General features: G+C 39.6%; 3 protein-coding genes across 7 annotated transcripts in view; 2 read left to right on the top strand and 1 right to left on the bottom strand.

The window, feature by feature from the left end:
* LOC121874353 (NGFI-A-binding protein homolog) overlaps positions 1 to 19,057 on the top strand; it is a 166,109-nt gene extending 147,052 nt beyond the window's left edge. The window contains exons 13-14 of the mRNA XM_042378484.1: positions 8,914 to 9,207; positions 10,741 to 19,057. Of these exons, the coding sequence (XP_042234418.1) occupies positions 8,914 to 9,207; positions 10,741 to 10,950 (504 nt within the window). The 3' untranslated portion in view covers positions 10,951 to 19,057. The remainder of the gene's footprint in view (positions 1 to 8,913; positions 9,208 to 10,740) is intronic.
* Positions 19,058 to 30,808: 11,751 nt separating this feature from the next.
* LOC121874352 lies at positions 30,809 to 47,971 on the bottom strand. 5 transcript variants are annotated; one of them, XM_042378483.1, is made up of 11 exons: positions 47,795 to 47,971; positions 44,611 to 44,790; positions 41,197 to 41,336; positions 39,088 to 39,233; positions 37,950 to 38,576; positions 36,080 to 36,824; positions 35,708 to 36,037; positions 35,051 to 35,235; positions 34,732 to 34,875; positions 33,583 to 33,744; positions 30,809 to 33,282 (listed from the first exon to the last, which is right to left on the bottom strand). In XM_042378483.1, the coding sequence occupies exons 2-11, from the start codon at positions 44,766 to 44,768 to the stop codon at positions 33,052 to 33,054; spliced, it is 2,868 nt and encodes a 955-aa protein (XP_042234417.1). In that variant the 5' UTR covers positions 44,769 to 44,790; positions 47,795 to 47,971; the 3' UTR covers positions 30,809 to 33,051. The 5 variants fall into 5 exon arrangements, with proteins under 5 accessions (XP_042234417.1, XP_042234416.1, XP_042234413.1 ...); XM_042378482.1 differs by having other exon boundaries at positions 35,708 to 36,046; positions 36,089 to 36,824; XM_042378479.1 differs by having other exon boundaries at positions 35,708 to 36,824.
* A 998-nt stretch (positions 47,972 to 48,969) lies between these two features.
* LOC121874351 (DNA-(apurinic or apyrimidinic site) endonuclease 2-like) lies at positions 48,970 to 62,391 on the top strand. The gene is made up of 6 exons (XM_042378478.1): positions 48,970 to 49,690; positions 51,981 to 52,050; positions 54,275 to 54,348; positions 56,645 to 56,772; positions 58,489 to 58,707; positions 60,773 to 62,391. The coding sequence occupies exons 1-6, from the start codon at positions 49,570 to 49,572 to the stop codon at positions 62,063 to 62,065; spliced, it is 1,905 nt and encodes a 634-aa protein (XP_042234412.1). The 5' UTR covers positions 48,970 to 49,569; the 3' UTR covers positions 62,066 to 62,391.
* The last annotated feature ends 5,109 nt before the right edge of the window (positions 62,392 to 67,500 follow it).

The raw sequence follows: 67,500 nt of genomic DNA, 5'->3' as shown, positions 1-67,500 counted from the left end.
TACTGATGATACTGTACAACTATTACTAGTATTTATGCAAACGCTCCTGTAAATGGAACCACCACCACTATTTCTACTACTATTATTACTATTACTACTACTACTACTACTACTACTTTTTTTTACATGGCCTTCAACCTCCTCTTTTAGACACACCTTCGCCACAACTACTACTACTACCACCAACACTAACACCAGAGGCTGGTCATGTAGGCAATCAGACAAACAGGTAAGCAAGCAGGAAAGCTGACTGTATGGGCATGTAAGCAAGCAGGGCTGATAGGCAGACATGCATGACGATAGGCAAGGAAACAGACAAACAGGCTGATAGACAAACAGGTTAGCAAGCAAGCACGTAGATTGATAGACAGACATACTGACAGACAGACAGACAGGCAGGCAGGCAGCGGCTGGCGTTATTAAACTGTTCATCCACAGTTCACAATGGGGATGACCAGAGGCAATTTTACCCGCTGATGTTGTTCGATTGTCCACATGAATATTACATCAGGCGAGATTTACCCTCGACCCGTACATGTGAGCGTGTGTACGTATAGGGAACCTCTCCTGCCTGTGCACTCAACTCACTCACTCCTGTATAACTCACAGCGTTTGAGTGCACGTATAGTAAACTGTGTTGGTGGTGAGTGTTTGTGTCTCGTGTACTCGATCCGAATGTTTACTGTAATGCTCTCTCTCTCTCTCTCTCTCTCTCTCTCTCTCTCTCTCTCTTGGAAACGATGTAGAATTAGTTCAAAACCTCCTCACTCTGGCTCTCACGGGTCATGGATACTGATAACCCCTGCCTCCTCTTCCCCCTCTTGCATTACCGTCCACCAATCACCGCTTTATTTATCCATTACCTCATGACGTCACCACCAATCACCGCTCTTTTTATTAGCTTCCTCATGACGTCATCACCAATCACCGCCCTTTTTTATTCTCCATATCATGACGTCACCGATCACTGCCCTTTTTATTAGCTTATTCATGACGTCACCAATCACCGCCCTTTTTACTCTCCATATCATGACGTCACCACCAATCACTCCTTTTTATTCTCCATATCATGACGTCACCACCAATCACCGCCCTTTTTACTCTCCATATCATGACGTCATCACCAATCACTCTCCTTTTTATTCTCCAAATCATGACGTCACCACCAATCACCGCCCTGTTTATTTTCTTCCTCATGGCTTCACCGCTAAGTCTTACGATACCATTTATGGAATTTCGTGAATTATGACAATGCTATTAGAGATTCATATCGTGTTGTGGTATATATATATATGACTTACCATAACCTCTTGCTATAACATCCCTCCTCTCCTTTCTGTTTCCCTCTCCTCCCCAATTCCTTCCCCCTCCCCCCTCCTACTCTGATCCTTCCCCCCTCTCCTCTGTGATTCTTTCCCTCCCCACTTTTTTCTCCCCTCCTTTACTCTGGTTCTCCCCTTCCCCACTCTTCCTCCATCCTCACTCTTCTTCTCCTTCCCATCTTCTCCCCATCCCCACTGGTCTATCCCCTCCCCTCCCCTCCCCTCCCTCTCTCCCCGGGGGGTGTGGTAGCCAGGTTCGCCAACGACCCATCACCACCAAGTAGAGATGATGCCATTGAACTCATCAAATAATCCGCGATCATTAATCTGGCCTCGCTCGTATGATCTACCATTTATCACCCACCGTCGAAGAGAGGGTCAGGGAGGGAGGGAGGGAGGGAGAGGGAGGTAAGAGAAGAGAGTGAGGAGGTATAGGAAGGGAGGGGGAGAAGGAGGGGCGCGGAGAGACAAAAAATGATTGAGTAAAAATGAATGAAAAATGAAGCGTGGATGGTGAAGGGAAGAGTCATTGTTTACATACGTATGAGGAGCAACCCCCCCCCTCTCTCTCTCTCTCTCTCCCTCCCTCCCTCCTCCGTCCCTCCTTCTCCTTTCTCTCCTCCCTCCCTCCATCATTTACCACCCCCACTGGTGTTATGTGCACATGCAACGTCCACTAACACCACCACAACCACCACAAATCACCACAATCACCACAACTCTAACTGATCATCCATAATACATTCTAAATTCCATTTCCACATAACCTCATCTTGGTAAAAAAAAAAAAAACAGAAATAGTTAAAAAAAAGCCACTAATTTATCTTCTTTATGAGGAAGAATAATGAGATAATTTTTGAGATCCGTGTTAGTGGTCAGGTACAGGAGGCAGAACACAAGGTAATATAACTAGCACACATATAAAGACAAGAGAAACTCCCCTTTACCCCTACTCCCCACCACCCACCCCCCTACCCACCCCCCCTACCCACCCCCCACCTACCCAATACAGCTACACTGGGGGATATTACATAAACCTTATTTGCATGTTCCCTAAGGCTGAAATATTCAATCATGAAGAGAGTCTGTCGTGGAACTTTTTACCTGCCAACGCTTTCAATTGTAGTTTGAACTCTTGATTAATTTTGGCACGTAATTGCTTCCTATCAAAACCCTAATACTTTTTTCCTCGGCGGGTAAGGTAGGAGGGAGAGGAGGAGGAGGGTGAGGGACACGTGGAATGAGAAAGGAAAGAAGAGGAGGAGGAGGAAGAGAGGAAGAGGGTTAGTGATGAGGATGTGTAATACAAATGTAAATAACAGAGGGGAGGGAGGAAGAGAGAATAAAAGAGAGAATCAGAAGTAGAGACGAGGATAACCAATTTCAAGCTGGACCAATTAATAAAAAATTATTTCATTCCTGTGGACCAATAAAAAGTTCCCTTAATTATCGTGGACCAATTAGAAAGCTTTCTCATTTTCTGGACTTAAGATAATCCCCCCCCTCTCATTACTCTGGACCAATCGAAGGTCCCCCCTCCCCCCACCCCTTTCTATGGACCAATAAGAATTTTCCTCATTCCCGTGGGCCAATTAGAATGTCTTGTCATTCCTGTGGACCAATTAGAATGTCTTGTCATTCCTGTGAACCAATTTTAGATCCCCTTAGTCTCTGGACCAATAGAAATTCACCTCATTCCTATCGACCAATCAGAAGCTAATTTCGGTCACTTGTAGAGCCTCCTCCCACTTCCCACCACGATAAAGTTAATAGCAATGCCAAGGTGCTGATGGGTGCGTGTGTGTATGTCTGTCTGTATGTATGTATGTTTATAAATGCATGTAAGTGTTTGAGTGTACGTGTGTGTTTGTGTCTGTATATGTGAAGATGTATGTATGTGTGTAGTTATGTATTATGTATATATGTTAGGAGTAGTTACAATCACATTCTCTCTCTCTCTCTCTCTCTCTCTCTCTCTCTCTCTCTCCTGTTCGTTTATCTTGCATTTGTCTCGCTCTTTCTATCTTCGCATCTCTATTATCATTTTTATTTGTGTTTATTGTTATCACCCCCTCCTTCTATCTCCACCTTCATCATCTTTATCCTTCTTCTCTCTTCCTTCCGTAATGTATTTTCTTCCCCTAATTGTCTTTGTCTTCTTATTCTTCTTATTCTTCCTCATCCTCCTCCTCCTCCTCCTCCTGTCATGATTAATACTTTGGGTTTATTTTATCTATTATTTCATTCTTCTTCTTCTTCGTCTTCGTCTTCTTCTTCTTCTTCTTCTTCTTCTTCTTCTTCAAACTATACCCAAAGATTCCATTTTTGGATTACCTGAAGATTAACTACCTGACCTAACCTAACTTATCTGTCAGTCTGTCTTAAGTCTTCTTTATTTCACATCCTAATTTATCCTATTTTTTCCCCTTACATTCTTTCTCTGTCTATTTGTTTTATTACCATTTATTCCTCTTCGTTCGTTGTTTCACCATCTTTCATCTTATTATCAATCCTCCTTCCTCTCGTCTTCCTCATTATCATTCTCTCTCTTATCTTGTGTTTCTCATTATTCACTTCCATCCTGTGTCACGGCTTTATCATCATCTTATCTACATCTTTCTGTCTTCCTCATTAATACGCTCTCTGCTTCATGGTGTGTGTGTGTGTGTGTGTGTGTGTGTGTGTGTGTGTGTGTGTGTGTGTGTGTGTGTGTGTGTGTGTGTGTCACCCAGCACACGTCATCGCTCTCTATTATTCACCATTTACCCATTAGTGTTGCTTTATCGCCTCCCCGCTCACAAAAATTATCCGTTAGTTTTCCTACTTCAGTTAATACCTTATCTTCCTCACACTATTTTTATCTTTCCTCGTTATATATTTTATACACATATTTGTTTATTTGTTTCTTTATTACATATAAGGCCAAGTATTTTTCATTGTGCCTAATTTTTTTTTTCATTTTCCTGGATTATATAAAGTTATACCTTAATATACATTGTTATGGTGTTATTTTCCTCAAGGCTCATCTGGTGTGTGTGTGTGTGTGTGTGTGTGTGTGTGTGTGTGTGTGGTGTGTGTAATAATAATAATAATAATAATTAACGGTTTATTGAAAGAGCTTGGCAGCCAGAAGGCTGAAAAATATACAGTTACATATTTGGGGAATGGGTTACGAATTACAAATAATATACAAGTGACATAAGTGACACAAATAAGACATATAGTAACTTAGATGGGGATCAGCTCAAAATACAGTTCATTTCAACATAGTGACAGTGTAGGGAGCAGTGTTTACTGGGAGTGAATACACTGATTTATTACATGTTATTGATAATTTTACAATGGTTGGGACTGGGCTGTTCTTATAGCGATCAGTTCGTGCACGTATGGGCTGGATGCGGTTGTGGTGTCGAACAGCAATTCTCGGACAGGTGGTGTGTGTGTGTGTGTGTGTGTGTGTGTGTGTGTGTGTGTGTGTGTGTGTGTGTGTGTGGTGAAGGCTTTACTGTGTGGTAATATAGTTTTAGGTTAGTCGTAAATGATATACTGGTTCTAATATATATAACTTACCTGGCTTGTGTGTTAACGATGGAGTGTGTAGGTGGAGCAGGTAACCAACAGTGTAGGTGTTCAGGTGTATAATTGAACACTAATTGGTTTATTCACCAATTTTTTTTCATAAATACCTGGATGAAGATAAAGTTCCTCAGTAGTGAATAACAAACTGGGTGATAATAATGTTAACAGTCTGAGAAAGGTGTTACTTGTGGGTCAGTCCACCGTCGCCACCACTACCTTGTCTGACTTACTCGCCGCCAGTATCTACATTAGAATTTTATCTGTTTTTTATCACAAAACAGAGAGGTGACCGGGGAGGGAGGGATGGAGGGTATCAAGTACTGCTTCGGCAACAAGATGGTACCAGAGTTTATTAAAGAGAGGAAACAAAAAGTTGTTGGTGTGGCCACGAGCAACATACACTTTATCATCCTGCAACATGCAATGATGGTGTAAAAGTCCTCCTGGTTATTCTCGTTTTATTTATGTGTAAAATAATATGTACTTACGTGTTGAGAATGAACACTGATATGTATCTCCAGTGCTCTCGTGATGAACAGTTGTTGTCAGTCTTAATGGTGAGGGAGAGGGATAACCATGCAGGTGTGTAGCGTCTCTCTGTTAGGTGAGGTTAGCAATTACGCACTGGCAGTTACCACGCATTAAGTGACTCGGTTGATGCTGTGTCCTACACTGAAGGAGGTGCCTGTGTCGTGTGTTTCTTACGTGTGGAGAACTACAGACCTTCATGCAGAAGACGAAAAAAATTGAGAGACAGACAGACAGACAGACAGACACAGTCATTGTTGTGAGGTGCACGGGGAGTATAAGAGGAGACGGAGGGAGGGATGTAGATGATGAAGGCAGAGTATAATCTGAGACAATAACCTCACGTGAATCATTAAATCTGAGTAATGCGAGGCGGAACGCTGAACGACCCACATGATGAATCAGGAGACGAGAGTTGGATCATTGAGACTTTAAACTCACACCCAAAGAAGATGCGCCTCCAATATATCTAAGACCATCAACCAACGTAAGGACCCACACGTACAAGACGCTCGAAAATGTCAACAAATAGCGAGAAGAAAGACCCCCCCCAAAAGACCCTCAAAAAAAGACGCCAAAAAAAAAGACCCAAAAAGTTTACGGGGGAAGAATTTCTCGTGAGGCAGGAGGGATGTATCGCTTCCAAGAGAGATTGCGAGTTACTGTTATTTCTCGAAGTGAGAGGCTAGAGTGTGGTAACGACGTCGGGCAATGGGCAAAGGGGGGGTGTAGAGGTAACGCACCCCCACCGCCCCCCAGACCTCCTCCACCATCACCTCCTTGAGATTTTTGGAGGTAACGGAGGGTCACAAGGCCAGTCTTTCCTCGGGTGTACGTACAGGTGTAGGACAATGGCTTTAAAATAGAGCTTATCAGGTGTGGTAATTAAGAAAATGTGATAAGGTGTAAAAGTTCAGCTTGTCCAGGTGAGTCGTCGGTGGTGTACGTGGCCATGTAGCGATTTACGTGGCCATGTAGAGGTGTACGTGGCCAGGTAGAGGTGTACGTGGCCAGGTAGAGGTGTACGTTGCCAGGTAGCGGTTTACGTGGCCATGTAGCGATTTACGTGGCCATGTAGAGGTGTACGTGGCCAGGTAGCGGTTTACGTGGCCAGGTAGTGGTTTACGTGGCCATGTAGCGATTTACGTGGCCATGTAGAGGTGTACGTGGCCAGGAAGTGGTGGCCGGGTAGCTGTGTACGTGGCCAGGTAGAGGTGTGCATGGTCAGATCACGGTGTACGTGGCCAGGTAGCGGTGTACGTTACCAGAGAGTGGAGTACGTGACCAGATAGAGGTATACGTGGCCAAGTAGCGGTGTACATGGCCAGGTAGCGGTGTACATGGCCAAGTAGTGATGTTCCTGGGTGAGAGCTTGACAATGTGATATTTTTGTCTCGTGTATAACCTTCTCCCTCACTTCTCTCCCTGTTCCTCCTCCTTCAACTCTCACCTCACCTCACCTCACCTCACCTCACTCTCCCTTCCTCACTCTCCCTTCCTCACTCTCCCTTCCTCACTCTCCCTTCCTCACTCACACTATCACAAGCTCTCTATGCCTTCATCACTTTTACCAGTAATCCTTCATCTGTCCTTTTTATCTCAGTTCTCACGTCATTTGCTCTCCCCTCTCCCTCTTCTCCCTCTCCCTCTCTTCCCTCTCCCTCTTTCCCCTTCTTTTTTTTTAAGCGTCCTCTCTCTTCTCCCCTTTATTCGTCACTGTTACGTATTTCATATTTTCTTGTTGTTGTCTTCTTTTACTTCTTCTTCTTCTTCTTTATTTCGTATTTTATTTTGTTTTTAGTTTAGTTGTGTTTTGTTTAGTGTCTTATTCTTTTATTGGTCTCTCTCTCTCTCTCTCTCTCTCTCTCTCTCTCTCTCTCTCTCTCTCTCTCTCTCTCTCTCTCTCTCTCTCTATCAATCTTCATCTTGTTTCCCTTTCACCAACTTACTTTCGCCTTTCTTCCTGTTTCTTTGTTTCCCCTTTCTCTCTTGTTACTCTTTCCGTCCTGTTTTGCTCTCTCTTCTGTCCTCACACGTTTTACTCTCCTCTATCTCCCTCTTCCTTACCTTCCCTTACTCTCTCTCTCTCTCTCTCTCTCTCCCTTATCTTCCCCCTATTCCACCTCACTCTCCCTCATTTTTCAATTTTTAATCCTCTCTTTTCCTTTAGTCTGTCATATTGTCATATCTCCTTTTTTGTTTAGGTCTCCTCCCCTCTCCTCCTCTCTCTCTCTCTCTCTCCTCTCATCCCCTCTCCTCTTTATATTTGTTTCTCATCACCCACCCATTATTCTACCCCTTCCACTCCATTAACCTACCCCTTCCACTCCATTAATATACCCCTTCCACTCCATTAATCTACCCCTCCCACTCCATTAATCTACCTCTCCCCTCCATTAACCTACCCTCCCACTCCATTAATATACCCTTCCACTCCATTAATCTACCCCTTCCACTCCATTAATCTACCTCTCCCACTCATTAACCTACCCCTTCCACTCCATTAACCTACCCCTCCTCCATTAATCTACCCTCCTCCATTAATCTACCCTCCTCCATTAATCTACCCCTCCCACTCCATTAATCTACCCCTCCCACTCCATTAATCTACCCCTCCCACTCCATCAGTCTACCTCTCCCACTCCATTAATCTACCCCTCCTACTCCATTAATCTACCCCTCCCACTCCATTAATCTACCCCTTCCACTCCATTAATCTACCCCTCCCAATGAAACACAATAGCCCTCTCTTTTCCTCTCTCTTCCACTATTTATCTGCCCCTCTCACTTATGTTCCCTACACCACTCCTGCCCCCCTGTGCCCCAACACTGCCCTGCACTGTATTGTACTACCATGCTCTACATTGCCCCTTGAACTGCCATGCACTGTCCTGTCCTGCTCTGCATTTCCCTGCACTACCCTGCACTGTCCTACCCTGCGCTCTCCTACCCTACACTGTCCTGCTCTGCATTGCCCTGCAGTTCACTATCCTGCCCTTCTCTGCATTGACCTGCACTGTCCTGCCATGCTCTGCATAAGCCTGCCCTGCTCTGCATTGACCTGCACTACACTGTCCTGCCCTGATCTGCACTGGCCTGCCCCGCTCTGCACTAGCCTGCCCTGCTCTGCATTGCCCTGCACTGTCCTGCCCTGCTCTGCATTAGCCTGCCCTGCTCTACATTGCCCTGCACCGCATTACACTGCACTTTCTGCTCTGCTGTGCACTGGCCTGCCCTACTGTGCACTGGCCTCCCCTACTCTGCATTGGCTTACACGGCACTGCACAGTACTGCCACGCCTTGCCCTGCTATGCACTACATTGCCATCTTATGCCCTGCCCTGATCCTATCCTAACCCTACCCTGATCCCCTGCCCTGCCCTGCCCTGCCCTGCCCTGCCCTGCCCTGCCCTGCCCTGCGCCTGCCCTCCCCATCTTGCATCAGCTCTCGTTTGCCCGTCGCCATTCCCCTCTAATGTCACCAGTCGTACCTACAGCAGCTGGTGCAGGACACCCTAGTGGACGAAGGTCTACGTGTGGTCAAGGAGTCCCTAAACCAACAGAAGGACCCAGTCTCTGGCTCACGCCCTCAGGATTCCTCCACATACCCACGTGCCCCTCAGCAGGCGCAGCAGCAGCAGCAGCAGCAGCAGCAGGATGGGGCCGCGGGCAAGCATAACTCGACGGTGCCGGTATCGACGCCCACCTCCACCGCCTCCGGCAGACTAGTGTCGCCGCCCACCACCTACTCTGAGATGTTCTCTTACCCCGAGAATAAGGTGAGGAAGGTAATGTCTAGACTTCTTTACCATTTTCTGTGTGTGTGTCCCTACCCTGTCCACCCATGGCCACCGCCCTGCCCACCCATGGCCACCGCCCTGCCTACCAATGGCCACCGCCCAGCCCACCCATGGCCACCGCCCTGCCCACCCAAGGCCACCGTCCTGCCTACCCAAGGCCACCGCCCTGCCCACCCATGGCCATCGCCCTGGGGCGCCCAACCATGACCAGTACCAGCCCACCTATGACTACAGCCTTGCTCACCCAGGGCCACCGCTCTGCCCGCTCATGGCCACTATCCTGCTTGGCCACCCTGCCTTATGGGAACACCTAAGCTCGCTGTGTGTGTGTGTGTGTTTGTGTATGTGATATATATATATATATATATATATATATATATATATATATATATATATATATATATATATATATATATATATATATATATTCAAAATGCTGGGAGCTTAGTGGGGTGTACAAGTTGATCCATAGTGTAATGCACGTCAGTGTTTATGTTAGTTAGTGTGTTCGTCGGTAAGAAAATCTCTGGCTCCCGCAGCCTCGTGTGTTGGGCCTCTAGGATGATCCTAAACAGAGTGATAATAAGAGGAGGTTGTATTATAAGAGGCTTAAGCGTACGTCGTGCACTCAGCAGCACTAAAGAGCTGCGGGTTGCGTTAGGAAGAGAAGATAGACTCCTGAGAACTGCCTGTCACCCCATCGCAAACATTGAGACCAGGTTGGGAGTGACAGTAACAAGTAGGCACTCATGTAGGGGGCGTAAAGTAAACCTTGGTTGAGGGACGGGGACAAGTGGCAGCAGTATATTAACTGTGATGTGTTCTGTCACAACAATTGAGTTAACGTGTCAATATATGACTTGTAATTAGTTAGATGCCTAATGCTTCTTTTCTGCATCAACCAGTTCTATGAATACTAATCCTGAGTGACTGAAGGAATTGTTAGTGGGCCACACCGCCCGCCTCTTGCCCCGCTGACGCAGCTTATGACGAACTCTTCATCATCCTTGTTGTGTGTTGCTGCTTCAACCAGCCCCATGGTCTGTGGCCTCACTCACTCACGAACTGACACAATATTTCCAACACACTTTCTCCTTTTCTAACACACCTGTCGGCCAGTTATCTTGTATCTCTGTCTGTATTTGTACATAAATGTTTTTTCTTAAACACACCCACAGTCACTATGGTACATTATATGATACAAATATTATTCATTTTATTTTTTTCCTGATTTAGAAACTTGTCGAATTCCATTGAAAGAAACCATGACTTAATTGTCTTACAGAAACCATAAATTCAATGTTTTATTTGTACTTCCTCTTTCCTGACTTTATGAAGCTGTGATAATGCGCTCGACTGTAGCCAAGTCGGTGATTCATGTGGCTAGGATGGAGCATTGTTTCCTTACATGTCTCCCTCCATTACTGACTACATCCGGGTATGAAGCAGACTGTGGTAATCTTTACAGTAATATAGGTATTTTTTTATGTTACAATGTGTGTATTTCCGCAGGTGCTGTCTTCGAGCCAGGGAAATATCATCGCTGTAACCAACCCAGCGCTCGCAATGTCAGCCGCCATGGTGCCCTCACAACTCAGCGACGAGGAGCGTCATATTTCTGCTCTCTACACACTCAGTCAGACTGTTGGAGCCGCGGCTGCCGCCAGGGGAAACTCCATTAAACAAGAACCTAACTCACCAGGAGCTACCAAGCAGGAATAACTGCTGGACGGTTCAATTACCACAGGTTACTAGACAGGGGCATGGAGACACTCCAGAAGCTGTTGAGTAGCTCTTGAGACTCGCCCAACACTCCAGATTGTATCAGAGTAATGTACTATGGCTCCACTGCAGCCGTCACCATCTCCTATACTACAGTACTCAGTTCCCTAAAAGCCTTCAGACCTTTGTGACAGTAACCCACCTCTCCATGCAGCAGTAACTCTCGGCAAGTTATTCACATTTCTAAACTTCACCTGACACTAGAACTCTTGGGCAGAAAATCCAACTGCCCAAGAGTCATCAGCCACTAATAACTATTGGACAATTATTCAGTTGTCCAAGAGTCGGCAGTCACCAGAACTCTTGAATGGTAACACACCAGGTCAAGAGTCACCATCCACCATCATCTTACATATTAACTAATGATCTAAGAGCCAGTTTATTGCCTTACAGCCACTAGCCCCCAGCAAATCCTGAGCAGTAACAAACTTTTCAAGAGCCACCAGCCTCCAGTTATACCTGAACAGTACCCAAATGTTCAAGAGCCACCAGGCACAAGCAACTCCCGTGAAGTAATCTTTAAGAGCCACAAGTCATCAAGAACTCTTCAAACAATAACCCAAGTCAACCAAGAACAACAATTACTGGTAAGCGTTTGAACAATAGCCCTATTGTTTAGCAGCAACATCAGACCACTCATTAACAATAACCAAACGTTCAAGGTACACCAACCAACATCACCCCCCCCCCCTCCTACCCTACCCAAAAGCTTTTCAGATATGCACCCAACTCGCCGCTGCCAAGAAGGAAGAAATGTCAGTAACTCAACGATCGATGATTCAACTTTCAAGAATCTCTCACACAACTTTAACTCAACAACTCAAAAAGTGTAGGATGTTAGTGAATCTCCAACAGCAGAATATATTTAACGAGACTTTTTGACTTATTGTAAGGATTCTCTTAACTGGTGACGTGTGAGAACTCTGGTAATAGAAGGACAAGTTAAGACGTTACGCTACCACCTCATAGTTATACTTAGTGAGAACTGTTCTTTTTTTAAATGTCAGTCTTACATTATTACCAGGAAAGATATGTTTTTTTTTAATTATTCCTGACACTAAACGCAAGATTATGATTATATTATTAAGTTGGTACTGTTAGGTATTTGGTAACCAATACTTTCTGACGTCCCTTCCTGTCTGGCGAGTTACCAAGAGTCTGTAAGAGTTAAAGAGAGATTATAGTAATTCATAAGGATACGCTGATGTGTTTATTTTGTTATCACTGTAATAGTTCTTTTCACTCTGTTGTTAGTGAAGGATGTGTGTAGTGAACATATGTCAAGACAACCAGTAATAGGTACTGTAATTAATCCTGTCATTAATAATAATGTAATCTGCCCTACACATGCCACTGTAAGTCTAGACAACCTCAAAACACTGACCATTTTATATGAAGTTAATACAGACGAGCACCAGAGCTGATAAATTAGTGAACGAAACTTCTTGAGTTACGAACCAAAGAATAATGGGGTTGAAGTTTCCACCTTAGGTTGAAGAGTAAAGAGAACCAGGATGGAAGCTGGGAGTGTTTCAGATGGTGGGCATGAAGTATCCAAACCTAAATGAATCCTTTATAGTACAACTTCCACAAACTAAAATTTCAATTAGCTGCAAATCCGTGAAGGACTGGCGACCTCTTATAAAAGACAGCCGGCAGCTTTTCCTATTGACTTCTACCTAAATCGTGTTTCTTTTTTATCTTAATTTTAATCCTTATCCTAGTCTAGCCCTTTTTTTATCGAATCCACAATTGAATCCAAGTAGCTATTTTAGGTTCCGACATTTTCTTAGTTTTGGGTAACACAAAATTTTTGCAAATTTAACATCTAATGGAACTAAAATACTGACACTACCGAGGCAACTGTTCATAAATATTGCATGACCTTAGACTAACATATTGAGATCATCTGATTAACCGATGCAGAACAACTTGAGTCTCTCTTGGGATGTTTGTGGACGCTTGCCTCCTGCAGCTGCTACGACTACCAAGCCAACTTGTTGACAATGCACTGATAACCTACTAACTAGACAGGGTGAAGGGCACGGTGGACTGTAGGTTTATGAAGGTCTCCTTCAAGAGACTACGTGGACACACTCACACTTTATCCCACACTCTGATATAAACCTTGAGGTAACATTCGAGCCCAGAGGCGTATTATATCTGACGACGTGAGGGTCGCCTTGAGGACCACTGGACAATGTTCACTAGGGGCTTAACTGTTCTACACCGGGTGATGCGTTAAACATGACTCAGGGTTCTCTACAGGATAACAAGTTGACTCACGGAGGTAAAAATTTAAACGACAGTCGTAGGGGTGACTTAGGAAGGTGATAATCGAAACAGTTATTATCCTTAATAAAGTAATAAGACTCATTACGAAGAGCTAATGCCAGTGATATAACTTATAGAGTACTGTAGATTTTGCGAATTTGTTATCTACATAAAATCAGGAATATTGAGTATCACCCGTCTGCTTAGAGCTACCACGGTGTAGTGTTAGCAGCCAGTGACGCGCGCCTTCAGGTCCACCATAAATAATTCAGAACAGTGAGGATTCCTAACACATCTTACTTCAACACACAACTTATCATTACAATTCTGGCATGACCTCACATGACCTGTCAGCCGCTCTCTGTGTCTTGACAATGACAAATCAAATTGCTTCTCGTGACAGTCTGAATCCCCACGACCATGCGTCAGGTCTACCAGTCTCCACATTAACTCATAATTTATGATATAAAAGTTCGCCGGAAATTGAAGAGATGTCTCGTTTTTTCTCTGCTACGTGTCAACAATTTTACTACAATTTATAAAGTAAAAAATTCGGATTCACCAAATAATCTTCTTTACATGTTCGATATTGACTCAATTTTCAGAGTTTTTCTTATGAATAGCAATAAGGTAATATTTCTGTCCCTCATAAAACCATACAAACTGACTCATTGGCTAAATGAGGCGACCTTCACGGCCAGGCCAGACAAACTCTATATTTAAAGAGGAACAGATCAATAGTCACATGGTTAAGACCCTCCAGTGTGGTGTGTGGTAATAAGAGAGGACCTTGTGTTATTGTTTTCTGCATCACTGTAGGTTTCCGTCATAGCTGAAGAATCTCTGGTATGGGAAGCCTCACTTTGTCAGATCTCTGGGCTTACTGACAGTGATGTGAGAGTCGACTGTGATATGTGTGCAAGCTGCCTCTGCCTCCCGGGGTGATGCGGGGTTACGGCCGCTCCCGGGGACTCAGCTTACCCGTCCAGTTCTTGGCTAAGTTTATTGCTTGGAGTCACTTCACTGAATTAACCGTCGTTCTTGTTCAAAATGCGAATAATAATTCATGTATTTTGAAACGTAAGAAAACTGACTTGGAAATCTTTCCTCTCACGAATCATAGATTATTTTATTTTTATTTGCCAGTTATTTTCTCTCCATCTTAAACACTAAGGATGTATATTTCGACTTCAAGCTCAATAATCTTACGCCCAGTTCTGGAATTCTGAGCTGAGCTAGACAGCCAATATTTGCTTTTGCATTTGTGAAACGTAGGTGAGAGGTGACTCCTATAGTAACTTTAGATATTAGACTCATGTAATTTAGTTGACGTGGCTTCCTACGTGGAGCCCAGTTGGTGTACCTGTCTGCATTTGTCACGTGGTGAGCAACAATAAAGCTCTACGTCCTCTACTACTAAGGCTGCACCTTAAGGGCAGCACAGTCATAGATTGTTGTTTTGTGTATCTTTTTGTTATTTCTAGGTTGAACTGTACTGTAAGTCGTTTTCCATCTTGAAAGTGAAGTAATAACAAGAGTTAGTAATTTTCCCCTATGATAGATGGAGAACTGCTAGGATTATATACCACTTGTTTACTGATACAATGTTACATTATAAGCTAAAGTGCAAACAAGGAGCTACAATGTGTTGTGCATTTATGTTGTGTTTCTTTTTTTCTTCCTTTGTTTTAATAATTTGTAGTGTAGGTATGTCCTCGGCCCTGTGGCTCTCCCTCCCCTGAGCTCTACGCGAAGGGAAAATTCCCCCCAGGACCCCAGTCACATAGGAACGCTTCTATTGGACATAATCACTACTAACTACCTGTGAATTACACTGCAGATGATGTCACATTGATTTTCATATTTTGCAGTTTTAATGAACGAGTCAGAGGTGTTAAACTTGTGAGCTAGAACTGTGGTGGTAGATCATTGAAGCTCTGTCATACCTAAACATCTTAGTTAGTACATATTTTTTATAAGTAGAATGTTTTGAGTATTCTTGTATCTTGGCTGCAGATCGTGGCACGTGACACTTGTACTCCGTGTTTGTTATGTTGAGGAAGGCGTGAGGAGGGAGGGCACACTACTGAAGGAACACCTCTTAGTGTTCTAGACTGTCCCTACATTGTGGTTCAGCTGCCTCAGTCTTTGATTAATTGTAACCATCAGCGAACGACATTACTGCTGTGGTTTCATTTTCCACTTTTTAACATTCAACTTCAACTGAATGTTAATTGAGCCTTCACGACACTCATGAATGGTAAATCTAACACAGTCGTGGGGATTTTCTTGTATCTGTTGGTTTATTGTATTGTCGTAAAGAAATTCTGGCTGAACTAAATATTAATGAGCTGATGTGATTGTTAAAAGGTCAAGAAATTTAACTAAATTAAACAGACATATTTTTAATGTGAAATTTCTGAACTATTTCAAATGATGTGAAGCCATAATGGAGGTCTTTAACTTCTCCTTAGTTTCACGTTTCTCAATATTGTAGACTTTATTAAAATAGCTTTTCCTCCAACTATTATCATATATTTTAATAATAATTTAGTTCTGTATTACCTCTGGTGCTGTTCTTGTGGTCCAAAGTGACTCGTACCAAACAAGTAATTAGTGTTGCCAACAAGCCAAGGTAACCCAGCATTTACTAAACTATCAAAACACAATAAATGTCTCAGGTGGCAGCCACCAGCTTCCTCGGCCATGTGTGACTTGTAAACGAGTTAACACGGTGTCTCTCTCTCAGTCTCTGTTACCTCACCGTTGATGCAGCATTAAGTTGCTTAACTTTTGTAACGGTCATCAGAAAAATGTTTCGTTAAAAGTACATGTAAACAGTTCTTCACAACAGTATCCAAGAAATACTTTACAAACAACAATTGTCAGTGTATATTTAAGTAACGTATGTCTACCTATGTTTACCTAAATGTTGACAAAATGGGTAAATAACAATAATAGCCTTAAAGTTCATTGAATCTAACTATTTTGTTATTGTAATACTTGCCAGCGTGGAGAGTAAGGACCCAACACACCTCGCTCTTGTGACAGACCGTGGCACCTGTGCAGCCACCGCTTTCCTCTTTATTTGATCTTGCCTCCTCCTCTTGCTCTCTCCCTGGGCCCTCTTCTCACCAGTCTCACAGAGTGTGGTAGCCTACGGACAACTGGCCTGGGACCCTGGCCCTAAATGTGCAATAGAAAGGCGAGTTCATTTCCTCTCTTACTCATTAGTGGAGGACGAGGAGTGAAACAAGATGGGAAATATGCCAATGTTGTAGTGAAAAGATGTGAAGTGAGTGTGTGAGGGGTGAGCCACGTCTTTTCCAAGACTCGATGAACAAGAGATGGTGCGACCGCTGCTGACGTCCCGCCCACAAGAAGCTACGGCTGTAAAACCAGTGGAGGTAGCCAATGATAGTGACGCATTGCCAAGTGTGACTGACCGCATATTACTGGAAAAGTCCCTGTAAAGTGATCTGTTTATACACAGCGTTAAGGTGACACAAGGCTCACTGTACAGTAATGGTTCGAGACTTTACTGAGGAACATAACCTGCGAGTGTCAACTGCGTGAGCTTATAATGTGAGAGTTCTGAACTCTGGATTTCTTGACAATGAAGAATCAGTTTTCCTCGATTGATGTTCATTGTATTTTTGTAATTCTCCTAATCTACGTACGCCTGTTTAAAGCTGTGAAGACTTCTGAATTTATCAAACTAGAAGAAAGAAAGTTTGTTGTGATGCAGTAAGAAGTCTTCGGTGCTGAAGGACACTACAAGAAATATGGCTAAAACTGCTAGAGTTAATTTGTACTTTTTTAACTGTGTGTTTACCATCGCGTGTTCTTGTACAACTTGTGAGGAAAAAGATAAGTTGTTGACAATAAAGCCATGACACGCGAATGTTTCTGTTCTGTAGTCCGAACAACAGTTAGGTACTCGACGAAGGGCTATACCATTAATCACTATATTTTATTCATGCTTATTTAAATTAATATAAAATGTATAAATTAATTGTTATCATAGCAAGACGTATTTTCACCGTCCTTCTAATCTGACATTACAATCTTTGGTTGTCTGATCACAAAATGATTTACGATCTTACTATCTTACTCGCATTGTGAATACCTCAATTAAGAATACAAATTAAGTGTAAGAGAGAAAAAAAATTGTTAGAGTTTTGAAGACTTCAATAATGGTACTGTCCTTCTTTGACAAATGCTGTAAACATGATGTTATCTGTTCCATCGCCGGGGTTTTTTTTAAGGATTTCTCCTCAACCCGTAAACACACTTCACTTGGGCGCTTATCTCAGTGTTAATTTGTTGTCATGAGAAACATGTGATACGCGACCTCTTATAATACTGTAGAGCGGTTGTCTGAGATAATTTTCTCAACTGCCGCCATTGAAGTGCGTTTCAGTAGCCAGTCGTGTAAGTCATGTAGTGTTGACACAAATGAAAAAAAAAACTGTACATGGAACAGATTATCATGACAATATTTTTGAATCGTGCTCAGTCAAGGCCTCTTTTATTTTCTTATTTGAAAATGTGATATATTTATTATCATTAGATCAGTGCTTGGGTTCCTCTGAGACCTTAAATGTTCAAGATGTGAATATTCTCCGCAGTATGAGAAAGCTCAGAACATTAGATTAATCTCACTAAGCACGCTTCGTAAATATGATGTTATGACTGAAATTCTCAAGTCTGTTGTCACTTCAATTGTTTTGTTTCTTGATAAACATTGGTAGAAATATTCTGATCCATGATTGGCTTCCGAACTGCCTTGGGTGATGATAGGGAACCAATCATAGATCAGAATCATCTTAAGGCCAGACTCACTTGGGAATTTGTGCCATAAGTCCCATGTGCCGTTAGTTATATTAGTTCCCCCAGGCACGGTTCACGTTACTTGATGTCAGCTGTGTGTGTGTGCAGGTGACGAGGTAAGCGATACTCCTTTCGTCTGCACTCTTGTATTTTTCTCGTAGGTGAGTGAGTAGTGTATTGTGTACAGTATATGTTTTTAATTACTATTCAGTTCTTCGCGTACAAATAAACCTATCATTGCCATGTTGACAAAAACCTCGTGATATTCGTTTTGCTTACCTAGATAGCCAAGCCCGTGTAGAAGGCCAGAAGTCGCCTACGTCGCCACAACTCCTGCCTCACACACCCACCAGTTCCTCAAATACTGAACTCCAGATGATGACTGAAATAAAAACACTGAATATTCTCTTGTGTTAGAAATATCAGCAAACCTGCGAACGTTGAGGGCGGCCTGCACTAAGTCAGGAACCTATGAGTTTACCAGAGTTGCAGACTGTGTCTTGTGGCGTCTTGAATGTATTTTAGTTGTCAGATTACATGGAGTGTCCGGCTTGTTTTTGCGTCCAACGATGAAAATTGGTTGGGTGTCACTGTCTGTTGTACGTTTCTATAATCATTCTTTCCATTTTCTCAGACATTAGAATTACTGTTATACGAAAATTCTGTTGGAAAACAATGACATCATCGCATCAAGTTTTTGTTCTGAGCGTGTCCGGGGCATACCATGAGCTGCCATGTCATAAACAGTTGTACACTCAAATATAAATGAAATAGATCTGTAAAACATTTTTAGTTATAGATATACCTGATTGATTATTTTAATTATCTGTTTACTATCATCTAAAATAAATATCTAATTTTAACACGTAATGCAAGTGTTGTTCCATTCTCGGGTTAAGAACTCCTGCCATCAGCAGAGGGAACAACTGGAAATTTCGTACAAAAAAAAAATCGTAACATCAAATATTTTCGTGACAATAAGTCCTCTTGGCTCGCCTTGATATTGTGGTGTTGGTATTATTGTACTAAGTCCAAAAGTTCGTAAGGCGTTTCTTCCACACAGGTGAATTTTGGAACTATTAACCACCAAAACACAATGCTTACGGCTTCTAGTATGTTATGTCCCTGATATTACCAAAGAAACTTGATGCACTTGACAAATCCAGCCGTGATTATAGTCTCTGACCATCTGTAATACTTTTAAACTTGTTCTGTAAATTGTGGGGACTTGGTTATGATGATTTCAGGAATATTTGCCACCGAGTTGTATCGTGTATATGGGTTCTTCTATGATTACCATCTCATAGTGTTGGTATTTACTTACAAACTGAAGATAAACACTACTTCAGCTTTAAGTGTGAAGGCGCGTGGCTTTTGTGTATATTCAATGCCGTGTCGACAGTTTAAACGGAGGAATGGTGCGACGTATATAGGTTATACGCCCAAACACCACTTGACTGTGTTTCTGGTTACCGTAACCTATAGCGAGGGTTCAGTCACCAAGTAGCCCCAGAAGAAGCTACTACTACTACTACTTGTACTGTTGTGTGCTAGTTGTACCTTAATGCCATTGGAATTTACCTGACTCAACCACTCATATTTGTTTTCCGTTTTGGCGTGATTGAACGTTGCTACACACTCAGTCTTTTTAGTGGTAATTTATGACTGTATTTCTTATTTATTTATTTCTAGCTGTATTTGTGTCCTGATTAGATGGTGTCTTACAGTTCAAAATACCAACACATTAGATTTTCACACTCTTGTTTCCCCAAGACTCTTCACTGGCGTGGTTTAAACTGTTTCTCCCATAGCTTATACTGCATTGTTCATTTACCCAGCGCCCACCTCCACAACCATTTTGTTCAATATTGTTAAAAATAATTTCCATGATAAATTACCTGTACATAACCCACTCACAGCAAGACGGAATCTGCTCGTAGGCTTCAGTGATGGTGAAAAAATCCCATAATTATCCTCCCTTTCTCTAATACCTTTGCAAATTATATTTTTGTGAATATTGGAGTGAAGGCGTGAAGCCACTAGTGCCACAACCCGGCACTTCTGCATCACACACAAGCATTCATATCTCTTCTGTACATAAAAGCCCGCCCCTTCTTGGATGACCAAACGACCAGTGAGTGTGCAGAGCTGCCTCCTGGGTGTACAGTTGTATCCCAAGCACAGAAGTGTCTCCCAGGTACACATCTGTCTCCCAGGCAGTGTTTCAACCACCACACGCTAAACATCCTGAGAGAGGGAGGAACCCGCATGTGTTTGTATGATGCTAGAGATTTGTTGCAGCCTAAGAATGGAGTATTATTTGTGTATACAGTACAGTACCATTCTGAACACAGTGTAAATACCTTATGTACCTTCACAACACACGAGGACTAGAACGCATCGGTATTGTTATCAATATCTTGTTGCATTCTACATGCTAAATGTATTTTTTCCGGATTCGTCTTTTCCAACAAAATTCAGATAAAGTTATTCTACATATTTTATCAAAGTATGATATTTCAGAAATATCGAGTCAGAATCGCAAATTCAGAATGAAATATATTATGTGATACACCTTAGTCGTTTATCTCTTAACACTTGACAGAAGTGGCGTGGCGCCACGGCAAGTGCTTCTCGGCGCCTGGGCACGAGGAGGCAAAGTGCTGTGATTCTCACCCGGTATTCTTGGAATCTCATATTTTCAGACATGTATGATCGCTCTATTTCGCTTTCTCTCCCTCTCTTCTCCCTCCCTCTACATACATATATACGCAGTGTATCTGAGGCGCCCCCTTCTCTGTAAGCTGTAAGAACTTGTCAAAACATTTTATTTCCATGTAAACAAACATGAAGATGAAGGTTTGCGTGCTATGTATGTATATAATTATACTCAGTGTAAACACTTGGACGAGTTGATATCAAATTTTGATCTATAAAATCCTCTGATTCCTGTATTTGTATGATAGTGTTTGACGCCGTAAGGTTGATGGAAATTTTTGTATGAATCCTTCGTACAGAGCAAATGTAAAAAAATAAAGAATAAATTATTCATGTTTAGCAGTGGAAGTTAATGGATGTGAATATCTGGTTGTCAGTTAAGTACATCGCCTCATTTCCCATTTTTGAAGATCAGTGTTTCCCTGTATATCACTACCCGGCAAGTACAGTAAGTACCGTCTGATATTGCCCTACAATTCATATATACATACATGCAAATATATATATATATATATATATATATATATATATATATATATATGTATATATATATATATATATATATATATATATATATATATATATATATATATATATATATATATATATATATATATATATATATATATATATATATATATATATATATATATATATATATATATATATATATATATATATATATATATATATATATATATATATATATATATATATATATATATATATATATAATCATTTTCATCCAAGAGTCCTTAGATATCCAGCTGCTAGCATAATAATTTATCCTTGTGAATATGTGGAAATCTGTTTCCCACCTAACGTAAGCGGTGACTTGCCATGTCGAGCCTCAGGAAGCCGTTGATAAGTACCAACTTACCACTGTGATGTACCGGAAGTTGGTCCTTACCGACCATTCCACTGGAGGACGACGATTGGCTGTCACGTGACCATTGTGTTGATGCTCATGTGTTTGTAAGCACAGAAGAAAATAAAGTCTGACATTGTGATGACTTGTGGTGTTTCTTTTTAACATTGACCCTTGCCTTCATAAACTGACTTACAGTGACACTAATACTTCACAGTTAACTGGAATTCATGTGAAATGTGATGATTCTTCATTTATTCTTAATATTACGTCTACCTTTATCTAACCTGGCTTAGTAACGAATCTTCGCATCAAGAAATCAAATAACATGGAAATAAAGGAACAAAGCTATTTGATAAGGAGGAAATGGAAGTCTCAAAATACTGATATAACACAGAAATAAGTGGACGTGAATCTTCAGAATGGAAGGTAAGTAATATCATCATAATCACTGGGAATATTGATCGTGTAATTTTTGGAGGGAATTAAAAAATTTACAACGACAGGTGAATGGAAAACTGTGCTCTTAGTATATTGGTAAACTGAAGCCATCGATCATAGTAATAATTGAACTAAGACTCAATAGTGGCAATAGGTGACAAAGTTTAAGCTCATCACTAGTGCCAAGTTAAGGTGTGCCAGACAAGGACAGCTTTACTGCCATGGTGCCAAGCTGTACTGTAGCAACTTGAGACATTTCCATAACAGAATAGCGGAACTGTGTTATATAAAAATTTGAAGTGTAACTGACTCGATGTCTGTTTATTTTGAGCGTGCTAATGTCTTGTATACAGCATGTCTATCTGGTTGGCTTTGGCTGTGTTCGTGTCAGGTGTCTACGTATGTTTGTCGATGTGAAGAGGAGAACCTGGACGTAATTATTGCTTTTAAAAGTCTTTCTTATTCCATGAAGATTCTCAGAGCCGTAAGTTCATTTTTCTCCCTAATTGTGTGATAAGAAAACGTATCTTGTTACGGAAGTCTCAAATAAAGAATCGACGTCATTTTTTGATATATTTGTAGTTACAGCTTTGATTTTGCAACCTAGGACTTGATTCATTCTTCAGTTAGATTTTTTCGTTTTATGAACTTTAGTATTCAGTTCCTAATCTTCATTTGCAATACCTGATTACAAGGGAACGTAAAATTTCATCTCAACACTAAACGTTCTAGTTCCAGGTAACGTTACAAGAACCTGCATCAACACCATGTTTACCTGGCTGATTTAATAATTTAAAATTCTTGACAAGTCACTAACAATTTAACTAAGTCAATAAAGTAATCGTCCGTCAACTTGCCCACCACCGCTACGACTGCATGTATTATTGAATAACAAAACTAGAGCTGTAGGCAGCGGCCGTAAACAATCTAACAAGATAAGTTGGTCGTCTCATCAGATTGTCCGCGGTAGATGAAGTCACACACAAACGACACGAAACTCGTCAGTGAAGGCTGCGGTGCCCTACGGGACGGTGTTGCGCGTGGTGGTGTACAGTAGTGTTACTTTTTTTATCATATTCGCCACTTATCAGCTTACTAGCCGTTTGGGCGGTTTATCCAGTGTTAGTACAGGAGGAAACCGGGAAACCTGTGGTGTTTGGTAGTGAGGGTCACACTGGATAACACCCTTCTCACGTGTGTCTGGGCCGAGGCTCGAACCCTTGACATTTTGGCGAGAGTTAGGGCTCGTTTACACGATCAGTTACCACGTATGGTGGTCGCGCACGCCTAGGATCAGTGGCGAAGCATGGGGTCAGAGCAGGGTGCTGACCATTGTTTAGTGGGCGGTGTGTTTACGCGGAACTGCCACACCGTCGTTACCGGTCAGTGTGTAGTAGACTGCTGGGCAAGAGGTTCATGACTCCCAGACAGACGAGTCTGCAATGGACGGCTGCACTGTTGTGTGTTTTGGCCGCTGGGATGATACTGAAGAAAAAAACAAGAACACGGACTGTGTGGGTGAAAAACTGGTTAAGGAAGAAATTGTGTGGTACTTGTAACCAAATCTTTGCTGAAATGCAGCGTGAGGACACAAGGGACGTGCAACGATACATTCATGACCCCTGAAATGTACAGCTCACTCTTGGATAAAGTATGTCCACATATTTCCAGGACGGATATAAATATGAGCGACTCTATAAGTGGCAGGGACCCACGTAGGTGGCCACGCAACTATTTGGCTCCCACACGTAAGTGACGTAACTGCCCGGGAAGGGTTGGTGGTTCAGTGTTGCCGTCTACACGATCACTGCCCGAACACGGCTTCGTTGCCATGCTTCGAAAACATGCACCTAGACTGATCGTGTAAACGAGCCTTTAAGTGCGTTACCGCTGTACCACCAACAAGTGTTAATGACATAAGTTCGCTGATGATTTTGCCCGCCTTATTAGAAGTCGTAGTTTAAGGCTGAAGAAACCACAGGATCTGAAAATTGACGAGTATAAACGTTTTTGGAGTGATAGTTGTGAACCTTTGGAACAATATGGCGGAGATTGAGGCACCGAGTGTGAGCTCATTCAAGACCAGACTTGACCCAAGGACTATAAACAGTATTTATCCTTGGACTTGATCAATACTGGCGCAGGTACTGCACAGACCCTACAGATATTGTACGCTCTGGAAACGGAGAGATATCAAAAGGTAAGTTGAGAACATTCCTATTCACTGTTTTGGTAGTACTGGATTTTCCCTAAAACGTTTAAGGTTTATGATACAAATCCCAGAGGAAGTGAGTGAAAGAAGCCATGACCATACAGTACTGAAGCGACAGAATAGGTCATGGCTGTGACTTAATTTTAGTGAGAATGAACCAACGAATACTATTAAACTGTATAACTTAGTGTTTCGTTACTTCTAAAATCAGGACAGTTTTGCCAAGATTATTGTCAAGGCACCGAATCTTTCTTGCCTCAATAATTCAGGGTATTTTTTTTTCTATGTGCTAAGAACAATTTATATAAAGACTACTGTATAGGGCAATACTTACCGAAAGTGGTGCGGCCTTAGCACCAACTTTTTAAAATTTCTCCATAAGAGATAAAAGCTTTCTTACCTCGAGAAACTGACTAAAAAGCAGGTGTAATACGTTTTGCGTAATTTCACGATTTTTATGTTTCCTTTACCGGAGGAGCTGCCTCTGTCCTTGTGATCGAACATTGATTTTTATCTTATATTTATTTTTAGGTACTGCTATATTTTATAAATTATCGTTCATAAAAAAGAAAACTGAACAACCAAACCTAACCTGGCAATATTTTACGAGAATGAGCCGGCCTTAGCAGCAAACTGAGGAAATTTTCCCATAGAAGATAAAAGCTTTCTTACCTCGTGAAACTTACGTAAATGCAGGGGAATGCGTTTTGCGAGATATCAAGATTGACGTGCGAAATGGGCGAAGGAATATGGCCAAACACGACCTAGCCATCAGCATATGTGTGTAAACTATTTTGTATAATCTCACGTTATAATCTTAAATTATAACCTCATATATAGCAACTCGCCCGGCGGAGCCCTAAAGCAGCTACGGATGTTCAGGTAGTTGTTTAGTGTGAATTTAACGTGAAATAGGCTTGTTGTCAGTGGTAAACCCACGGGTCGCGTGTATAAAAATATAAATAGTGGTGAGGGTTTATTACTATTGTAAATAATTAGTCCGGTGAGCGAGTGGCCATCAGAGAGTTTCACAGGACTGAGACGAGTTGACTTTTCTTGTCATTTACTTTAAATCTAGTAAATTAGTTTATATAAATGTTAGCCATCTGCTCCACTATTGCATTTTTTCTTTCAACAAATTAATTAATATTTGTGTGTGTGAGCTATACTTATCACATTTGGTGCCCCGAGTGAAGACCAAAGCGGAGTTGTTCAAAATTGTTGGGTTAAGAGGCGATAAGTCTTAAAATCGGTGATTGACAACAACCGGCCTATGTTCAAGATGGGATTTATGGAACTTTCTATTCCCACAATTCTTCAGTGGGAGGTAACGATTATCACCGAGAACGTGATTGCTAGGACCGTGACTGACAAAATAAATTCAGGTGGTTCATTTAGTAGAGGGGGGCTTGTCAGGGAGATGTGTTTGACATACAGTATAGGTTGTGAGGTAGATGAGTCTGACATAGGCTGTGAGGGAGATGAGTCTGAAAAAGGTTGGGAGAGGAGTCTGTGTAGGGATTATTACTCTGACCATAGTGTCCTTAATGTTTGAGAGAATAACTTGTATAAGGTTTATTTGGTATAATGGAAGCAATGGGTGGTTGAGGAATTCATTCAACAGCTGTAAGGTGTTAATAGTTCCTCAGGTTACGTCACCCCTATAACTAACTGAGCTGTTTGTTAACTGTGCTACACATGGTGACGAATCCTCGTTAGGCGAGTTAAATTCTTTTCCTTCAGTTAATTCACTACTTCTTAATTAAAATGTTTTGCAAATGCTCTTAATTGAATAAAGATTTTTAGGATTTCATATAAAATATGTTTGGGAATACAGAGTCAGGTTAAGCTAAACTTAATTTATTTTACGAAACTGAAGCAAAGTGAAATTAAATTAATTAACGCATGAAACATAATAAAAGAATAACATGCAAAATTAAATAGGCTACACCTCACTGCTCAACACACAGACAGAAAGACATATAATTACCTGTATGCTTATGTTTCTTCACCAGCAATTAATGAATTCGGTGAAAGTTTAGTTTGTTTTTAGTGCTGCGTTAGAATCATCCAAACATATATGGTACATTAACATGTAGGGGTATCGAGATATTAATGTCGTCTAGCACTCAGGATGGAAGGAAACTCTAATGTGGTTTTCTTGTATAATATATAAGTTATATGAAGACAGTCTGGTGCTGGAGATGCCGTGTGGTGGGGAGCTGCTCAGTAGAAGACGTTCGGTGAGTAGCGTGTTGAAGGAGGTAGATGTGCAGGAGCTTCGTTAGAGAAGATGTTGCCTGTTGCTGGCCTCCTGATTGAATGAATGCTGGACAGCTAGGAGCTTGCTGGAGGAGATGTTGCTTGTTCAGGAAAATGGGCAGAATGAGAGTTGGTTGGTGAGGAAGCTCAGAGGACAGCTGGTGGGTCGCCATGCTCGCTGGCGGGAGCGAGGTCCGCCAGGCAGCGGCAGAGGAGGAGGTGTTGCTTGTTCAAGAAGAATGGTCAGAATGAATTCTCAATGGAGAGACAGAGCTTATATACCCAGCAGCCGCTATGAGTCATGTTGGGAAAACCCGAGAAGTCGCCGGTGAATAGTTTCGTTGCTAGGCAACGGCACGTTGGAATGTGATAGCAGGTGGTGGCGGTGCTACGCAGTTTGTAGGGGAGACGTCCACTACAATACTCCCCCTCCCCTCCAGGCGGTGTAGGAGACTTGTTGTTTGTAGAGTTGCTTAGCACATGTGAGGCAGACCGGGCGGTGCATGCCTCATGTGAGACAACGGCGATGGCGTGATGAGCCGATCGCTGAAATACAACTGTCTAGATACACACTATCTGTGGGAGAAGGGAGAAAAAGGGTGTGTGGAGGCGATGATTGGTGTGCTTCCCTCACGACAGGTACAGGGTCGTCAGATGCGCCTGCTGGGGTGTGTGTGGGCCTGGGTCAGGAGCAGGGGCTGCGTCAGCAGAAGCGGATTAGGGCTCGTGACAGCAGCTGGGTCCACGACAGCAGCAGGGAGTACCTGAGGGAGAAAAGAGGGGGTGTGGAGGCGATGGATGTTGTGTGCTTCCCTCACGACAGGTACTGCTGGGCCGGGGTCGGCGTCTGAGGCAGGACGGGTGTGCTGGGGTCGTCAGAATGTGGTGCGTGGGGCAGGAAGAGGAGCCGGTGTCTGCTTGAAGACTGGGAGTGTGATCAGTGTCTCCTCCATCCTGTGTGAGTGCTAATCTCCGGGAGTCACCATTGTAGGGGTATCGAGATATTAATGCCGTCTAGCACTCAGGATGGAAGGAAACTCTAATGTGGTTTTCTTGTATAATATATAAGTTATATGAAGACAGTCTGGTGCTGGAGATGCCGTGTGGTGGGGAGCTGCTCAGTAGAAGACGTTCGGTGAGTAGCGTGTTGAAGGAGGTAGATGTGCAGGAGCTTCGTTAGAGAAGATGTTGCCTGTTGCTGGCCTCCTGATTGAATGAATGCTGGACAGCTAGGAGCTTGCTGGAGGAGATGTTGCTTGTTCAGGAAAATGGGCAGAATGAGAGTTGGTTGGTGAGGAAGCTCAGAGGACAGCTGGTGGGTCGCCATGCTCGCTGGCGGGAGCGAGGTCCCCCAGGCAGCGGCAGAGGAGGAGGTGTTGCTTGTTCAAGAAGAATGGTCAGAATGAATTCTCAATGGAGAGACAGAGCTTATATACCCAGCAGCCGCTATGAGTCATGTTGGGAAAACCCGAGAAGTCGCCGGTGAATAATTTCGTTGCTAGGCAACGGCACGTTGGAATGTGATAGCAGGTGGTGGCGGTGCTACGCAGTTTGTAGGGGAGACGTCCACTACAAACACACACCCACATATTCAGTAGCAAGTCAGCCCGTCCTCTACTACCTCCTACTCCCATTCTTTAACTTCCATTGTATGGTTTTGTTTTTCGTCCAGTAATATTTTACCACATCTTAAAAAAGACAGTGGCGGGATGTGGGCAGTGGGAGCTAATTTCGTAGGAGTGACGGATATAGCAGTGGGTGTGTAGGTCAAGGGGGTGAGCAAAGTTGGATGGAATAGGGCAAGAGATTGGTAGTGAGTGGAGATGGACAGTGAGGGTTGGTGGGTAGAACGGGAGATATGCGTACACTGTATCGCGGCCTTTAAGCACCTGACAATAAAACGTAAGGAAACGTTATTATATCCAGAGCAATAGGTTACGGATGAAATTATAAAAATCAGTAAACAGAAGTGTAGAGAGGCTAAGAGAAAACGATTTTTTTTTTTTACACATCTTCCGGGTTCCTCAAGTCTTGCTTTACTGATCGGTATCCTCCAGTCTCTGGCTGCTTATAAGAGTAAGTGATTTACCAGGAACATTATTTTGTCATTCACTACATAGTTTAAATTCTTGGGCTGTTTTATTCATTAAGCCAAATATTGGTCACTTGGGGAAACTTTATCAGTCGAAGAAGTGGCTGCTAAGATTCAATGTCACCAAGTGTAAGAAAATGCACCTACAGTAGGTTGTATCAACAGTAAAGAGGCGTATCACATGTTCCAACGGGACGAAGTAACTGCATTATTAGAGACCGTATGTGGAAAGGACCTGGGTGTAAAAATGTTGACAACAAACTGAAATTCTCTGGCCATTGTGAGAAGATGGTGAATCATGCAACTAAACTAATGGGTTTTACAAGGTCGTTCGGATATCTAGATGTCAAGTCCCTCGTAATGCTCTTCAAGAGTGAGGTGCTTCTTCGTCTGGAGTACTGTCACCCCGTCTGGTCCCCGAAATATGCTAGACCTAGAGACTATCAGTTGAATGAAAATATCCAAGGAGAGCCAGCAGACTGGTGCCTGCACTACGATACCGGTACCTCATTTACTCGGAGGGATTAGAACGGCTGCAACTGCTTAGCTTATAATAAAGACGGGCAAAGGGTGACCTAATTGAAGTTTATAAAATTTCGGAGTGTCCATACCTGGAGCTGGTGGACGCCCGCCCCACAAGGGGTCACAGCTCAAGGTTGAAGAAGCCACAAGTCTAAAAAAAACTGTGAGGGCAAACTTTTTCTGAGGTAGAATTGTACTCTTGGAACAACCTGCCAGATGATGTTGTGACAGCACTGAGTGTGAGCTCATTCAAGACTTGATAAACACTAGCGCAGATACAGAACAAGAGCTAGTGCATGCCCAGAGAAGTGACCGACTGCCCAAGCGACGAACGAGGCGATCAGCAAATTATGCTGCTGGCAGGACTATACTGGAAACAAGCCTCTCATGGCTCAGTCAGCTGTCCTTGATCAAATTGACTGAATAGCAATTATTAATGTTAAATATTCCCCCGATATTTCGTTTGTGGTGTCGAGTGTTCGAGTCCTTTCTTAGACTATAAATTTGTGTTTCCGTTCTTTGTAAACATTTACAATTAACAACCGAGCCTCACATCGGGGGTTTTATTACTATAAATATTGGCTTGGTTCTTGTTTATTTTATCGGATTCATTTCCTAGTTTTCTTGTTAATGGCCTCCAAAACCCTTTTGCTTTCTCTTTTACACACATGGTTTTTGTACTTATTCTATGTATAAAGGAGAAGATTCATATACAGTAGTTGGATTCAAATCCCATAGTATGAATTTGGATACATTTACAATTTCTTTTGAGTATCATTGGATTCTAAGCAAACTGTATATTCATATAGCTACTTATTGTTCTTCCACAATGCGAGACAAGAAAGCCATCTTCTATTTTAACTACACAGTTATGGCATCCTTTGCGGGTTGTTCTTTGCCAAACCGCAAGTTGTCAGTGCTTGTATAGGATGGAGACCTCTCCAAGACTTCATCTGTCAATGTAGACTAGTTGGCAGGACATGCAAGCGTTCAAAGTGTGGCAGAGAACCGACTGTAAACAGTAAATATGTATTTCGGTACAACAATCAATCGTACTCTCACGTCCACAAAAGACGTAAAATTACAAAATGCTTTCATTGCTTCCTGATATTAGAAGTTATTTCTATTTTAAAATGCTGGGGGGCAGAACCCTTGGTTAGGAAGTTAGGTAAGGTTAGATTGGTTAGATCAGGTTTTGTGCATTGTTTCCATTTTCTGGTTTAGTATCATGCAAATAATGGATCCAGAAATTTTGGTGCAATTTGATAAGCATTTTCTACTGCTAACCGTTCAGACATGTTATGATTCATCCACAATTGGAATTGATTATGATTACACCACCTTGTAAATCCATGATTACAAGTCTCTTTTAAAATTAACATAATCAATTACAGTTATGGTTTCATTAAAAAGTGTAATTATGATTCCTGCTTTTCCAAATCAGGTAAACAAAGGAAAATAATGCATAATCACTCATGAAAGGGACTATATAATAGCAAATATTAAATACATAAAAAATTATTGAATTCAGTAAATCATAAATATAATACGAGAAGATGTAAATAAAGAAATGGTACCTACTTATTGAAAATTTATTCATACGAAATCATATCACATATTTCCAAAATTTTTGCATTTTCTAGAATTTCTGCATGTCGGAATTTAATATTTTTTTAAAGTACTGTACTATACTATCTGTGGGTCAGCTCAACCATGAAATTCTAAACTTTGCTTCTACAGGATAATACAGTACTGTACTGTACAATGGAAATAAGAACTTTTATACTGAAATAGCTACACTGTACTGTACAGTATTCCTAATGACTGAAGCTATAAGAACCTTGATGCAGTCTTCTAGTATGAAATACTACTGTAATTTTCTATCATGAAGGAAACTGTATAATGGAACAAAAGCAAGCATATCTAACAAGGTTTATGGATTATAGCTATATCACTTACAAATAATGACACTCCCACTCATCCTTCAGTCGTGAACAGTAAATACCTTCCATTATTATTGCATTAGTCAATTTGGTCACCAATGACAAACCTACATTGCCTGATGCTCTAAGCATTTCTGCAACTATACCAGAACTTTCAGCCACCTTTCCATTCTTCATTTTGTGGTCACTTTCTTCACCAATTCTCTTTCATTCCTTGGGCATGGTCTTTGTACTGGTTCTACCACCCCGAGGCTGCCCGTCCCACTCGCACTCCTCGTTTAGTAATTGATCATTGTCTTTTCTCCGGGTATCATTGATTTCCTTGTTACCAACAACCACATTACTTTGATCATTTCCTATATGCCGTTCTTCACCACCCTTGTTTCTACCCACTACAGTATATGCCTGGCTATTCTGAATACCTCTCCTCTTCCATCTGAACTATTCAACATATGATGATGATGATTTACACATATCTCATTTCTATATAAAATTATACACACTGTTACTGCACATACCTGCACTAGGCATCAGTAGACCTGTCTATTACTAACCTAATAATTATCTTGACTATTTTCCTACTTTTGTGTTAGGTGCATCAAGGGATAGAGAGACCTCAAGAGAGAGAGGTGAGGGATAAAAGGAAAAAGATGTAGAAACTGATAGGAGAGGGATGAACGATCACATAGAAATACTCCACATACAACTTTCAATACACACTTAGATTCCTAAAATCTGGTCCTTTCACATCCATATTTCGTCTCCAACCCGACCATATGGAGGATATTGAGTCTGCTCCTCTAATCCTGGCCCTAAATCCATTTTACAGCAAAAAAAAATGTTTGGAACACACACACAGGTTGCCCTTATTTGTGACTACTTTGCAAGAAACAGATTCACACATACATAGGAGTGTATCTCGTACGTAATATATCTGGGGAAAACATTTGGTTTGCTAGAGTGCCCCAAGAGCTTGTTCTTTATAAAAAATTGTTTTTCTCAATAATACATATTTAGCATTTTGCCAGTGATAATGTCTCCCCTAAAGTATCCTTCAAGCTCTTCTACAAGTACAATTATACGAACAGTGAAGAAGCTAAGTTGGAGATATTAAAGTCTTGAAAATGGTGAAATAGCTGCAGATTTGCCTGAGGAATGCAAACACTATCATAAGTGCCGTTCAGTAGCATAATGGTAATATATATATTCTTAACCAAGATAACAACAACAACAATGAAAATACTTTACATGTTAGAACAAAATCAGTTGCATGGATCTGACCAAAACCACAAATCACTACCACTGAGCTCTGTCATTAAAGGTGCTGAATGTAGTGATAAGTAAATTCATTTATAATTTTCATTCAATACAATTTGCTTATATATAAGTTTAAAATTACTATTAGTCAATGTATGAAAACTTCAATACAAAAGTACATTATTTTTAAAAACAGGGACTTTGGCTATTGCTAGGAACATACTCCCTATTTTACTATGGAAGCCTGTATTGTATCAATGCTGGTTTCACTTAGGTCGGCCTATTTTAGGAAAGCAACCCTCATCAGCATAAGTGAGGGGAACCTGTACTTAAATCTATTAATATATAGTAATTACCTTGTCTAATATAATTTACTGTATACTGTACTATCACTTGTTTACAATTATAGCTAGTACATTTTCTTCTATTATTAATAAGAATACATTCATTTACCTTAAAATACTCCTAGGAATGATGAGTTACAATAAAATATATATAGTTTCTTTAGTCTTGCAAGCTTCTTTTCAGTACACCAGTGAATAGCCAAAATAAAGAGCACAACAGACTCTCCTCCCACTACCCCCCATTCATCATCACATAAACAGTTACTCAATTCTTTTTATAATGGTTTTTCCTTTGGATTTGGGTTGTTAGCCAGATCCTCAGCTGCTGCCTGTATACACTCGTTAGAACAAAAAAGCCAGTTCTTGGACATCTTGAATTTCTTGCCAAGGAGCGGCTCTTTACAGGAGTGGCATCGGAAACACTGGGGATTTGCATGGTAAAAGTAACCTCGATGACCACAACGGTTTTCCTCTGGTGGTATTTTCTCCTCGCAAGTCTCGCACATCTGCCAAAAGATAGTTTAACACTCTTAGTTTAAGGCTAACAGGGTAGTTCATACAATATATGGCAAGGGGAAATCTAATTTTAGCAATTCAGATCAAGTAATAAACTTTTAATTTGCCTATGTGGGAGAGTGGAGCACCAATGCCTTTTCTTCTTTTTCAATACAGTATATAAACATAGTTCCACAGTAAAATTTTATAAAATATCAATAAAAGAACTAAAGTACCATAAACGAAAACTGCTCTGGCCAAGTGACAAATTTTGGCTACTTGAGCCATTGCTACATGACTATGCCAGTTACCTTAGCCAAACAAGACATGTAGCATTGAAGACAGTAGGGATAACCATCTTTGTCTGGAACATAACGCTGTCCTGCCATTGGTAAATCACACACATTACAGCAGAAATGATGAATGTGCCAGTCAAAACCATCTGCTCGAGTCCAGGAATTTCCAAAGATCAGCTGAAACGGAAAAAAGAATTATCTTTTGACTAAATATTTTCTTTTCCCCAAGAAATTCTGACACTCAAATCTGTCTCAAAATATGTATTCTCAATTAAATAAATTCATAATTAAAAAACTGACATGGTAGCATTAGGCAGGGAAAACTTGACATTTGTTAATCTTAATTTCATGCAATATTGTCAGAGATGTCATTCTATTTCAGGGGTTTCCCACAAGGATAATATGACATTTTTCGTAGATAAAGAGATACTAGAAAAACTAAGATAAAAAATGAGATGTGAAAACAATGCCAATGTTTGAACTCGTATCAGAGCTGCAGATCTGCTTGACTAAGCTGGGACAGTGTTATTATAGTGTGGGGGTTTCCAATTTATTTTAAATACTTCCGGAATAGCTATACGGTAGTTATACAGTATTTGTGTGCAGATCTCTGATTATTGATGTCCTTCAGAATTTGGGAGATAAGTTTCTGGATATGAAATCCAATTCATCTGCCCAAGATGATTTCAATATCGTACCATTGGAATAGTTTTGGATGAAATATTTGCCTGTTTATCCAAAACTTACCTAGTCAGCAAGCATTGTGAGTGATTCTTCCTTTTTCTTCCTCGTACCTTGTGAGACAGACTTTTCAACGCTTGTTACCGTGAAGACTAAGTATCAAAACATTGAACTTCTAGAAATATTACCTGTGTACCGAGTTTGTTTATTTAGATCTAGAAAGGCAAGGAAGGCAGTGAAACTGGAGTGTTGTGACGGTACTGAGCGCGAGCTCATTCAAGACCAGACTTGACCAACACTGGCGCAGGCATAGGTACATTTGGGAGAGCCAGTACATGCCCAGTACTTAACAATAGTGAGTAACAGAGATATGAATGACTGCCCAAGTGACTGATGAGCTGATCAGTGGTGAAGAGGATAAAAACAAAAAAATTATGTTCATTACCCCTTTGAAATTGAAGGTTGATAAAATCTAAAACATACCTCATCACAAGCTTTACATCTGGGGATATCAGCTGCATCTGTGAAATGTCGTCCACAAAACACCTTCCCGTCTTTGTAGAAATAAATGAGGTCAGCCAACAGCTCTTTACACGTGTAGCAACAGAAGCAGGCTGGGTGCCAACACTGTCAGGAAAAATTTAACTTCAGCAAAATTTGTCTTTTAAAATAATTAGAATCATAACCACACCTATAAAGTTAATAGTGAATGGATATAACAACACAATCGTAAGCAGAAGAGAAAAGCTAACTGTAGTACTGTACAGAAATATCCCATAAAACATGTAGTACAAATGCCTACCTTTTCTGATCCTGCTCTTTCACAGAAAATGGCCACATCACCAACATTCATTGGAAGATTGCAATACTGACATGAGAATTTGCTCTTCTGTGGTATATCACTATATTTAATTTGAGAACCAAGAACTTGACTTTCTCCAGGGAAGAGCACTGTCACATCAGTGCCAGGTGCAACTGACATCCCTCCTATAAAACAAAAACACTGTACAGTAAATATATTTTTAAGATGATGACCTAGTGAATAATGAAGCAAGTTTAAAAAAGTGAAGCACATACAGTACTGGATGGACACATTAGTTTGGCAACATGAAGAAATAAGTGATGAAAAAAAGTAAAAATTTGAATACATACAGAGGGTCATATAATGAAGAAAACCGATGAAAAAGTAAAGTGGCATTTATCATAGAAATTAAAACAAGTTATGCCTAATCCTAACTGAAGTACTGAGTATACTATAAAAGCTAATTCTGATACAAATATAAATAAACCAAGAAAGTAATACTGTACCCCGTATACAGCATTTTATGATATAAATGTATGCAGCATTTTATGATATACAGTAAACGAAGAGTTCATAAGTCAAATGCCTTGAAAGGAGTGGCTGTTGGAACTACATTTACATGTAAATTGTTATTAACAACACTTGTAGGATTCTCACCTGTTAAGGTGTCCACACGTGCCCCATATGGTGCCTGCATAGCTTCTACAGCAGCAACACTCCCATCTTTAGCTTTCATTTGTTGCAATGGCATTCTGCCTTGTTGGCCAGGCATTACATCTTGGGCTCCTTCTATATTACTCCTTAGATGAGGGATGCCAGCTTCTTGCCCAGCCAGCTGCTTAGAGGTCTCTGATGCACCCATCTGGTAACCATGGATTGTAGTCTCTTTATTGGGGGTGTAGGCTTGTTGTCTTGACACATTGTTCTCTTTACAGGGCATATAACCCTGCTGAACAGGTAAGAGTCCCCGTTTCCCTGGTGCATAGCCTTCTTGACCTGGCATAGGACCCTGCTGACCCGGTATATAGCCTTCTTGACCTGGCATAGGACCCTGCTGACCCGGTATATAGCCTTCTTGACCTGGCATAGGACCCTGCTGACCTGGTATATAGCCTTCTTGACCTGGCATAGGACCCTGCTGACCTGGTATATAGCCTTCTTGACCTAGCATAGGACCCTGCTGACCTGGTATATAGCCTTCTTGACCTGGCATAGGACCCTGCTGACCTGGTATATAGCCTTCTTGACCTGGCATAGGACCCTGCTGACCTGGTATATAGCCTTCTTGACCTAGCATAGGACCCTGCTGACCTGGTATATAGCCTTCTTGACCTAGCATAGGACCCTGCTGACCTGGTATGTAGCCTTTTTGACCTGGCATAGGGCCCTGCTGACCTGGTATATAGCCTTTTTGGCCTGGTACATAACCTTGACTTGGTAGAAAGCCCTGCTGACCTGGTACATAGCCTTCTTGACCTGGCATAGGGCCCTGTTGACCTGGTACATAACCTTGTTGACCTTGTCCAAGCCCTTGCTGACCTGGTACATAGCCTTCCTGTCCTGGCATAGAGCCTTGCTGGCCTGGTACATATCCTTCTTGAACTGGTCTGAAACCTTGATTATCTGGCACATATCCTTCTTGACCTGGCATGTAACCTGGCTGGCCTACTTTATAGCTTGGCAGGTTACCATTGTAAGGCCTTGGCAAGGTATTCTTTTGACCCAGTCCAGCATATTGATGACCTGGTATACCACCTTGTCCAGTAGCCCCCATCTGTAAGAAGAATGAATACATACAGTACAAGTGGAAAAGAAAATTCATCATCACTGTTTTACTGACATTTTCCACACTTGTGTGGGTTAGCCATAATTACCTGATGACATGGTGTCCTGGTTGTCATCAGCCAAATTTAAAACAAGTTTTATGGCTGTATGCCCTTCCTATTGCCAACTCACCTTTACATAATGGTACCTGGGCATTATACGTAGAACTTCCAAGCACACTCGTAGCTAAGAGCTTATATACAATGGCTGACCTGACATTGCATAAGAAAGTTGGTAACATGAGACCCACTAATCCCCTACCTCACCTCCACCACAAGTGTTATGACGTAAAATCTGATTACGTTACAGGGGGTCCCCGAGGACTTTCTTGAGTCAGATTTGTGTGTAAGTCGGAACACGTACTATGTGCATACCGTACTTACAGAACAATGTTTAAAATCCCACTATATCATAGACCAAGTCCTTCTATACATCTAAAATCACTTAATCTAAGACAAAATAAGAAATAGAATGACAAAATACAGTAATTGAAAGTGAAAAATAAGTCATCAGGTATATAAAACAATATAAATTTCAAGTTTAACCCCCTGTACTTGTACTGTACAGTACATTCAGCAGTAGACAGTGTATGCCTACTGTAGACTCAAGATGACAGTATCTGTTTGTAAGTACTGTACAGTATAAAGGGTGGCCCAGAAAAATGTCCCTGCCTACTACTCCCTGAGACACTGTGAGTTAAGGAAGGCAGGGACATTGTTCTGGGAGACCCTATTATATTATTTATTTACAATATATTATTAGTGTACAGTGGCATTTGCATAAATAAATACTACAGCTTTTGTGTCAGTCCGTGTGAGATGTGTCGTTTAGACTCGGGAATTTTTCCCCAGTACAGGTATACCTCGTTTAGTGTTTGGGAAGTGTTCCTGAAAAAATGATCATTAAAATCTTTATCCCCAGACAAGTACAGGTCACACATGCACACAAACACATGCGATCACAAAAGAATTATAGCACAACATACATATCGACAGACAAATTACCTTATCATAAGTTTATGTGAAACCACAATATTACTGAAATATTAAAAAATTTCAAATGAGATCTAATTTACCTTTTGATTTCTGTTGATATCCAAATCGGACAAACCAGCTGCAATTCTATCCAAGTCTTGGCCAGCACCCAAACCTCTTAAAGGTTGGGAAGTCTGAGGAGCAACTGCATACTTCTCACTCTTAGCCACTGACTCTCCCTTGAAATTGACAGGGTCACCATAGTCGCCAATCATTTCTCCGATAAATTTATCTCGTAAGCTGGACCTTTTATTGTCTGGTTGTATTCCCGGTTGCCTAAAAGGCTGACTATAATGCTCGTCATCTGTATGTAGCTGATTTTTATTTCGAAGAATGTGATCATCTGGGGTGACTCCATATACCGAAGGGCTTCCTGCGAAAGCATCAGGGTGATTGCCAATATTTGTTGTGTTATCAATGTTTTTACCAGAGTCTTGTGGGAAACTCTCATATAGCTGTTGATTAAGTAGTGATTGTGCCATTGATCTGGTTGGAACACCAACAATTTCTTGAACCATGCCTTGCCCAGCTACTTGGGTCCTGATGCGTTCAAGGTAAGCATGGAAGCACTGAAGCTCCTCAGCAGGCATGTTGTCACACCGCTGAGCCTCATCCACATCATACAAAGGCAGCTGCTGTTCTAGTTGTTTTCGACGTTCTTTAGCCGCCTGTAAAAAAAGTACATCCATTACATGACTGTTAACATAAATTTATCTACTAATTCACAATTCAAAACAAGCAGAACTTTATTTATACACTGCATAGACCATCAACTCCAACCTATTAATGCACTAACATTAAAAGTTTGTCCTTAAATCAACAAAATGTTTGTGTTGGTTGGGCTATCACATGTGTGAAACTGTAAGTACAAATTTGGGGGGAAATGGAGGGGTTAAGAACTTATGCTGGAAGACGTACAGTTTAGTCTGAATAGAAGCATAAATGTAATGCCAGAAACTTTTTATTAATAATTTCATTACTACAAAATTGCCTCTGGCTAGAGGCAATTTTGTGGTATACTGTACTCTGTATAGTATCTCATTTATCACCTAATGAAAACCCATTGGTTATTAAAACAATCAAATCAAATATCATAATAATGAAACAAACCAATAGTAAAATGAAAAAAAATCACATCCATAGTAATTTAGAATTTGAAAAAAATAAAAAGCTCCATACCTCTGAGCCAGCGACTGGCCTCTTTTCTGGAGGAAGCAGTGCCATGTAACGTGCAGCCAAGTTTTTTTCAATATTTGGTGGGACCCAGTCAAACTTAATCTTCTCTGTCTTACCTGTTTCTTCATTGACAACATCCAAATTATTTCCTGGAAATAGATATGTTATAAGACATACTACACATTAAGTTTACCAAAATATAATTTTTTAGTACAGCTGATAAAAAACATAAAAGGAATAAACATTTCTTTGTGTGCCAGTGAGAGTTAGCAGGACGATCAAGAGGGTTATGGTTATATTCAACTCGTATTTTGGAGTAAATAAACTTAACTTTCTTCACTTTTTTCAATCCATTACACGTACAGTCGGAAACCATAATCTCTAGCCAACCTGGGTCGGTGCTGGAGGTTAGTACAGCGTTCTTTCTGGACGGGGGCCCACTCTAACTATCACGAGGACTGTGTGTTCGTGCGTGTGTTGCCTCGTGATAGTTAGAGTGGGCCCCCGTCCAGAAAGGACGCTGCACTAGCCTCCAGCACCGACCTGGGTTTTAGCTTCATATTTTCATCTAGATACAGTAGTACAGTATTTTCTTAATGTTTTTTTTTAATATGTTAGGTAGTAAACTACAGCAATTGTGTACTATTTATCATAAGTTACGTGGGTATTTTTGTCGTTTGTAAAGTGATTTCATGTTTTTGGAGACACCCCTCATTCATCAGTGTCAGGGCTGGCCCTAGGTATAGGCAGACTAGGGCCCCAAGCCCATCAAGGGGCCCCTCAGATGCCTTCTTCAGGAATAAAGTTCAGAAGCTCTGAGGCTGGGTGCAAATTTTTCAGTTATCTGTCATGTTATAAGCCCTATAACAAAAATTTGCACCTAATAAAGCATCTCATTATTACTGTTGTCTTGTACAATAATAATTAATTCCTGTTTTGCTGTTGTATTTTATTTCCCGACTTTTTTCCCGTACTACACACTGTCACACTCCAGTCCTTTACAAACACTACGAAACCACGTCCAGTTCTACTGAAAATAATAGTTCACCTCTTAAGACACACTTAGAGCTGGACTACCTAAAGGGCTGTACTCACAGAGCCTCGCATATTTTTCTTCCTTTTGACAGGTGTAGAATATTTTAATGTGGAAACATGGAAGATGAAGCCACAGTCAGTGATCAAATGCATACAGTCCTACTATATGGTACTCTACAGAACAGGAACACTAGAGGTTCAATCTCGATACATCTCAGCTATCGTGTTAGTGATGTAACCCACCCATTCAGTTGTGTCGAGGTTACCGATGCAGTTACACTGAAAGAGATACCAATGTAAATTTCAATGACATCCAAAAGAAAGTATCTGTCAGGCTCCACGAAAAGAAAACGGAAGAAAGAGGAAGATACTATTTTTACTGAAATTATGTTAAAAGCATCAGCTAAGGACATGTGTGAGGAGATGAATGTGGAGGCTGTGTTAAAGGGAAAGAGACTTCAAATGACAAAGAGGCAGTTTGGATACAAAGCTCCAGATGGGTCAATTTCTGGTGCTCTGAGAAGGTTGGAAGTGTCCTTTTTCAATATAGTGGTAGACTCTGCCATCACATCACTTGACGAAAGATTTCAGAGCCTGGGAGAAGTTAGTGACAAATTTGGAGTTCTATTCCACGTCAAATAAATGTCCTCTGATGCACTCGCAACACTGTGTGAGGAACTAAGCGACACCCTGAGCTACGGTGGAGAGTCAGACATTGACGGATAGGAACCAGCCATGGAGATGAAACGTGTACCAGACTTACCCTCTGTGAACATGACAGCATTGGAGCTAATAAAATACTGTATACAGTATACAGGTACAAGAAAATCAGATTAAAGAGCTTTATCCAAATATGGGGACAGCACAACACATTAAGCTTTAGCTTCCACTGGTTCCTTTACTAAACAAAATGACATAAAATTTCAAGGAAAATTAGTACACCCCCCTGTATTACAGTTCAGAAACTTAAGCTAATACACAATACAAATATTGACCCTTCAATGTCTTATTACCACCAAATTATGTTTGTACTAGTACCTACAGTATACCACAACAATATACAGCAGTCTCACCCACCATGACAATATTCCAGTTCCTCTTTCTTTGTGCGTGGTGGTCGGTCAAACAATTTGCCAATGACAATCCTTCCAATATCCTCGTCATCATCCTCTACTTCATGGTCATCCTTCCCACATCGACAGTTCATGCAGATTTTTCTACGTATTAAATAATAATATAAGACTACAGCATGCCATCAAACCATGTGAAGAAGCACTTTACCTCAAGAAATGATTTTTGGCTCAAGATTGTAACAAATGTACCAATGTTTTAACTGAGGGTATCCCTGTGTTAGCCACCCATGAATAAAATACAGTACACACTCCCACTTATCCAGTACTATATTCTGGGGCAACAGTGTGGAAGATGAATATTTTTGGGGCAAGGAAGACACAGAATAATAACAACAATGCAGTCCACCAATTACCCACAATGATGATAATGAACCAAGCACACTGTTAACTTACCACCTACAATGATATAACTATACAGTAATGCACAGAACAGTCCCTCACATCTACGAACAATACTGGACATGAACCAACATACACCAATATTCTTGTGTATACAGTACTGTACAATTAAAATTGTAAATATTGTAAAATGGAAACACATTATAGTATAGTATTGTACACTTATCCCTTATTATTCATGATGGGTAGAATCCAACAATCTCTTCAATAAAGGCCTATAAATAAGCAATGTATTAAATGATTATCATCATCAAAACACACAAGTATCACAAAAATGAGTAACAATTATAACAGTACAGTAATAAATAAAAACTTGGTGTTGATGAATTTACTTGAAAATTATGATGATGAGAAGTGGAGGACTAGTGATATAATCTCTGCATGCTGTCAAAAAAAAAAAATTACACCATATACAGTATACGTATTCAAGTAAAATTCAAATTCTTACACAAAAAGTAGGGGGTTGAAATATATATACATAGTAATTTTGGGGGGTTAAAATTCGTGCATTTTCGTGGGTCGTCAAGATGAACGCTAATTACCCGGTACATTCTTGTGGTAGGCTAACCTTACCAGTAAGCTCCTTCATCCTTGGCTTGCCTACCATGCCTTTAGATTCTTTCTTTATGATACAGCATGAAGTGCAGAACCTCAAGCACTATTATGCCATATTAAACCTACAAATACCTGATACATATGTAAATTTACAGATAATTTTCTTTTCATTTGCATCTGTTAACATCACTGGTCGCATTGTTACCAAGTTAGTCTCATCACTGTAGCCACATCTCCCTACCCCTCTTGCTACCAGGCTGAGCTGTGAGGTGTTATGATTATTTGTTAACTCGTAATTTCGGGTAGATATACTGTACTGTACGTAACTTATTTTTTTTTTAAACTCGGTTAAATGCATACCGGGTACACAAGAGTTCATACAGAATTTGCAAAATATAAAAAAATAAGGTAAAAAATACTGTATATAAAGGGAATAAACATTTCTTAAGTGTGAGGTAGTTAGCCCATGGATTGAGTAGTGTTGGGGATCTCAGCCGCTCCAGTCTCCTGCGTGTAGTGAAACTATTGTATTGCCAACTGCCAATGCATTATTATTTTTTTCTTTTATTTAACTGTATATTTATTCCTTTCACTTATTGGTACAGTACTACAGTATACACGTGACCTTGGTCCCAAATAGCCTCGGATAATGAGGAGTACTGTATACGTACAGCTACAGTACTGCATATAAGAAAATGTGAGGTGAAAGTTGCCAGCTGGGAATGCATCCCCCCTATTTACATTAGTTCTTATAGGGAAAATTGTGATAACCGGCATATCCCTGTATACAGTTTCCTGTGTGGTGAGACAGTGCAAGTAAACAACAATGGCAAACAGTAAGGCAACTTGACCAAGGATAGCCAACAAAGCTGCCAGGCGCTTATTTGCAGGAGGGTCCTTTGCTTAATCTTATGCTTGGTCTCTAATCAGTAATAGTATGTCTGCAGGGAATATTAATGAAAGTTTATATGATAGAATTCAACAAGCATTACATTGTTCTTGGACTATCCAAGGCTGGCAGATCCCTACCACAGTTCTACATTTTATGGTTTAATAATATAGAAACTTACTCTCTTCCCTTGCTGTAGCTTCATGTACAGTACAGGTATCCTCGTTTAATGACAGGGATGCATTCCCTGAAAACCAATTGTTGAGCGAAATAATTATCCTAAACGAGAGATAACGACGAATAATATCCGTGGAGATGGCATTTAATTGTTTAGCCAAGTCGCCACCTCACCACCCAGTAGCACTCGGAGCAGGTGAGGCGGAGCTGTGTTATTGTTCAATTCGTAAGTTGGAAAAACGCTGTTTGCCCAAGGTTTTCAGAAACACACACACACTGCAGACTGGATAAGTGGGAGTACTGTATAATGTAAAATTTATCTGAGAAACCAATTACAGTATATTATTCTACAGCAGTTTTAAGAAATGTCTTAACCCTTAAGCCCCAGGTTAGGGTGCTGCTGACAGCCTCCACCCCCCCCTCCCGGGGGGGATAAATCAAGAAAAAATAAAGTTTTCCCAAAATAATAAAAAAATAGTGGCGGGAATAGGCGGACGTTCTGGAACGTCACTCGGGGCGCGCTGGTCGGACGTTCTGTAACGTCACCCGGGGCCTAAGGGTTAAGACAAAAACCATCTCCAAGAAAACAAAAATTACAGTACAGTATTTAATTTGGTCACAACTAAAATATACACAACATTCATTAACCAGAGTTGTCTGAATCATAGTTTCTGTCAAAAAATGATGCAGTTACACTTCATAATAAGCATTTGTTTAAAAATAATGACAATCTCTTTCCTCTCTGCTAACCATCATATAACCTCCCGAGCACCACTTGGTGGCTCCCTTTTATAAGTTTGCTTAAAAGAAAAGGAAAGACAAGTGAGAGTAAAGCTCCTTTGTGTCAAAGATCAGGTTCTACACTGGGGAAATATTCACTCCCAATTTGTAGTATGAATCCTACAAAAAATGATAAAAAAACATAAAACAAAAATTATGTTATTGAAGGAACTCTCAGGAGCTTAACAGGTTTTGCAGACAATAAAAAGATTCTAAGTAAATGCTACTGTCTTGGGCCATAACTTTAGAGACATGATCTAATAGTGCAATATGCTGTAAATCAATACAGTATGTACAGTACTGTATTCATGAAAGTAGTCTACATGGGATTCTAGTAACTAACACTCGATTGATTAAGCGGGAAAACCTTTTTTGTGCTATTGATTACAATACTGTATAACTAAAATGCAATCCAAAATGTGCAACACCCTAATGATAAGGAAAGGTAAGTGCAATATAGATTATCTCACTAGGCTACAAGTTTAGCATCTGCAGCATTAGCATTAAGTTTTGATATCAATTGATACAACTTGAGTTTTTAGAGCCATTGACACTTACCTCCAAAAGTGAAGTTCAAAACCAGGACATTTATCTCCACATTTATTGCACTTGGCTCCAGCCCCTAAATCATGTGCTAGCCGAGGTTTTCTTTTCCTTCGATTTTCTATATCAAAGATGTATGGGTTTGGCCGCACACTACTGATCTCTTCGGACATGTTGGTGGCTCTTGTTTTTTCTCTGGAATAAGTAAACTGTACAGTACTAGAAGGGAGACTAAGATGATGACAGAAGGTATAATTATATGGAAATGTACAGAAAGATTAATCAGATTAACCAGAAAAAAGGAAATAAATGGGATGGAAATATTAAAAGCAAAGACAATAAGATCCTGTTTGAGGCAGAACTATACAGTGCAATGATAAGGATAGAGTAGAGGTTGATCAGCTTCCAGCAGAATTTATAAAACAAATGGGCAAGAATGGGATTACCTGTATGACTACAATATGTAATTCTATGTACAGTACTTCAAAGGAGACCTACCCAGAGATTTAAAAAAAAAAAAAATACAGTACTGTACAGGTATCCTCATTTAATAATTGGGATGCGTTTCTGAAAAACCGATTGAGAAACGAAATGATTGCTAAATGAGGGATAATGAGGAATAATATCCATGGAGATGACATGTAATTGCATAACCGAGTCACCACCTCACCAGCGGGTGAGGCTGAGCTGTGTTATTGTTCAACTCGTAATTTTGGGTAGATACGTACATGTACACTACAAAATTAATTTATAATGCTATAATTTTACATAATACATGATACTCGGGCAACATAGTCTTACCAATACCAGTTCTAACTTGTTACTAAAGAAATCTGCAACTGGTTCCTTAAAAAAATATATTTTAATCTGAATTTTAACCTAGTTTTAAAAAGCTAATTTGCATGTTTAAAAACACCGAATGAAGACAATATAAGCCAACATAGGAGATAAGAAATACAGTTTATGAAACCAAAGTTCACTGTGAGAAGAAGTATGTTTAAGTAATGTTTGGTGTATTGTACTGTACAAAACTCTGGCTAGTCCAAATATTGTACAGTACAGTACTCATTATCAATAACCATAAGAAATTAGCACAACATAATAAACACATACCATGCCTTAAAAAGATGCACTTAACAGTGCATTATATTACAATTACTACATCAACATGTAGTACATGAGGTACACCAATGGTGAAGATATTCATATTAATTAATTGCTGTCAACTGTGAAACAGGCTTGGTCAAAAGAACACAACCGGATCCACTACAGTATGCGTACACCTACTCGCGAAATACAGTATACAGTGAGGTAAGAAGCCTTAGAAAAAGGGTGTCTTGCAAGAAAGCATCTTGCAACCAAATAACAAAAAACACTTCTGTTTGATGGTACAGTACTGTCCTATGACAGAACTCAGAATGATATAAGCCTATTATGAAAAACTGGGATGGCATAAAATACAGAAGCAAATGTTACCTTCCACAGCAGCAGCAGTAAGATATTTTTCTTTGATTAATGCCAATTACCTGGGCATTGTCTATACAGTACTCAAGTACTATATTCAAATGTACTGTATGCCCAGTAGGTTAATAATGCTAAGTTTCAGAAGATTAAGTAACAGCTTCAGTAACTACTATCAGATTGCTGCACTGATAAGATACAGTAACATATCACCTCTTATCGGGGGATCTTGGCACAGTCTCGTGCATAGACCCGTAGTGATGAGATTGCCACACAGTATTTTTTCTTTTCTTTTATAAATTATTATAATTTTTATTTATTCCTCACATTTACTGGTACAGTACAGTATACAGTGCATTCTTTTATGAAAAAAATTAGCTACTTCAACACACAAACCATCCTCTGAGTGATGTGACACAGTTCAACTGCTTAGCCTGACACATCACCTATATATAGCAGTAACAATGCAGGAAAAGCATTCAGGTAGCGACCATCATAAAACTATCTTAGTCATCACATAGCAGTAAATGGAGTTAATTTCTAACATTGTAAAACTGATTGAGCGTATATAGATCCACCGTATAACAGTCACTACCTGTATATTCCTATTATGTACAGGTATAATATTACTTTTATATCCAATAATTATGTTAATTAAGTCCTACATACCATATAATGCCCATTTCCCACTCCGAAAAAGTAGGTTGATGATGGGAAGGGCATCCAGCCATAAAGTTTGCTTCAAATTTGCCTGATGGTAAAACAGACACCAAGCATGGAAAATGGCCATAAAATGATGATGATGATGAAGCTCTGTATGAAAAATTTTAGGTCCAGTTCCATAATTTATTTCTACTGTTAACTGTGTTCTCCGTCTTCTCCCAAAAAATAATGAAACGCATAAAAATAAATTCTTATTTAGCGATGTAATCTCTCTGAACTTTTATCTAACCTAACCTATTACAACTACAGTATGCAACATTTATTACAATTTTAAAGTGTCTTTTAAGCTTGCATCCTTCATGACATGTTTGTTATCTTAGCTATTTTCATTTACACATTTGTTTTAAAGTATTGAATACAATTTCTAGATGGGAGAAAGGGAAATGTAAGGTAATTTGCTTTGGCAGCTGCAAGTAGGTCATTTACTTTTACCCTCTTCACCATCATGCCCTTGGGTCTTGGTAAACTGACAACAGTTTCTGTAAATTCACCGAAACACTTTAGGCACAAAATCTATAGCTTACTGGCAGTTTAAGAAAATTCCAATTAGTTTTCCGTAATTCCCCCATTTGTATTTTATAAATTAAATCAAAACGTTTTAGAAAAAATAATCCACAGAAAACAAGTAATATTACTGAAGTGAGCCTAAAAGATTCCTTTGTTAATAATACAACTTAATTTCATTATTACTTAAGTGCATTAAAATATATTTTATTAATAAAACATGAAATCAGAGTACTGTACACGCATAGCCATGGCGGCCACTTCCCACTTCCCTTTATTTGTCACATGTTCCTAAATTAAACCAACTGTCACGAATTCTTAGGTCTATAAACTTATTCTAAAACACAGTAGGAAAAGAACTTAACATATATAAACACATGATTCTTATGAATATTTAATGTTGTCTTCATCCTAAGTATTTAAAAGTCCAGTTTCATTTACTGTCAGAATCAGCTGAGTCAACTTTTAATGATACCAACCACTGATAAAAGTTTACCACTGCTTCACTCACCCTGTTCAACTCTTCACCTATTGTTTGTAATAGTATCGGTGACGTATGAACACCCTCAATTCCCTTAAACTATAAAGAAATTGTTTCACTGTGGGGGTTTACATTGAACTTCAGATTTAAACAACACACCGAGTCAGGTGGAGTCTGCGCCCTGTGGTCCTGTGCACTGTATCTCCCCCACCCTCACCCCCACACCCCACACCCTCAACCCCACACCCCACACCCAAGGAATAGCTGCAACAGGTGGATGAAAATATATTTATTTATACAGTACATACTTTGGTTTATATAATTTACTTAACTAATGTAGGTATACAAATAATAGCAAATGTAAAATTGATTTTACCAAGAATGCCGTCTAGATAATTAAGACCCTGTTGGAAAGAAGCATTTAATAGCTGTTGTTCTTTACCTGAACTGTCTAATTGGAAACTATATATAGGCTGTATACACAAAAGTACAGTTTTATTATTATTGTTGTGTTATTTGTATTAGTCCTTAATTTATTTTCATTAAGGTACAGTACTTAAATAACTTAAGCTACTGAAATTCAAATGTTCTGATACTAATATTTACGTCAGTCAGGACTATTCCTATCCATATATGTAATCAAATATATAAAAATTACTCTGGCTAGGGGTGAAAATCACATTTCATTTCATCGATATGACTTCCTATGTAGTTTAGGAGTCGGTGGTTGGGGTTAGGATCATTGGAGTCTCAGACCAGTGTTAAGTTGCCATTACTTAGCAGCTCTCGAGTTTGTCATACTTTCTGTTGTATTTGAGTTTTCTCTTCTAGTCATAACAATGCAATTTAGATAATCGATTATATTTAGCCTTTCCTTTATAATGCGTATGGTTATGATGCGATCAAGCTAAGGTTAATAAGACGACTATTAACCCGGTTTACAGTAAATGCCATTTTCTAGGATAATTAAGCATAAATATAGATGATATGACCACTTGTTGCAGGAGGATTAATAAGTTTTCCAATTGCATTTGTAGATAAAAAAAGCATAGAATTTATGTATCAAATTGCACTTTCATAAATATACAAACTTAAAGTGCGAGTACTGACATGATATTGTTATATTTATGGAACGAATACCGAAAGAATGATGTCATTATTATACCGAGAAGAGATGATCTACTGTGCCGCATGTCCGGGTCACTTTGACATTCATCATTATAAAACTAACAAAGCTACTCCTTCTGGGGCTGTATTTAATAATAAACACTTTAGTCCAACAATGCGTTTACTCTGCAAAGTTTGGTAGGGTCATACTGGATAATTACACCTTTGTCACATGATATGCTATAATGATTTTACTCTGGTTAATTTGGTCTAAATTTTCTTATCAATCAACATAATTCCCCCTGTAAGTTTTCAAACATACAAACAAAAAATGTCCCGTTTTCGTTTATGTACATCTGTTACAGCCATTTTCATATGTGGGAATTATAAAACCGCAATAAAACTAAATAATTAAATTACAATATACCGTTTAAGAAAAATATCACAGCTGAGCAATGAAAAAAAATATCTACACAGGATCATTCATTCTGATCTAGCAACACCAATAACACCAAATATTAGTGATATCATGCCTTAAAAATATAAACAAATTAAACAAATATTTTAATTCTGGTTAATTTGATAAGTCTCAGTCTTTTTTCTAGTTTTATCACTTTTTGGAGCTTAAATTAAAGAACACGCTTTTGCCGTATGTAAGCAAAGTCCATGAGCCGCGGCTTCTAAACACAGACCTCGAGATGCCGTTCCGTATACTGAGCTGGAATATTAATGGACTTCGATCTTTTAAGACTGGCATGAAGGAATTTTTGTCATCATTAAATGCTGACATCATATGTTTTCAAGAAACCAAAGTAACAAGTAGGTAAAAAGATGTGTTGTAAATGCTTCTCAATACAGACTTGCCATTTGGCCTTGATGCTCTTTAATAGGTGAATTTTTACTTTAGGACTTGACAAATATGTTTTTCCAGTGTATTTTGGTGTGTTTAAACCCCCCCCCCCCCAATAATGGTATACGGACAAAACCCCAGTGGACAAAACCCCAGTGGACAAAACCCCAGTGGACAAAACCCCAATCTCATATATAAAATAAAACACTTTTATCTTTGCAAACACATGGTATATATACATTTTATTTTTCACACTCCACAAAACCCTTTTTACATTTGTAGGGAATTGACACTTACAATATACTGTATTGGTCCACTTATGAAAATGATGAACGGAAATATCACAGGAAAAAAAGTTACATGACTTGTACACATTGACAACACATTATATATATGATGGCATTGCACGTAGGTTAGGTTAGGTTAGGTTAGGTTAGGTTAGGTTAGGTTAGGTTAGGTTAGGTTAGGTTAGGTTAGGTTTGGTTTTCCGTGCCTTTTTTTTTTACTGTGTTGACAAATCTATGAAATAATGAAAAATTAAATATTATAATGAACTATTTTATACGCGACTGGGGTTTTGTCCACTTTTCATATAATGGGTAGGGGTTTTGTCCACTTTTCATATAATGGGTAGGGGTTTTGTCATGGAACCCCCAATAATAATGGGAGAGAGCCTGAGAAATTGGGTTTTTTGGGTGGGGGAGGAAACAAAAACGAGTCCTCTAACCTAACAAAGCCTAACCTAGCTTAACCGCCCCCGGCTACGGTAGGGCTAGCTTAAACTAACATAAATGTTTCAGTAGTTTAAAACTTTGGGGCACGCCATGTCCGAAAGTACAATACAGTACCTTAGAAGTGGAAGGACCAGGGATATGTAAGAATTGGATAGAATGATCGTCTTTCTCGTAAAACTCGGCAATAAACATAGCGGGAATAGGCGGACGTTCTGGAACGTCACCCGGGGCCTAAGGGTTAAACTATAAAGTTGTGAATAGCTATGGTCTTTGTAAACATATTAAAATAACGAGAGGCTCACATCCGATGTTTTATTACCATAAATATTGGCTTGGTTGTGTTTTGTCTTAAATTTTATAGGCTTCACTTTCCCAGTTTTATGTTTATGGACTGCGCAATTCCATTTTTTTTTCTTTCTCTCACACATGATTTTTAGACATCTTCTATATATAAAGGATGAACTTCATATACAGTACTGTACTGTAGACGGATTTGAATCCCATAATATGGGTTTTGATACATTTACAATTTCTTTCGAGTATGTATCATTGGATTGTAATTGAGCTGTATTTTCCTACATACTAATATTCATTCTTAAGGAAAAGCTAGCCATCTTGTTTTTCAATGCATAGTTATGGTGTCCAGTTTTGGAAATTTCTCTTTAGAGCAATAAAGTTTTCTTATCTTGTGAAACTGTCAAAAAGGTGAACTCGGAAATTCTTTTGCATAATATCACTTCCTATTCTTTTTGTTTTGACTGTAGGTGAGCTGCATTTTCCACTAGGTTTAGTTTTTGTGAGTAACTTTACCAGCTCTGTTTTTATAGGAAATTAAATTACAAGATAGCTAATTATTTAAGGTTAGGTAGGGTAGGTTTGGTTAATTTTTATCTTCCGTACGTAAAAAATTAATGCGAAACGAACCTGTGACTTACCTCGGAAATCTGACAACTGCTAAGGTTCCTGAAGTACGTGTACTAGATACTGTACTGATACATTCTATAATTTAATGATCATAAATGAGCCAAACTAGCTTAATTAACCCAACTTAACTTAGATTACTGCAGCCAAACCCAGATTTATGAAAGGGCTACGTTCCTGAAAAACATCGTAACTCAAATTTTCACAATCTATGCATATTTTTCTATAGACTCCCATTACAAAGTTACGATACTGTATTTTTCTTAGAAAATAAAATCCAAAAGATTGTAAAATTCCCCAGAAATGGTCAGGTAAACAAAGATGGTAACAGCAAGTAGCTAGGCAGCGCCTCTCACTGGCATGTCAGAGGCTATTAAATTTTCTATAAAAATGTGTTTTATCGACACATTCGCCTCAAATCTCTGCATTATCTTTTATTAATTATTTGTAAAATTTACCTATTTTTCAGTTATTTTTACTGTAAATTTATCTAATTTGTAAATGCTTTTCCAGTTATTGGTATCATGGTTTCTAATCAGTAGCACACTGTAAATTGTATTGTTAATATTCAGGAAACATAACTTATATTATTTACTGTTTTCAGGGGACAAGTTGGAAGAACCCCAGGCAATTGTGGAGGGTTATTCATCATACTATAGTTTTTCAAGAAAGAGGCAAGTACTGCACCTTTTGGCCTTGCTATTGTTGCCTCAAGAGAGAGAGGGAGATGTGTTGGCTTCTGCCTTTATAAATTTATACTGCTGCATAAAGCCATTTTAATTAAATGAGGGCACATCTCCAGGATCTCATGATGATTAGGCATCATGGGTACTGCTGGCGTGCTTAGATTTCAGGTGGATTAAATGGGTGCCAAACCTTCAGGTGGGTACAGTACATGAAGATTTCTGGTGACACATGAGGTGACTACTGAGATCCACCCAGACCTTAACTTGAAGTGATGATACATACCACTGTACAGTACAGTATCAGTTGATGCTGGATAAAACATCTTTCAATGTCCAAAAAAAAAAACATTTTGACTGAATAACCTTTGCTGTGTCTGGATATTTTGCCACTTATTAATTGGTTTAAACATCTTGGACTTTGAAACATGAAATGAATTGTCCAAATCCGATGAACTTGACAAACTAAAAAAAGAAAAAAAATGGCTTTGCATGGAAATGTCAGACCAAAGACTGTCTGAAGTAGACATTCAAATCTTCCATATGGAGTGGATCTTTCTTTTCTATGACCCATGGGTCCATGCATTTTGGGATCACATGAAGCTATACTATACTGTACACCCTGCTAGAGACCAAGTGCTTAAATTTCACAGGGATTAAGCTGGTGTGTCAAATCTTTAGGTGGGCACATTTAAGTACCTAATTTTCTTGAGATCCCATCCTCTTAATGGAGAAAATTGTTTTAATGCATTAGAGATAACTTTTCACATATTGAAACAATGATCCCTTTTAGAATCCTGCCCTCTGCCCACCATGTCTTTTTGGTTTACATAAATAATGGTTGAGGTACATAACCTAGTCATCCTAGGTTATAGAATGAGAGTACAGTACTGCATGCCACATAGAGAGTGGTGGAGTTTGATGTTCTTTAAAGCAATTCATGTGGCATTTTTTATAATAATACTGTAATGATAAGAAAAAATATGATCTATAAAATCCTGGTTGTTGGTCTTAATCTTTGGAGTCCCTGTGTTCATAAAACAGAGAATATAGGTCATTCATCAAAACATGGTTGCCCCCAGAAAATTATCTTACAATTTGGCGATGAATATTTGATGTATACCGTATATACAGTGGGGTCTCGATAATTCTTGGGTTAGGTACCAGAAGACATCGTAAATTATAGCTCGATTAATTTAAATGGAAATGCAGTAATTAGTTTGGTTCCAGAGGCCAAAAAATGCCCATAAACTGTTCCAAAACTGCTTTAATGAACCCTAAACATCATACTGTACTGTATATATAAAAAATACAATAACACGTAGATATTGTAGAAAAAGTCATCTTATATTACATAAACAGCTCCTTTCCTTTTCATAATTTCGTGCAGGTTCTGCCAATACACCAACATAAAGACAGGCAGCTGCTCGACTGGCGACGACAACACTATCAGCGTTTTTTTTTTTAGTGATTCGGGACGCGTTCGAAAGCAATGCTCCTCGCACGTGAATGGGTTTCTTAAATGCCTTTCCGAGGCCTCTCACACCAGTTATATGCATCATTGACGTATACGACTGGTGTGAGAGGCGTCGGAAATGCGTATTTAATTCCAAACGATAACTCGTGTGGGGTTGGTTTGGGGATTTTTTTTATTTTTTTATTTACTTAAAAAATAATGTTTTTTTTTAACCAGATACCAAATGAACCTAAATAATATGGGAATTATAGTGAAATTGCTTAATGTTTTATTAATGAGGTTGGAGGCGTGCACTCGGCTTGGGAACAGGGGATGGAGAGAGGGGATGCTCAGTCCACCACACGACTGCTCTACCTCCCAACCACTCTACTTCCCACAAACAATTCACTGACTACTTTTCATGTTTCTTATTTTATAGTTTTATATTGTTTTTTTTCTATTTCTGAGTCACAATGGAGCATTGAAGTGATATTCATATTATTTTTTATCTATTTCCGAGGCAAATTAGAGCAATGAAGTGATATTTTCAGAACTTTTATAGTTTTTATGAAAACAAACACTATGACAAACGCACTCAACCACAAATTATGTATATTTGACCGCAATAGTTAAAAATTGTAGTAATAGAGGTACAGCCTCCTCAAATTTATGAATGAGAATTTGTATTTTGTGAATCATTGAGACTCCACTGTAGCATCTTAGATTTGACTATCATCTAATTTTCCGTACCTTTTACAGGAGTGGGTACTCGGGTGTAGCCACATTTTGCTCTGAACGAGCTTCCCCTATTGCTGCCCAGGAAGGACTTTCAGGTACAGTATTTGGTTCACATAAGCTCTTTCTCTCTACAGTACAGCAGTATATAAAATATGAAAAATGTGTCATCATTATTTGGTATAACTCGGATTGTTATACAGGTAATAAAATAACTAGGAACTTAAGAAAACTTTCTATAGAAGATAACTTCTTTATTACCTTGAGAAAATCTCAATACTGTAATTAAATGATGAGGATTTGAATTTTTAAAAGATTTTTGTGACTTTTTTTGGTGTGAACACTTATTTTTATTATTATTTCATTTGGATGGCAGTTAGTTGAATCTGCTTGTTACCTGGACTCTGGATAACTGGAATTGTACTGTGCTAGTACAGTAGTATAGACTTGTAGTATAACACGATTAGGAAATTTTTAGTGGCCACCTAAAATTCTTGTGTTACAGTAGTACTTTATGTAAGTGTAGGAGTTGACCTTTTGATGATAATTATTACCTACCTACAATATTTACCTTATTTAGGTTCACCTGACCCTCGTTATGCGCACTTGCTGTATGCAAATTTGCAATTATGTGAGGACCCTACTTTTACCCACAATTCACTTAATGCAAAAAAATGCTATGATGCAATCTGTGCAACATAAGCAGCAAGTAATTAGCATTTTGAAATTGAATTGAATTGAAACAGTTTATTTAGCCAGAAAAACACAGATACAGAGTGGATAATAATAACAATATTAACATGGCTGAGCCAATTGAGAACCTGGGCTCTTGTAGAAAAGTAATTAAAATAACCGAGATGTCATTTGGCCATGTAACTATACCGATATCAAATTGTGGACAACAGATCCTTAATCAACATGTTCAAGTATATATAGAGTATTGAGATTTTGAACAAATCGGTGCGATCAAGATTATGGCCGAAAACACTTTTTATCTCAAAATTGAAATTTGACGTGTCTAACAACTTGGTACATAAACGGCGATATCTCCATTAGCCGGAACAATTGGTGCAGAGCACTTCCGGGAACGAGGCGACTCTCTCAAATGTGCTCCTCGGAAAATGGTTCCCAAAGCCAAAATTTTCCGGAAAATTCCGGCTATCGGAGAGTTCCGGGTCTGAGGAATTCCGGCTGACGGAGATATTACCGCACATCCAGAATATTATACGGACTCCAAAAAGTGACCTTGAAAAACCTAAGTTGGCAAAAACCATTGGTTTAAATAATAGTCATTCTCTTGGTTTTATGCTTTTATGTGGTTTTTAATAAGTTTTAAGAGTGTGTAGCCCTTCATATAACTTAATATACTGTTAATCATTATCATACATTCAGGATGATTTAGCAATCATGTGCATGTATTCTTTTCCATCCCCCAAAAATCACTGAGCAAAAGCCAAATTTGAAAAACACAAGCATTGATCAATCATCCACTCTTCGTATATGCCTAAATGCAAAAACTATGTTTAAGTTAATCTTAAAATTGGAGAAAAACTAATACATTTTTATAATTGAAAGTTTTAAAGACTTCATTTAAGAGAGAGATGGGCAGTGGCAACTTGGCTCCCCTGGACCCATATAATACATGATCTGAACACATTAGAATCTGAGGCTCAGAGCCCATCCATAAACAGAAGCAGTCACCAGTTATACTGAACGGTGGTAACTTGGCTTCCTTATAATCAGGATCCGAGATGTGTGCAGCCCTGTAAGAAAGCTTATTATCGCCACTTTCACCGGTGTGTAGTACAGTAGTTCACGTCCATGTCTGTATTGAACAACCACTGAGACTTAACGCATCCCTGTCTAACACCCACATTTATTTCAAATGTTTCACTTTCTTTCCCATTTACTCTTACTGTTGCCCACTTGTTCTCATAAAATTCTTTTACTGCATTTAATAGCCTCCCACAATGCCTTTCTGTTCGCTCTATGTTACGCTTTTTCTAAATCTACTATAAATCATTAAAACCATCTGTAAGTAATAAAATGTTATTAAAAGCTCTTATAACATTACTGTTGTCTTTTAGTGTGTGTGTTATGAAAAGTGCCAGATTTAAGGATGGGGAGCTCCAGAAATGGTTGTGGAACACATCCCTATTTTCCCCACAAGATTAAGAATTCACTTTATACAATTTTGAGTTATGCGAGGTTTTCGCAGAACGTAACCCTAGTGCAAAGCGACGCTCGGGTGTATTTAATAGGAATTATTATATTCTTATTACCACAATAATTGATAAGTTTCAATAGTTCATTTGGGGGTTTACCGTACACTTTACCACATAGGGGCTGTAATCCCAAGTGTATGTTGTCTTATGTCTCCTTAACTCCTTACAGGTCACTATATGGGAGAGTTGCATTATGGAGGTGGAACTACTGAGGCCCTGCCTGCTGAGTGGACAAAGGAGGAATTGAAAGACCTAGATAGTGAGGGTCGTGCTGTCATTACACAACACATCATTAAGGTACAGCAAACCTGTCATAATAAAAGTGTTTCCTTTGATAAAAACTGTTGCTATTTATTAGTTGCAGGCTATTATACACTTCCTTCATGTGACACTGCCAATTTGTTATGGTCCTAGGCACAGTGGCAGTGCTTCAGATGAGGCTGTCTTTTCAACCATAACTAGATCCTTTGACTTTCAAAAAGAAAATGGGTTTCGGATTGATATGGCTATTGCTAATAAAGGCTGGAGAAACTATGTATTCAATTTAAATATTTATCATGTCTATGTCACTCACTGTAGCTTGATGTTAAGTTATCCCTGGCTTATGCGGTTACAAGTCTGACTTCCCCGTTATATTCCTAGATATACGGGTAAACGGCAGGGCTGTGGAGTCGAAGACAAAACCTTCGACTCCGACTCCGACTCCTCAAATTTTTATGCTTCCGACTCCGACTCCTTGGCCTATTTGTAACAACTATTTCTACCATCCTAATTGTAATTTGTATGTTGTAACCTGCATAGGTAAAAAGTAAAACACCGTGGCTATACTGCTACAGCTTTATTAATGATCTGGACGATATTTAAGAACTACAAAAAGATGATAGGCTTGACTTTCAAAGTTTCAATCAAAAGAAAAATAAATTTATTAAGAATTCAAGATATTAACTAGAAAACACCATTTACATGTATATCTAAAAGTTCGATCTCAGCATATGAATTTTGTTTAAGCTCATAATCTGATGTGGATCTAAATGATGATCCTACAATTCCTTTTAAAGTAAAGTTATATATTTATGTACATTAAAGAAATGAATACCTTATTAAGGAAAATGGATAAACCTTACATGATTAAGTTATTAAATTAAATTTGCCTTAATCTCACCAAAAACAGGTTGTAGCTAATTGTTTTGTAGCTGAGAGCCTCTGTGCAGTTTTCAACGAAACAAAATTTGATATAATTCAAAATTTCAAATGGTAAAGAAGAGACTATCGTCCAAAATTATAGTGCTATACTGTGCCTGCTACAATAAATTCATAATAATGCTTATAAAATGGAAATAAATTCTTTTAATAATTTAAGAAAATTAGTGGGATCAGTGGAATCACTGCAATGAATATGCCTGAGTTCATATATTTGTTCTTAGGAACAGAATAGCTTCAGTCGGAGTCGGAGTCTGGACAATTTTACCGACTCCGACTCCGACTCCACAAGCCGAAATTTCCTCCGACTCCGACTCCACAGCCCTGGTAAACGGAAACGCGCGCACATTACATATTATTGTAGCTATATGGTTTGCTTCAAGTGGCATATGTGAGTACAGCATAGTTTGTAAAGTACTTTATAGAGCATTATGTGTGTTGCCACGAGGAAAACGTCTACAACAGAACTACCTCATTAAGGAATGCCAGCATAGTTTTATGCCTGGACACTCCTGTTTGATGCAATTGCTTAAGGTGCTGGATGTGTGGGCACAGATGGTGGCATTACTATTTTGTTTTCTTTTGTGTTTTATCGTATTAATTATTATTCTTTATATCTCTCGTCCTTAGTTCTCTCTCGGCTTTATGTGCGGTGAATCGAGGGGTACAGAAACCTCCGAGAAAGAGGAGAAATAGCAGAGGGTAGTGGTAGAAAGTAATTGTAGACAGCAGTAGGAAAGGGTTCAGATGGTAAATAGAAATACTGATAAAAGAATTTTATATTTTATATTTGTAATATCCCTTTATTTACAGGATAACAACGGCACGGGGTACGAAGTTGCCGTAATTAACGTTTACTGCCCCCGCGTGGATCCCGAGAAGCCCGAAAGGCGCGTTTTCAAGTTGCGCTTTTACGAGTTGCTGAGACAAAGAGCAGCTGCAATTCATGCCACTGGATGTCACGTTGTTGTAGTAGGAGATATAAACACATCTCATAAGCGAATTGATCATTGTGATCCTGATGAATCTGAGGTAAGAATTTTATACAGTAATATATTTAGTTGTTAAAGGTTTAGGTACATTAATAATGTCATGCCTAGAATGCAACAGGTGTTTTGGACAGAGGGACATTGTCCATATAGTGAAGGGGAATGGTGGAACATTGTGTTATGGAGAGAACAGGGGGAATAGAAAGGGCAAAGAAGGCTCTTCTGTTGTGGCCACCCCCTAGTGGGAGAGCTCGAGGACTTATTGATCAGGTGAGCCACACCAGGGACTGAGAGGAGCACATGGGAGGTGGTCTTAGTAGCTCTGGGTGTCTTAAGTTGTATCTCTGATTATTCCAGAACTGGAAATAATTGTTGTCGAGCAAGTGATTGATAGATATGTAAACAAATAGGTTTATAGGCCATAGATTTATCTTTTGGCCATGCCTTCCTTGATCCTTTGGCTTTCATGTCTGGGAGCAGGATGACAGCTTGTCTCTTCCTTAACTACTGGTCACCCCAGTGAGCAAGGCTGATGTCAGCGAAGCGACGACCGGGATGTATTTCCAAAAACACGCAACGCTCAGACGGAGGGCTTCAGGTTTGGAGTCGTCTTCCCTGATTTTAGGTGTGGTGGGAGACTTCCCACCTTTACATTTATATTTACTGCAGAGGTCTCTGCTGTACGTGTAGTCCTTAAAGAAATTAGCACCCGCGATGTTAGAAGTCTTACTATTCTTCTTGACTCCGGAGCAGCTCTGGCATCTCCATCCCATCCACCCTCTAGTTCTAGATACGGTATTTTTAACTGGCTAGTGGTCCTCTGTCACCAGTCTCATAATGTGGATTTTTGTCGGGTTGCCGCCCACGTCTCTGTGCGAGGAAACGAGAGGTTGTCGAGTCTGCTGCCTCTCATCGTGCCCCTTTGTGCTCCCTCCCTAACAGAGATTTCTTCCCCACAGTCAGGTTAGCCATCTAGGCCTCCTGACAGCTGCAGTAGGACAATTTATCACTTTGCAACGAGTTGTGAGATACGACGAAGCTCTATCCGTGGCGGTATTCTCGGATGCCCCACCGCTACGAGACCGCCCTTGCCCGTCTGCGTTGGCTACGCTCGCCTCGCCCTCGGTTTCCTTATGGCCGGAGGACCACAACCTTATTGTGATGTCCCAGTCATGTGGACTTGAAAAATCATTTTCTGGTTGAGTGCCAGCAGGGGAATGGCTCCTTCTCCATATCAAAGGTGCTCAGTGAGAGAAGTTCAGCACCTGATGGTGGACTTTTTAAAATTATAACTGCAATAGGGGTACTTAACCACTTGTGATTTTTAAAGAGTATAATACTAAATTATTTTATTTTATTTTAATTTCTATATTTAAACGTAATAGGTTTTTATTTTATTTATATTATAGTTTTAACTAACGATTTTCATTTTTGGCTTCATATAGCCACAGGCTGCGACGCCAGATATTATACTCAATGAATCGTGCTATAAGTGTTATATATAATAGTACCACATTTAGTACTTTGAAAGGATTAGTTAACCCCTTTTGCTGGCCGATGTGCCATTTGGGTCACTACATGGACTGTAGATGTCTTCCATGACCCTGAGCACTCACACTGGCCCATAAGATAATAACTTTTCACATTCATTTTGAGCCATCCCTTATCATTTATACAGCTATTTTTTTTTTTTGCACATGGTCAGATAGTTTATCTTTATAATTAATAAAAAAGAAAATTTTTCATTTATTTAACCATAAATGGTAACTGAAAAAAAATAAATTCAAAGAAAAATCTATGCATAACGGGTGAGATTTGGACCACACGAGTAGCCATTGAAAGGGTTAAAATGTAAAAACTAATGTGAATGTGTTGAAAGTCTCAAGTACATTTTGTACGTAGTTACCGAGACTTACGCGTACTATAGGGGGGATTCATAAGACGAGGTAGAAGGATTATAATCTTTAGTGATAAGCATGCTGGTATTCTTCAAGATTATTGTGTTTTGTTTAGAGAAAATTCTGAATTAGATATCCTGCTTTGAGGAAACAATTGCATGGTTGGATGTAAAAAAATTTTGATCCTAAACCTTGTTTTTTCTGACATAGGACTTTGAGAGACGACTTGGAAGAAGGTACCTGGATAAATTTCTTATACCCCTGCACAAGAAGGAAGATGACACTGAAAATAAGGAAAAAAGTTTAGATAAAGAATGTACTTCTCTTCTACATTTCCCAGACGAAAAAGATTTTGGCCGCTTAAAAATATTTAACTGTCGTTCAAGTGAAGAAACTTTAATACCTACAGATATAAGTGCTCAGATGAGATTGAAGAAAGAAACCATCGAGGAACAAGGAAAAGCAGACACGAAACGGGAAAGGCAAACCATAAACACCGAAGAATTTGAGGAAGATGAAATATCTGATGATCATCTTCTAGTTTCTGGGTCAGACTTTCAGGTAGTTGATACATTTCGTTACTTTTACCCAAACAAAAGGGATGTATTCACTTGTTGGAATACATTTACCAATTCCAGATCAACAAATTATGGAACAAGGATTGATTATATATTTTGTGATGAAGAATTCCTTCCATGTGTGGAAAACAGCTTGGTTCTCAGTGATGTAATGGGAAGTGATCATTGTCCTGTGGCTGTTGTTATTAAAGGAGAGTTGGTCCCTGCACCTAAACTCCCTTTAAGTTGTACTAAATTCTTTCCAGAATTTCGAGGTGAACAACAAAAGTTATCCTCGTACTTTCGACCAAAATCATCCTTGCCCGTTGTCCAAAGAAACGCAAATCAGAATTCCCATATATTTTCGAGAACAGAAAGTGTTGTGGGTAGAATTTCACAGAGTGAAGCAAAACGAAAAACCAGTAATACCAAAATAAAGCCTCCTAAAACCAAAAAAGTTTGTGCAGAAAATCAGAGGAAGCTCAGCTTCTTTTTCACATTAAATGCAAATAACCAAAACACAGGAACAGTATCCGTCAACTTGTCAGTAGGCAGCAGATGTGACGAGCAGAGTACAGAGTTGAATGCGACGGCGAGTACACGGGTGACAGAGACTCGCCTCGTTAATCTAAGTCAAAAGAGAGAACAAGATGAAGATTCAGGTTTTGGTTCACAAGATCTTCCCTCAGATAACATACCAGCAGATTCAAGTTGTTCAAAAGCAGGATTAAAATCTAACCAAAATAAGAACTCAGGTTGGGGTTTCCTAATGAAGGGGCCCAAACCTCTTCCTCTCTGTCCAGGCCACAGAGAACCTGCCGTTTTGATGACCGTTAAAAAAAAGGGACCAAATACAAACCGTCAGTTTTATGGATGCGCAAGAGGTGTGGGTAAGGAAGGGGATCCTAATGCTCGATGTAAATTTTTTAAGTGGGTTGGGAAATAGATATAAATAATCCATTGTACGTATTCAAATGTAATTAAATTATAGATTCATAGGCATTTATTTTTTAAGTTTGAATGTCAGGTACAGTACATGTTATTACAAGCATATTTGAGAAAAAGATGGAATTCTTGATACTGTACTGTATTTAGTTGTCACAGACTGAGAATGAAAAATTAAGTCATCATAGTTGCATCAGTAAATGCAGTACAGCATCATAAAACTCTGGTTTTTAATTCGGTTTTCTTATACAGTACCGAATTTGTATTTTTTATTAACTTCTTTATAGCATGTTGAATGACTTTTATACAATAAAACATTGATTTGAAGAATGGAATCATTTAATGGCTGAAGGAAAAAAAAAATACCTAGAAACCCTTTCTCCTCTCTAAGTGTTGGCAGGAGAATGTAAGGAATGAAATTTGTGAACCAAGTTATATGACTGAAGGGTTATAGTCAATCAGACCAGTTTTAGGTTACATTTTTGTTTGTCTTAAGGATTGTTTGATTTAAAAGCAACCACTGATCTTGTTTCATAACCCTGGTTCAAGTGAACAAGGACCTGTACATTATGCAGTAATTCACTCAATTCCAACAAGAAAATACCGGTACCCGCGCTTAGGGCTCTACGGGGGGGGGAGGGGGGGGCATGTTGGGCAAAACTTTGAAGTCCACCGGTGTTTTCCATGGGTCTAATTCGGTTTTCCATTTTGTTGATGAAATTTTCATTTCTTGACTTGAATCTGCAGTCTTTTTTTTGGGGGATTGGCCCACTTGGGCACAGGTCACCGACCCACATCAGGTCCTGTGGGTGCAAAAGTCAATAAATTGTACCATAAATAAATACAGAAAAGGAAGTAAAATATAGCAAATCAAGATTAAGAAATGATATACAGTACAGCTCCTCCCCGACTTACGACGGGGTTAGGGACCCAAATCCAGGTCGTAAGTCGAAAATGCTTAAATAATCCACAAAATCTAAAATGGGTGTGTCCTTTTCTTAAGCACCACAAAACTCTCTCTTTTAGGCTTGTCAGCCATTTTAAAGTGAATTTCAAACGAAAATTTTGGTTTTCTATAGGTACATGTGAATGGAATGTCGTCGTGTTTTGTTTTTCCTTTTGTCAATACAGCTCACATTCTTCTTGTATCCCAGTGGTGAATGGTTATTGGCATTCATATTATCATATCATTAATTCCCAAGTGAATCATAGTTGGTTTTATTAATATTCTTTTATCTGAAAATAAAGGCCCTTTGAATAAATCCTGTTTCTTCCTTAACCTAAAATACTAACAATTCAGGGAGGAGTACACAGGAAATGCAAGATGCATCTAAACAGCTGTGAGGGTGTAGGGGGACCTCACACACCAGTTACACCCACAGAACAGTTTTTAAAACCCATGACCTCCATCATTCAATAAGCTTAGTTCTGCCTTCATGATAATAAAAAAAACATTGAATGTGTAATCAGTTCAAATTTTAGGTACGGTAATTCTCGACTCTTCTCTGTGAACACTGCTAGTAACATGCAATAGAAACAAACTGGGACAGTCCATGTTCAATATCTTCAGTGGGGTGACTGTTCAAAAGTTCATTTACCACAAAATCTCTTACTTAACCACTACCCGTTAAAATCTCTTTAACAGGCAAGGAATACTCCACCCCTACAGTCACAGGTTGGAATGTCAGACATGTCGTCACTTACAAGTGTCAGAGCGGAACAATAATGGAACCTTTTACCACCCCACAAACAAGCCTATATCTCACAGGTCCATTACTTTATCCTCTTTGCCATTTGAGCTGTCAGTCACATTTTTGTTATGCACTGTTGGCAATTACCGAGCATGGAGACTCCAAATTTGAGAATCTGCACCACTGGTCTTTATTGAATTCACACTTTATGCCGTCATAAGTGGCAGGTTTTTTCAGTTCACAAATCACATTCCAAAAATGTTTCGACAATTTTTTGAGCTTGTGGCTTCTTGAACCCTAGGTTTTAATTTTCTGCTTAGGTGCAATTTTTTCCTTTACTTCAAAGCCCTACCCATGTTAAACAAGTAATTATGTTTGGCAATTTTATCCATTAAAATGCTCTGAAAATATACATTTCGACAGAAATGTCTTAGAATTGTCTAAACTACAGATTCCAATACAGTACTTAAAATCCTAAAATTCACTACGTGACCGTTTAGATAATTTTACTCTAACTTCTACCAAACCGTGGTCGTGTTAAATAAGACTTCTGGTCAATATTTAGTATTGTAGTGGCCTATTAATACTTACATCAAAGATTATATGTCATATTTTTAGGTTAAGTTTTCAACTATCATTTTCGGCATTTTACCATTTCTGGCGGTAGTGGTGTTAGACATTACAGTACCAAGATCAAACCAGTCGTTTATTGCACTCTTGATACAAGGTGTATTTTGAACGATTAGAAGAGGAAAAAATGCATTAACTTCTAAATTTGTCCATTAAAAGTGTACTATGTGGTGAAAAGGTAATTATCATATTTAAAGATACATATCAGTAGAAGCGTTTAATACCACCTAATATTTTATGAAAAATAATTTGGGACAAACTCGGCAAATAGCGGACGTAGTCCAGGTTTCGATTCAGTAAGAACAAAGTTAATATTTTTCCTTAAAATGTAATTCGAATACAAAAAAATTAAAACTAATAAATTTTATTGGTTACACACATACATTTACTCAATACGAACTTACACAATAGCTTTACTTGTACAGAATAGAGTGCAACATAGCTCTTTTTACGGGAATAGCCCACCTGCTAACAGTTTCTTGAATTTACAAAGTACTTGTAGTTAAACACGATTGTTTACTAGGAAACAAAAATCCCACTCTGAAGCTGTGGGAAGGATCCACCTCCCACTAAACACGCTAGAGCAGGCAAGTAATTCTTCCGATGGTGTTGTAGCGTACTGTATGTGGCCAGTTGTCAATTCTCTTTAGTTGTCGATTATCTCTTTGTATGGGCAGACAAACGTACGTACATGTAGATATTTCCACTCATGAATGAGGTAGGACAGAAACTCACAATGCGCTTTCCGTATATATATTGTTGTACAGCGCAGTGCTTAGGAGTGACTAGGTAAGGAGAAACTTGCTCAGAGGTCCTGTAGGGAGAGGAGGTTTCTGAGGAAGCCGAGTGGTGAGGAGCTGTGAGAGATGTTGCTGGTCCAGTAGCCGAGTGCCAGGCGTGGCCGTATTTATACAATTTACGAGGATCAGGATTTGGGGTGAGCGTAGCGAGAGGACCAGTCACAGCGGCTTAAGCGGAAGGTGTGAAACGCTCTGATCCTGAACCAGAGGTTGAAGGTAGAGACGAGACCGAGTCTCCCGGCGTAGATGGCTGTACGCCGATTGGCTGGTAGGCGCGCAGCCGGAGCTCAGTTGGGAGTTGTAGGGGAGCCACTACAGTGTACTCAAGCAATGGTTAAAGAGCAAGACGACTTTTGTAGAATCTCACACTGCAGTTTGCTTCGTCAACTCTAGGAGGAGAGGGATCTCACGTTTGTAGAATCTACAATTTTCTCCGATGGGGTATAGGTCACTGGAGCTTGCTTGGTCAACTCTTAGAGGTTTCACGTTCGTCTAAAGAACGTGTTCTAGAAGTCAAATAAAACTCAAGATTAATGTAGTTTTAGCCTGGTATAACAAGTTAATTAAAAGTTTAGTTGTCAATATTCAAAGTCCAATAAAATTTACCATTTTTCTCAAATGAAATTTTAAAGTATGGTTTCGTATTCACAATCAAAGTGAAGGAGTGAGGGAAACTCTTGCAGGGTTGTGTAGAAGTGAGAGGAGGACTTATAGTGTGGTGTAGGAGTAAGGGAAAGACATACAGGGTCGTGAAGGAGTGAGAGAATGGCAGGGCTGTGTAGGAGTGAGAGAAGGACTTGTAGTGGTGTAGGAGTAAGGGAAAGACATACAGGGTCGTGAAGGAGTGAGAAAAGGACTTATAGTGTGGTGTAGGAGTAAGGGAAGGACATACAGGGTCGTGAAGAAGTGAGAGAATGACTTGCAGGGCTGTGTAGGAGTGAGAGAAGGACTTGTTGTGTGGTGTAGGAGTGAGGGAAGGACTTGTAGTGTGGTGTAGGAGTAAGGGAAGGATATATAGGGTCGTGAAGGAGTGAGAGAAGGACTTAGTGTGGTGTAGGAGTGAGAGAAGGACTTGTAGTGTGGTGTAGGTGTGAGAGAAGGACTTGTAGTGTTATGTATGAGTGAGGGAAGGACTTGTAGTGTGGTGTAGGAGTGAGAGAAGGACTTGTAGTGTGGTGTAGGAGTGAGAGAAGGACTTGGTATGTTGTGTAGGAGTGAGGGAAGGACTTGTAGTATTGTGTTGGAGTGAGGGAAGGACTTGTACTTTGTGTAGGAGTGAGGGAAGGACTTGCAGTAATGTGTAGGAGTGAGCGAAGGACTTGTAGTTTTGTGTAGGAGGGAGGGAAGGACTTATTATATTGTGTAAGAGTGAGGGAAGGACTTGGTATGTTGTGTAGGAGTGAGGGAAGCACTTGGTATGTTGTGTAGGAGTGAGGGAAGGACTTGGTATGTTGTGTAGGGGTGAGGGAAGGACTTGGTATGTTGTGTAAGAGTGAGGGATGGACTTGGTATGTTTTGTAGGAGTGAGGGGTGGATTTGTAGTAATGTGTAGGAGTGAGGGATGGACTTGTAGTATTGTGTAGGAGTGAGGGAAGGACTTGGTGTGTTGTGTAGCAGTGAAGGATGGACTTGGTGTGTTGTGTAGGAGTGAGGGAAGGACTTGGTATGTTGTGTAGGAGTGAGGGAAGGACTTGGTATGTTGTGTAGGAGTGAGGGATGGACTTGGTATGTTGTGTGGGAGTGAGGGAAGGACTTGGTGTGTTGTGTAGGAGTGAGAGAAGGACTTGTAGTATTATGTAGGAGTTCGGGATAGACTAGGTATGTAGTGTTGGAGTGAAGGAAGGACTTGCAGTATTGTGTAGGAGTGAGGGATGGAATTGGTATGTTGTGTAGGAGTGAGTGATGTATTTGTAATATTCTGTAGGAGTGAGGGGTGGACCTCGTATGTTGTGTAGGAGTGAGAGAATTTCGTAACAAATGCTCTATATCATTCACCAGACTGAAAAAAACACAAGTGTTTTATCTTTGGGGAGGGAGTTTTATAAGGCACTGAATATATTTGATTGAGAGGTAATTACACTGCCTCTTCAGTAGGTCGGACTATATATTATATATGTTCCTGTATGTAAACATTGTCTAGTATGTTATATATATATATATATATATATATATATATATATATATATATATATATATATATATATATATATATATATATATATATATATATATATATATATATATACATATATATATATATATATATATATATTATTAATTTATAATAAGTATGTAATAAGTAAATCATCTTACGT

This window comes from Homarus americanus, unplaced genomic scaffold, assembly GCF_018991925.1.
Source record: "Homarus americanus isolate GMGI-L3 unplaced genomic scaffold, GMGI_Hamer_2.0 scaffold50959, whole genome shotgun sequence".
Taxonomy (NCBI): Eukaryota; Metazoa; Arthropoda; class Malacostraca; order Decapoda; family Nephropidae; genus Homarus; species Homarus americanus.
Note: the sequence above shows the minus strand (reverse complement) of the source record. Positions and strands in the feature narration are given on the sequence as shown.

Bases quoted from the DNA above. Each gene is read 5' to 3' on its own strand.
- LOC121874352 (XM_042378479.1), bottom strand. From the start codon at position 44,768: ATGTCCGAAGAGATCAGTAGTGTGCGGCCAAACCCATACATCTTTGAT. The intron at 35,236-35,707 runs GTGAGAATCCTA...TTTGTTTTATAG, and splicing joins ACGTGTGGACACCTTAACAG to GAGGGATGTCAGTTGCACCT. The intron at 33,745-34,731 runs GTATGTTTTAGA...TTTCCGTTTCAG, and splicing joins GATGTAAAGCTTGTGATGAG to CTGATCTTTGGAAATTCCTG.
- LOC121874351 (XM_042378478.1), top strand. From the start codon at position 49,570: ATGCCGTTCCGTATACTGAGCTGGAATATTAATGGACTTCGATCTTTT. The intron at 49,691-51,980 runs GTAGGTAAAAAG...TACTGTTTTCAG, and splicing joins TCAAGAAACCAAAGTAACAA to GGGACAAGTTGGAAGAACCC. The intron at 58,708-60,772 runs GTAAGAATTTTA...TTTCTGACATAG, and splicing joins GTGATCCTGATGAATCTGAG to GACTTTGAGAGACGACTTGG.